General features: G+C 41.2%; 3 protein-coding genes across 6 annotated transcripts; 2 read left to right on the top strand and 1 right to left on the bottom strand.

Moving 5' to 3' along the window:
- Positions 1-14447: 14447 nt before the first annotated feature.
- On the bottom strand, positions 14448-26619 carry OLR1 (oxidized low density lipoprotein receptor 1). 2 transcript variants are annotated; one of them, XM_019436399.2, is made up of 6 exons: positions 26444-26619; positions 23806-23907; positions 21820-22065; positions 18138-18277; positions 17717-17832; positions 14448-17226 (listed from the first exon to the last, which is right to left on the bottom strand). In XM_019436399.2, exons 1-6 carry the CDS (start codon positions 26517-26519, stop codon positions 17082-17084), a joined length of 825 nt encoding a protein of 274 aa, XP_019291944.1. In that variant the 5' UTR covers positions 26520-26619; the 3' UTR covers positions 14448-17081. The 2 variants fall into 2 exon arrangements, with proteins under 2 accessions (XP_019291944.1, XP_019291945.1); XM_019436400.2 differs by lacking the exon at positions 23806-23907.
- An 8110-nt stretch (positions 26620-34729) lies between these two features.
- Positions 34730-43682, top strand: TMEM52B (transmembrane protein 52B). 3 transcript variants are annotated; one of them, XM_019436436.2, is made up of 6 exons: positions 34730-34898; positions 35199-35344; positions 37485-37528; positions 40121-40159; positions 40697-40863; positions 42083-43682. In XM_019436436.2, the coding sequence occupies exons 2-6, from the start codon at positions 35291-35293 to the stop codon at positions 42322-42324; spliced, it is 546 nt and encodes a 181-aa protein (XP_019291981.1). In that variant the 5' UTR covers positions 34730-34898; positions 35199-35290; the 3' UTR covers positions 42325-43682. The 3 variants fall into 3 exon arrangements, with proteins under 3 accessions (XP_019291981.1, XP_019291977.1, XP_019291979.1); XM_019436434.2 differs by having other exon boundaries at positions 34732-34866; XM_019436432.2 differs by having other exon boundaries at positions 34730-35344.
- Positions 43683-59698: 16016 nt separating this feature from the next.
- On the top strand, positions 59699-68259 carry GABARAPL1 (GABA type A receptor associated protein like 1). The gene is made up of 4 exons (XM_019436393.2): positions 59699-60061; positions 64857-64935; positions 65966-66084; positions 66935-68259. The coding sequence occupies exons 1-4, from the start codon at positions 59972-59974 to the stop codon at positions 66998-67000; spliced, it is 354 nt and encodes a 117-aa protein (XP_019291938.1). The 5' UTR covers positions 59699-59971; the 3' UTR covers positions 67001-68259.
- Positions 68260-71320: the final 3061 nt, after the last annotated feature.

The following is a 71320-nucleotide window of genomic DNA, read 5'->3' as shown; positions in this document are numbered from 1 at the left end:
AAATCAGGCAGGAGTGAACGAGGCGATGGGGCCATCTGCTGCTTTTATTAGGAATTTCAAGACAAGTTAGAGGAAGTTAATCCGTTTTAATCCACTTCTGACTATAAAACTGAAGGCTCATAATAAAAATCCTTAAAGGCATCTAAAGTCTTATCACATATGTTTCTTTAATTTTTAACTTTTAATTTCTGCCACCGTAAGTTCCCAGAAGACAGGAATCTTGTCTTAACTACTTATTCCCAATGCCTAGAGTATTACTTGCTCATATTAAATAAGTAAATAAAATTGTACCCACGTAGCTATTTTAAATTTAATTTTTGACTTTCTTCTTCCACACTAGACTATAAACACCATGAGAACAGGCTCTGTGTATATTCACTACTGTTTACCCCTTTAGTATTAAAGAAAGAAGGCACTCGAGAGAGAGCTGTTCAACGAATGAATGATCATACACACACACAAAAGTAAGTGAGAAAAATATTTAATCCCCGTCTCTCTGTAAAAGTAAATTAGAATAGTGTGGAGAAAGCAGAATATCCTGATAGTATTATTTTGGTACCTAAGTTACTGAAGTATGTAATCACCTATTTTAAAATCACACATTAGGCACCCTACATTATTTCCTATATACATTTCCAAAATGTAATACACATGCTTCCTATGATGGTCATAATATTCAGAAAAAAGTGCTCATTTAATTTTTTTTTTAACGTTTGGAATTTATTGTAAACGAGTAAAAGACTTGGTGCTATCCAAGCATCTCAGAAAAGACCTTAGCAAAGGCTGGTCGTTTGACCTTTATGAACGATATTGAGGTATATTTTTGCTGTCAGTCTTATAGTGTGCTTTATCGAACTTAAATAATTAATACGATTATTGGATTGTTTCTTCTCTGATGGTAGAATGATAAATTATCTGTCAGCTGTGCTCTGACTGGAGTAAAAAGTTAGAACTGAGACATGTAACTGTTTACTGATACATAACATGGACCATTAAGTTTAAACGTGTTCCAACCAAGGGCTAATTGAATAATTTTCAAAGCCACTTGGATTTTCCCATGGTCCAGGTACAAGCCAAATGGCTAACAGTCCTACCTAGAATTCTGAGTTTCCAACTGCGCAAACGTTTAGAACCACTTACTTCTGTCTCATTTTTAAAATTTGCTCTCAGAAAACCAGTGGCCCATCCATTTTCTGGTCCATGGCATCCTTGACAGGTTAATACTGCGGGGTGCACACTGTGGGGTGATCAGGAATGATCATGGAGAGGCAGAGGTTGGGAGTAAACGGAGGTGTGAAAAAGGTGCCCTTGGAGACACTAAGGTATGAAGATTGGATACTTAAACTTTCCTCATTTTACTTGCTAAGGTTGAAAATCTTGAAACTTGAATGATAAATTCAGGGCAGCGTGCATATTCTGCTCATGGTTTCAAACCAGCACAGCCTAATTCTGTGAAATACTCTAAGGTAATCCAATATTTGAAATAATATCCGCTTATATACCATCTATTCCCATACTGACCCAACTGCCTTGCAGAGAGCCCTAATTAACTCAGAAAATCTCTACAAAGTAGAAATGAAGAAATGCTGAACGATAATTTTGCTGTGGTTAAGAAAACAAGTGCCAAGTCAGGGTGCATTCCATAGCACAGTATTTCGACAGCAGCAACAAATTCTAAGCAGTGTTTGCAAACACAATTCAACCTAGGTTAAGGAGGTCTTTAAGTTACTTGGTCAATTTGTTGCAACGGGTTGAGAATCTACTATGAAACACAGAAACTCTTTTTTTTATTTTTATTTTTTACATTTTATTTATTTTGAGAGAGAGAGAGAGAGAGAGAGAGAGGGAGACAGAGCACAAGTTGGGGAGAGGCAGTGAGGGAGGGAGACACAGAATCCGAAGCAGGCTCCAGGCTCCGAGCTGTGAGCACAGAGCCCAATGTAGGGCTCGAACTCACAAACCGTGAGATCATGACTTGAGCCGAAGTGGGACACTTAACTGACTGAGCCATCCAGGTGCCCCTGAAACACAGAAATTCTGTGGGGCTTTATAAAGACAGGAAGAAAGTGATAACATAAATAGTATCAATAACTAATATTTCTTGAACTCTTGCCAAATCTTGGGCACTATATAAAGTATTGTATAAACGTTATTCCATTAAATTCTTTGTGACCTATTAGATGTGAAATGAAGATCTATGAGCTACTAGTATTATTCATATCTTTCAATTAAGAAAATTGAGGTAATAAGATACCCAATGAAGAATTTCAATTAAGAAAATCAAAATAATAAGATATTAAGTAACGTATCTTAAACAACAGGTATAATAATAGACTGGGATTTGAACTCGGGTAGTCCAGATTCAGAGTCCTTGTGCCCATCTTTAATGAGAAACAAACATAGCATAAACCATAACTTATTTACATCAGGGATCAGCAAACTTTTTCCTGCAAAGAATGAGAGTAGGGGTGTCTGGGTGGCTCTTAAGTGTCTGACTTTGGCTCAGGTCATGGTCTCACAACTTGTGAGTTTGAGCCCCCCAATCGGGCTCTGTGCTGACAGCTCGGAGCCTGGAGCCTGCTTGGGAATTTTGTGTCTCCCTCTCTCTGCCCCTTCCCGACTTGTGTCCTCTCTCTCTCTCTCTCTCTCTCAAGAATGAATAAACATTTAAAAAAAAAAAAAGAATGAGAGTAAATATTTGAGACTTTGTGGATCATTTACAGTCTCTGCCGCATACTTTGTTAAATAACCCTTTAAGAATGTAAAATCCAGCCTTTGCTTTCAGGGTATATGTAAATAGGCTGTAGACCAAAAGCTCTAGGGGTTTAAAAATAACTTTATTGCTGAAAGTAATTTAAGGAAATAACAAGGATAAGAACAAGAAACAATACTTAAACTAAGAGAGAGAGAGGGAGATCCCCAAGATTGATCAGATTAAGTCAATTGCCTCTGAGTCTAAGGTTTAGGAAGACAAGTCACCAATGTCTGTAAGAACTGGGGACAGAAATAGACAAGTGTGACTGGACAGTGACTCATAGGCACCGTCATCTTGGCTAACAAAGACAGTGCTGTCATCAGCTTTGAAATAGAAACTATACCAACCCAGAAGCAAAAAGCTCATCTTCCAGGCTTGGACTAGAATTTTTTTCCTAGGGATTCTTTTAGCTCAGCCCCTCTTTGTTCAGGGCTATCAGTAGGTCTGACAGAAAGAAAAACTTAAGTACATAATTATAAAATCCTTCTCTTGGACTTTTGCTGAAGACCGAGATGGATTTACCTTTGAACCGGAAACAAACAAGAAGCTGGCAAATACATAAAGCAGCAGTTTTCAAAACATTGTTTATCAAACAACCTACCACCCTGATCCTTGGGAGATGGAAAAAACAAACAAGGTGAGCTCTGTGATTGCCCCAGCCTGTCCTGTTTACAATTTGCAAGCCACACACAGGGAAAGGGAACTGAGAAGGGGACCGGAAAACACTTGAATTGAGAAAGACAAAGGCAGCAGGAGTTCAGAGAAGTGTGCAAAAGAGATGAGAACCGCACAGGGAGAAAACCCCAGCTATCTGCTCACAGAGGGTCCTCCGTGGGCAGCCAGCAAGGGACAGATCAGAAGCTGTGAGGGAACTACCAGAGAAGTGGGGTAAGAGCCATCCAAGAAGAACAGGGAAACAACACCCAAGGTTCACTCAGGGCAGGCAATAATGACCCTTTTCAACAGCAAGACTGGAAAAGAGCACAGTTCAGAGACTGTTAGGAAGAATACTCAGAAAATCTTCCCTTCCTTTTGGAGAATAGCTAACGCCAGCCTGAGAACTTCCTTGGTACGGCCTGACAATCATAAAACAACCAGAAACATCACACTGTTTCTATCTAACTCAAATGCATCTCACGATAAAATGCAGGAATGTTCACAGGCACACAAAAATATGTAGCATCGGCTTAGGTAACATTAACGATGTCTGGCTTTCAATCAAAGATTAACAGTCATGCCGGGAGTCAGAAATACATGACCCTCATGGGAGATGAGGTCATGAGGAGAAAAATAAGTAAAACCAACTCAGAGGTTAGAATGAAAAGATGCAGACACAAAACAGTTAATATGTTCTTAATACATTCATATATTTTAAAAGCTGCGTAAAGACATGGAAGATATTTTTTTTAAAAACAATACCAGGGGTGCCTGGCTGGCTCAGGCAGGAGAGCCTGTGATTCTTGATCTTGGGGTTGTGAGTTCAAGTCCCGGGTTGGGTGTAAAGGTTCCTTAAAAATAAACTCTTTAAAGACTCTTAAAAACTGAGAAGAAACTGAGGGTTGATGGGGGGTGGGAGGGAGGGGAAGGTGGGTGATGGGCATTGAAGAGGGCATCTTTTGGGATGAGCACTGGGTGTTGTATGGAAACCAATTTGACAATAAATTTCATATAATAAAAAAAATAAAATAAACTCTTTGAAACGACAACAACACAGCACACTTTTAGAAATGAAAACTATGTAGTGTGCGATGAAAACCACACTGAAAGATTCTAATGACAGAAACTCAGCAGAAGAGATTAGTGGACTTGAAGATACAACAATAGAAACTATCAAACATGAAACATGAAGAGGAAATAACTTTATTTTTTTAAATTTATTTATTTCGGAAAGGTGAAGCAGAAAAAATATTTGAAGAAATAATAGCTAGGTAGCTTAAATTTTGCCAAGCTTGGTCAAAAAGCAGAAAGAATTCCTGACAGGCAGACCTTCTCCATAGGAAATGATAAAGGAAATTCTTGAGCACAAATTAAAATATCACATGATGATAATGTGAATCTAGAAAAAAAGAAAGAGCATCAGAAATAGGAAGTATATGGGTAAGTATGCAGATTTTTAAGTATTTAAATGACTTGAAAAGATAATTTACTCTTTAAGCAAAAAGAATAACTATGTGGGGCACCTGGGTGGCTCCGCTGGTTAAGCATCTGACTCTTGATTTTGGCTCAGGTCATGATCTCACAGTGTTCGTGAGATTGAGCCCCACATCGGACTCGTGCTGGTAGTGTGGAGCCTGCTTGGGATTCTCTCCTTCCTGTCTCTCTGCCCCTCCCCTCACTAACACTCTCTCTCTCTCTCTCAAAATAAATAAATAAACTTAAAAAAATAACTATGTATTTTGGTGTTTACAATATATATGTGTAAATAAAATGTATGGTAACATTAGCATGATGTCTGGGAGAAGAGAAATGAAAGTATATAGCAGTAACTTTCTTTTCCTTTACATGAAATTGTATAATATCACTTCAAGGTGATTTTTTTTTTTTTTTTTTTTTGCTTTTAGAAGTGTTTATTTCTTTTTTAAGTGAGCAAAAAAAAAACAAAAAACAAAAAAAACAAAAACAAAAAAAACCACCAATGGCAAAGGGGCAAAAGCAGACATGTTTTTTCAAACTAGCTGTGTCAGCAGATTGCAGTCGTTTTTATTTGTAGTTCCCGATCAACTTAAAAAAAGTTTTTCAAATTTGCATCTGGGTCATCCAAGATGATAACAACTTGATCTAGTTTAGGAACATGAAAAGGAAGAGTATCATTGACTAAGTATGGTTCACTAAAACAGTTCCTTTTTGAGTAGGTGGGCCAGCTTGAAAGCAGCTCTTATAATGCTCTTCCCCCACTCGCTGGCCTCCCCCAATGTCTTGTATAGATCCGTAAAAAGCAAAGTTGCCAAAACAACTGAAAGGAAAATAATTCTGAACCCTTAGTAGCGTGCATTCCCTAAAGGGAAATGAAGACTACCCATGGGAAAGGCATAAGTTATGATGTGTATTATAAATCCTGCAAGAACTATAAAAGTAACAAAATCAAGAGAAATAGCTGATAAGCCAACAGGGAAGATAAAATGAGATAGTTAATTAACACAAAAGGAGGCAGGAAAAGAAAAAAAGGAACAAAGGTATTGCGACAAATCGAAAACAAATATCAAAAATATTTATATCTAATTATATCAAAATCACATTAAATGTAAACGGTTTAAATGCCCAAAAGACCGAAATTGTCAAATCATATAAAATAGCAAGACTCAACTATATGTTACATAAAAGAAACACATTCTAAGTATAAAAATATATATGCTAAATGTGAAAGGATTGAAAAGGATATATGTTAACATTACTCAGAGACAACCAGGAGTGACTATATGGCTATATTAATTTCAGACAAATGGATACATAGCAAACATTATTAACAGAGATTAAAAAAGTGCATTTCATACTAATGTAGGGTTAATTTTTCAAGAGGGAATAACAATCCACAATTTTTGTTTTAATTTTTTTTTAAACGTTTATTTATTTCTGAGACAGAGAGAGACAGAGCATGAACAGGGGAGGGGCAGAGAGAGAGAGGAACACAGAATCTGAAACAGGCTCCAGGCTCTGAGGTGTCAGCACAGAGCCCGACGTGGGGCTCGAACTCACGGACCGCGAGATCATGACCTGAGCTGAAGTCGGACACTTAACCGACCGAGCCACCCAGGCGCCCCAACAATCCACAATTTTTATGCCTCTATTATATGAAGCAGAAACTGATGGAACTATAAGAGAAGCAGACAAAACTATAATTACCATCAGAATTTTAGATATTTCTCTTTCAATAATTGATAGCCTAATAGACTCCCCCAAAATCATCAAGGATATAGTAGGCTTGAACCAACTTATCGATCACTTTCATCTGATGTACATTTTTGGAACCTTCCATTTAACAACAGCAGAATACCGATTCTCCATGGGGGTGCCTGGCTGGCTCAGTTAGAGGAGCATGTGACTTATGCTCTTGGGGTCGTGAGTTCAAGCCCCACTTTGGGTGTAGAGATTACTTAAATAAAATTTAAAAAAATATGCATTCTCCTTAAGTATTCGTGAAAAATTTAAGTCTCAATAAAATCAAAACAGCAAGTGACAAAAAGTCTTTTCTCTGCTCACAGTGGAATTAAATTGAAAACCTATAGCCCAATGATCTCTGCAAAATCCCCAAATATTCAGTTTCAGTAGCAAACTGAATAACACGCTTCTACATCACCAATAGATCAAGGAAGAAGTTGTTGGGCAAGGTTACTGAAAAAAAAGGAACTGCCAATTGGCCTGTGAGCTAACCCCTGGGAGGCTCCTCACCCCTTCCTCTGTTTTCAGAATGTGGGTTCCTCCTGCCTTTCCCACTCCCAACGGTTGCTCCAAGGACAAAGTCTTGAGATAGTGATGTGGTGTTGAGAACACCTGCATAGTGTAGGTGACTGAACCCGGTGAAAGCGTCTACATACATTTCCAAATAGGTGGGTGTGGGAATTCACTGTCTTTGGGCCACCCAAGTCACATTTCGCATCTAAGTTCCCTTTGCTTCTTAAACCTGCCACCTACCGATCTGGAAAGGCCTGCCTCTTTCCTTCATCCATATCTGCCCTCCCCTGTGAGTGTGGGGCTGGTTACACCCAGGAAACTGCCGGGAGGTTTGTGAACCAACCTCTGGCAAGCCAGCCAAGAGACTGAAGAAACTAGCCATGAGAAAGAGGGATCCTCAGGAGAAATCCCACCTTGGCCGTTGACTTCTATGTGGGGAGGGGTGGTCCACACAAGCCTCTTAAGTTAGGAAAAGCGGATCCTTGAGGGAAATCCTGAGTTGGTTATTAACCTCTCTGTGGGGAGGAGTGGCCCACGTGTTAGATGCTTGTGGACCACCGCATGACTCCAGGGACACCCCAAAAACACAGGTTCCTATAATGCACTTGGTGAAGTCGCACAGGGCACACTGTGAGGGAGGAAGGAAGCACGTCGTTGCCGCGGTGGGCTGGCCTCTACTGTGGGCAGCTCACTGGTCCCCAGGCCCGACCAGAGGCCGAAGCTCGGCTTAGAAGGTGAGAAGAGCTGAGGTTAGAGAGGGATGTGGGGGTGTCCACTAGTCTGTTACTTTCAGGACTGGCAGACAGGGGTGGGAGAGCAGGATAGTCAGTTGGAGACCCTAGGGTGCTGGGGGCAAAGCTAGGAGGGTGCAAGCTGCCACTGATGAAGATCCAGGCATTTGTGGCAATGCCTGATTAAGAGGTGGAATCCCTGGAGGGCACCTTGGTGGCTCAGTCCTTTAAGCCTCTGACTCTTGATTTTGGCTCAGGTCATGATCTCATGGTCCTGAGATGGAGCCCCTCATAGGCATCAGGCCCATGCAGCCTGCTTGGGATTCTCTCTCTCCCTCTCTCTCTCTCTCTCTCTGCCCCTTCCCGACTTGCACGTGCTCTCTCTGTCTCTGTCTCTCTCAAAATAAATAAACTTAAAAAAAAAAAATACACAATGGGGCGCCTGAGTGGCTCAGTCGGTTAAGCGTCTATCTTCGGCTCAGGTCATGATCTCAGTCTGTGAATTCAAGCCCAGTCGTTGGATTCTGACCTGACGGCTCAGAGCCTGAAGCCTGCTTCTGATTCTGCGTCTCTCTCTCTGTGCCCGTCCCCTGCTCACACCTTGTCTCTCTCTCAAAAAAGAAATAAACATTAAATAAATTAATAAGTTAAGTAATTAATTTAAAAAATTAAAAAATTTAGAAAATAATACACCATGCTGTAGACATGACCTTGCCCCAAATCTAGTCTACGATCTCCAAAAGATCCCAAGTATCAGTGAAAACTTTAGCCATGGCAGTGGGTACCCGATTCATGGCTGGAGTTTTGGAATGAAACCTGAATGGTTATAGAAAGTTCCAAAGGTTTGTGGAAGAGGAATGTTGAGAAAAGAATTTTACTTATAGTCAAGCTAAGATTGGAAAGGATTTATGTGAGGGTTTTTTTTTTTTTTTAAAGGAGAGTTTTGATATCAAAAGTACACTGTAATAAAATGAAAATTTAGTTTTCTCTCCATTATGAGGACAAAGTTTCCTTAGATTATTAGCTTTATCTTAATAATAAATTGTAAACAAAGGTTTTCCTTTATGTTTATTGTAATTTGCCTAGAAAATAAAGATTCTGTGTTTTGTCTTTACTAGGTTTTTTATTACTTAAGAAACTGAGTCTTCTCTATTAAAAGAGACAAGTTGTTTTTTTTTTTTTTTTACAACTATATGACTTTTTGTCTATGTTAAATTTCATGAGAAACACCATCAAATAAGAAGCTATGCTAAACTTTCTTTAGGATATATTTACATAACATTCCTAAATCTGATAATGTCCGGGCATAATGTTACCAATCACAGTTGTAAAATGTATGTCATAGAAATAACCAAATTGCCTTGTCAATTTCACTATGCTATACTCCCATCAAATCTTGAGCCATGGCCATTTTTAAGTCTTTTGTCATTTGCAGATAGTTATTAGTTGTTGCTTATTGTTTTACTCTGATGCTTTGGCCAAAAAAAAAAATCCCTTAAAAATGCTTTATCCTCAAGGAGATTTACGGAAAAGTCTTTGACGAGCACAGGTATCTGATAACTAAGGTAAATGTGCCTACGTGTAAGAGGGACAGTGATGACCCTTTCAAGTACTTCCCCAAGGTCACTGACATAGCCCCACCATATGTCATGGGATGGTAGCTGCGACCTGTCCCTGTTCTCCTTCCCCACATCAGTATAACGGGCCCATTACGTGGATGATGCAATGTTAACATGGGGAGACTTGTCTCTGCCCCAGGGAGCCCTGCTGGCTTTGCTGGAACATCTGTAATGGAGAAGAAGATGGGTAATGGATCTACAGAAAATCCAAGGCCTAGGCCCTACTGTAAGGTTTTGGGTGTTGCCTGGTTGGGTGAAACCCATGTTATCCCAAAAGCTGTGCTTTTTAGGGTACAAGCCTTTCTATGGATTATGGGATTCTGGGGGACTTTTGTTCTCCACCCGATACCGTGCCGCCATTCCTTATACTGCCTGGTACAGAAAGAGTGTGTATGGGACTGGGGATCAGAGCAGCATGAAAGGCAAAAGTTCTAGTTGAACAAATGAAAGCTTTGGGCAGCTCTCAAGCAGGGCTACCATTCGAGTTTCATGTGTGCATGACTCCAGAAGGGACGGATTGAGCACTGTGGAAGAGACACGGCAGAAGGGAAGAGGCCTCTAGGATCTTGGTCCCAGCTCTGGAGACTCTCACACAGCAGCCAGTATAGCAGCCAGTGGGCTAAGTTCAAAGCAGTCTGTCTTAGTGATCACTCATGAGTCCTGGGCATTAACCCTTTGCTCTGACAGTTGGGCTGTTCTAGAGGGATTAACCCCTATGGCTTGGACAACGGGAAGCCAAGGGGCGGCTGGTCATAAATAAGCCCTTGCAAGGAGAGGATATCCAGAGAGACATCTGGGTCCTTCTGCAAGAGCCTGAAGCAGTCCTCGCTGCCTTCTACACACTGTCTCCTACGTCCCAGCTCATAATGCCTAACCCTCCCTGGCAGTCAGAAAGCTGAAGCTCTAGCCTAGTTACAAGCCCTATCTACTGACCTTTCAATAGATGACAGCTGATTGGGTGCATAGAAACAGGGAGCACCATAGTGCCTGGGGGGATAGCATATCGCCAAGGATGCTGGACTGCCCTTGAAGTACAGTGACTTGGTTAAATGCTGTAATAGTATGTCCTGTGTGTTCTAAGCAATGCCCAAGACAACTGCCAAAAGAATCTGGGACCATCCACTGAAGTTCCCAACCAGTAATGGATTGGCAAATTGATTATATTGGCTCCTTTTCTCTGAGTGAGGGTTCTAAATATGCCATGGTTTGTGTGGACCCTGCGTCTGACCTAACCCAAACTTTCCCGTGTCACTGTGCAAACCAGGCTGCCACCATTAAGGTTTGAGACAAGCTGAGCACCATAGACAGTGGTGAGGGGTCACAAGTCAAAGGTCATGATGTATAAGACTGGGCAAAAGAACTGACATTGGGTGTCCCATCGCCTCTATAAACGGATAAGCAGCAAATTAAATTATTAAGAGGTAAAACCACCTTGACTGGGTCGACTAAAGTACTATCCCAGGCTTTGATACATTTGAATGATCAACCTCAAGGGCCCATTGCTCACATGCCAGACTGAGGACCCCTGCTGAGGCACAAATCCCCCCTGCTGGAGGTCTTGGGAAGCAGCCATGACCTGACTCTCACTGAGGATCAATGTTCCATGCTGCTGAGAGCACAAAGCTCCTGATCGTTACTGGGGAAAAAAAAATGATCTACTGGAATTTGCAATGGGACATTCCCCCAAGATGGATGGGTTAGTTTGCACTGTCTGGGTGAGGGGAAACTATTCAATCTCCACTGAAATTCTGTTGTCTTGATGCAAGATGGACCTGTTGAAATGTACTATACATGGAATGGAATGTGCACCATCGGAAGAGAGAAGATATGGGTTCTGTCCCCAGTCCTTCTCCTCAGGTCTGACAGCACTGCCTTCCCCAGTGAACATACATGATATGTACAACCAGGTCAAGTTCCTAAAACCGCCAACCTCCCTTTCCTCAAGGCCAGGTGGGCACATTCTGTTTTCCATTGGTTCAACGTTTGGCTGCTGTCTTTGTTCCCCCATTGTTTTAGAGGATGTTATAGCGAATATAGAACCCCTTGCTAAACTCACCCAACAAGACTCTAATGAGAAGATCTATCTTCCAAAATAGAATGGCCTTAGACATTATTACTGCCTCTCACGGAGGCACCTACACCATTATCCAAACAGAATGCTATGTGTCCATACCTAATAAATCTGCTAATGTATCATCTTTATTAAGTCACAAAACAACACAAGTAAATAACCTGAGTGATCTCTCCCCCCAGCTCAGGGGACTTAATAAATCAATGGTTTGGATCGTGAGTCTCTTGGTAGAAAAATGTGTCACTGATTTTTGAAAGCATTGTTTTGTTTTTAAGATTTTTTAAATGTTTTTATTTATTTTGAGATAGAGAGCAAGCATGAGTGGGGCAGGGGAAGAGAGGGAAAGAGAGAATCCCAAGCAGGCTCCACGCTGTCGATGCAGACCCTGATGAGGGGCTCCATCTCACAAACCATGGGATCATGACCTGAGCTGAAATCAAGAATAGGGTGCCTAACTGACTGAGCCACCCAAGCACCCTGGAATCATTGTCTTAATCTATGTTTTCTCTTACATGTACCTGGATTATTGCTATAGCATCTACCTCCAATGCAGCCAGCTGGCCACCAAAGGAGCTGCCTCCATACTGGTGAAACTCTTTGTTGACTGCTCAGGGCACATTGTGGAAGAGAGGGGCACATAAGATTGTAAGAGCCAGTCATGAAGGGTGGAGTTTTGGGGAATGTCATCAAAAAGACATGACCTCCAATTGGCCCCGTGAGCTGGATTGGCAATCAGAGTTTCCTCATTCCTTCCCCAGTCCTTCAAATGTGTGTTCTGCTTGGCTTTCCTGCTCCCAAGAGCTGCCCCAAGGACATAGCCTTGAGATAGTGATGTGGTGATGAAAACACCTACACTATGTACATGATTGAGCCTAGTTAAGTCCCCTGCATAAATTTTTAACGTTGGGAGGGTGGGTGGGGAATTAACCAGTCTTGCTGCCACCCAAGACAAGCCTTGTATGTAAGTTTCCTTTGCTTATCGAAGCTGCCACCTATTGACCTAGAATGGCCTGCCTCTTTCTTTGGTCTCCCCTTGCCCTCTGACGGGTGTGGGGGCAACTTCAGATTTCATCCAGGAGGCTCCCAAGAAGGGTACAAGACAACAGAAATTAAAGGGAAATTAGGAAGCATTTTGAACTGAGAGAATACGGGGGGGGGGGAGGGGTGGTGAGGGGGGATCAGAATTTGTTGCATACCAATAAAGCAGTGCTTAAGGGGAAACGCGTAGCACCACACGCCTATATTTAAAAAGAAAAAAAAGATCCGAAATCAATGAACTGAGATTTCATCTTCAACTAGAAAAAGAAGGACAAATTGAAATGTAATTAAGCAGAAGAAAGGAAAAAAAACATCAGTTGAAGTAGAAGTTAATAAAATATAAAACAAAAAAGTAATAGACTTTTTACCAAAAAAACCAACCAAATTCAATGAAAAAAACCATATTTTCAGCAAGAAGAAAAATGAACTTTTTCTTCTAAACCAAACTTATTCTAAAAAATGGACAAAAAATTAAGAATTTCAGGAATGAGATTGCATTAATATACATTCTAGAGATATTAAAAAAGGATAGCGTGGGTGGCTCAGTTAGTTAAGCATCTGATTCTTGACTCTTTATTTCAGCTCAGGTCATGATCTCACAGTTCGTGAGATCAAGCCCGTATGGGACTCGTGCTGACAGCACAAAGCCTGCTTGAGAGTCTCTCTTTCCCCCCTCTCTTTCTGCCCCTTCCCACTTGTGCACACATGTGTGCAGGCTCTCTCCCTCTCTCAAAGGAAATAAACATTAAAAAATAAAATAAAATGATAAGAAGAAAATATAAAGAAAAATGTTAGACCAAAAAATTAAACATTTAGATACAATGGACAAATTCCTTGAAAGACACTAACCAACAAACCACCCTCAAGAAAGAATCATTTGGATGGGATTACATCCATTAAAGAAACTGAATCTATAGTTAAAAAACTATAAAAAAAAAAAAAAAAGAAAACCCATGCCCAGATGACCTCAGTGATGATAAACTGTACCAAACACGTAATGAACAAATAGTACCAATTCCACACAAAGCCTTCCAGAAAATTAACACAGGGGAGGAATTCTCCGAAACTAAACCAGACAAAGCCTTTACACAAAAAGCAAATTACATAACAATATCTTTCATATACGTAGTTGCAAAATTCCTAAGCCAAATTTTAGCAGAATTAATCTGCCACGTATTAAAATGATAATAAATCCCAACAAACCAAGGTTGGTTTAACCTTTTATTCCTATTCAATGTAAGTCATCATATTAAAAAACTAAAAAGAAAAAAAAATTGAAATATACGATCATCTTTATAGATGTAGAGAAAGTAGATGTAGGTGAATCAATACCCATTCCTGATAAAATCTCTCAGCATTCTACAAATAAAAAGAAACCGGTTCGAGCCCCGCGTCGGGCTCTGTGCTGACCTCTCGGAGCCTGGAGGCTGCTCCGGATGCTGTGTCTCCTTCTCTCTCTGCCCCTCCCCCACTTGTGCTCTGTCTCCCTCTATCAAAAATAAATAAAGGTAAAAAAAAAGTAAATAAATAAATACAAGGGAACGTGTTCAAACGAATAAAGAACATCTGTGCAAAATATACAGTTAACACCCTACGTAATGGTACTAACACTGTATGATTTCTTCCAAATCAGGAACAAAATAAGGACGCTTATTCTCACCACTTTCATTCAGTGCTGTACTAGAGGTCTAGTCTACGAAATCTAGCAAGGGAAAGAAATAAAAACCATCTAGAAAGGTAGAAATAAAAGTGTTTTCATTTGCAGACGACGTGATTATCTATGTAAAACTCCGATGGAATCCACAAACAAAACTACTAGAAAAAATAAATGTTTCAGGTCAGGATTTAAGGTTAATATAAAAAAGTTTATTATAATTCTATATACTAGCAAAAGACATTTGGAAATTAAAATTACAAATGACAACAATACCATTTCAAGTAGCATCAAAAATATGAAATATATGATGACAGTCTAAGAAAATATGTGGGACATCTATACAGAGAAAGTTACAAAACATTGCTTAGAGAAATTAAGGAACACATAAAGAAATGGAGAGATATACCTTGTTTATGATTCAAACACATAAGTATTTTTAAAATTTCAATTGCCCCTAAATGTAGCTAATAGATTCAATGCAATCACATTCAAAATTTCAATAGGATTTGCTTGGTTTTTTTAGAAATTGACAAGCCAATTCAAAAGTTAACATGGAAATACAAAGACATAGATTAGCCAAAACAATGTTGGAAAAGAACGACATTGAACGACCACTACAAGATTTCAAGAAACTGCAATATTCATGGTGGTGTTGTAAAAATATATAAGCAGACCAAGGGAACATAACAGAGAGCCAGAAATAGACCCATGCACATATGGGTAACTGTGGACAAAAGTGCAAAGGCAATGTAGTGAAAAAAGAACAGTCTTTTCAACAAATGTTGCTAAGACAAGCGAACATCCTTATGAAAAAAGAAAAATAAGACAGAAAGAGAAAGTGCTTTAGTACCTGGTTCACAAATTAACTCAAAATAAATTACAGGTTTCTGTGTAAAGCCTGAAACTATAAAATGTCTAGAAGAAAACAGCAGAAAGTTTTGTGACCTTGAGTTTGGCAACAAGTTCTTAGAGACAGCAGTAGAACCGTGAAAATGGACTTCATCAAAAATTAAAATTTTCTGCTTTTCCAGAGACTGAGAAGTCATAAACTGAAAAAAAAATCACCAAAACGACATTTGATAAAGGACTTTTACCCAGCATGTACAAAGGGCTCTCGAAATGTAACAGTATAAAAACAAAGAACTCAAAACTTCTCAGAAGATCGGTACAGCGCTTTATCAAAGAAAATATGTAGACAGTAAATAAGTGCAATAAGTAAATAAAAAGATCTCAAGATTATTTTTCATTTAGGAAATGCAAATTAAACCAGAGTAATATACAACCATACGCCTATCAGAATGGGTAAAGTGACAAGACTGACCATACCAAGCATCAGCAAGGATGAGGTGGAATTGGAACATTCATACACTGCTGGTGGGAATACCAAATGGTACAAGTTTGGGGCGAAACGTTTGGCAATTTCTCAGCTAGCTGAACATACACCTACTGAATGGTTCTGACATTAAACTCTTACGCATTTACTCAAGAGAAGAGAAATGCTATGTGCATACAAAGGCTTGTACACAAATGTTTATAGCACCTTATTTTGTGATAGACAAACACCGAAAACAACTCAAAAGATCATCAACAGGTAATTTATCCACAAATTGGGGTATACTCATGCAAGGGAATCACATTGAATATTTTAAAAGGGGGAAAAATTGATGCAAACAACAAGGCAGATGAATATCTGTCTTCCTAGGAATGGTCCAGCTTTTCTTTTTTGGATACAGTTGGTGCTACATTCTGTGCAACGAAATGGAAAGGCTTCCTTTAAAGTAGGAAAACCTGGGAGGGGAGGTAGCCGGGGACTAGAAACACTGAAAATAGAAGGAATACTTCAAATTCCGTCTGTTTCTGTTCAGCAATGTTTCCGCGGCTGGCTCAGTTTGCTCCTTAACTGAGTGTCTTCACTGGTTGGCCTGGTATGTTTCCACATTAGCACAGCATAACAGAGTTGAGAAGAGGTCATCTACAAATGGTGTGTACTTTAGGGAGAAAAAAAAAACACAAAAACTATTTTTGCCCCCAGCACCATGATTCTAACAAATACTCTCCTGAAGGAGTAAAGCTATATTAAGCTGTCCTTTGATAGAGAAAGGATGAAGAAGTCAGAACAGATTCAGAGACCAATAAGGAATTGTATTTGGTTCACTGAAAAGATGATTCTATTTATAGTTACCTCCCGGAACATCTCAATCACACCAAAATGTGATGTTCTGGGTGTGTGTGTGTGTGTGTGTGTGTGTGTGTGTGTGTGTTTTGGGTGTGCACGTGCGTAAGTGGTGGAGTGTGAAGACAGATCGCAACTTAAAAGACGAACAAGTGGCAGCTTTTAAGGTCGAGAACTCAAGTTCCTTGATTCCATTATGGGCTTTTCCTCTTTTCTGTTTCTTCACCGGCTCTGTTCCCATGCAGATTTCCCCTTTTTCGCCTTCTGCTTGCAGGGGGTCAAGTTCTCCATTTTCCATTTTCTATGCGGTTTAGGAGGGTGAGGGGGCAGATGGCACTGAGGTAGAGGACTGAGTACAGAGGGCTGCCAAGACTTGAAGAGGAGTAAAACTTTAAAACATAGAAAGGGGAGAAGGTTTGAAGGCTGGCAGGGGGATTGGGGAAACCAGGCGAAAAATAGAAAGAGACACAGAATCAACATTTTGGATGTCTCCAGCCAGGCATCTGCAGACCTAGTCTCTCCTAAGGAATTCTGCAGTCAGCTAATAACAGGCAGTTCGCAGGGCTCTCTCGGTTCACGCCTAAATGATAAAGTACAGCTTCAATTCCAGAAGAAAATTCTTCTCCTTTGCTTCCAGAGCCTTCAAATTCACCGTGCTCTCACTAGATTCGCCTTCTTCTGACATATAGTAAATGCAGTTAAAATGCAGTTGTCAGCAAAAACAGCTCCCCTTTGTATATAGGCACAAGTGCCTGAAGGATACCTCTGGGAAAGAGATCCCTGGAATCGAAAACTGCAGATCGGGAAGAAAGAACAAAAAAAGTAGATTTACTGCCACCTTGTGGTCATAAATTTAACCTTTTTTTTTTTTTTTTAATTTATTTATTTTGAAAGTGAGAGCGAGCAGGAGTGGGGAATGGGTGGAGAGAAAGAGAGAGAGAGAGAGAGAGAGAGAGAGAGAGAGAGAGAGAGAGAACGCCAAACAGGCTTTACACTGTCAGCACGGAACCCAATGCGGGGCTTGAACTCACTACCTGAACTGAGATCAAGAGTCGGATGCGTAACCAGCTCAGCCACCCAGGTGCCCCTAACCTTGCCTTGAAGCAAAATGCGGGAAGGAAAACTCAAGAGAAGGTCGGAATGATTAAATGGGTAAGTCTCTGTCTGGCAGAGGTGGGGAAGGAGGGGTTCAGAAATCCCCCCAGCTTCTCCCTGGCAAGAAGAAGTGTATGGGATGTGGAAGCCGCTTCACTCACAGGGTCAGCAAAGAACAGGAAACTTACAAGTGGGGCATCAAAGGAGAGCCATCCTCCCAGAGCCATGAGCTGCTCGGCTTCCTCAGAGACAACCCCATCCAGAACGGGAAACTGGAATGGGCGCTTGCTCGCTGGATGAATTCCTGTGGGGAGTGATAGTGATCGAAATTGATGATAAAGTCAGTGTGGTCGTTTTAGATTAGAGTCACAAAACTGCAGAACCAAAAGAGATCTTTGACGTCCTTACTGTAGTTTTACAGGAATGTTTGGGAAGCTGAAGATACTATGTAACCTCTCTATCCCGGGTCATGTGTGTACTTAGTGGCCAGATGAGGCCAGAAAATAAGTATTCTGATACTCAAACAAGTGCTCCTCCCCCAAGGGTGTAAACCAGGTTTGTTTCACATGAGGCAATACTCCAGCCCAACATACAACCATAAAAACTCACCAGATCATCTGTGCTGTTAATTTTCAGCATGTGGGCATCCAAAGACAAGCAATGGTTCTGGCTTTTTTCCCAATTAAATGGGCCAGAGGAGTATAGGTAACAGTTTGCTTCATGCCAGATCCAGTCTTGGGGACAAGGAGCTAGGAAGATAGCACATCTAATCAGTGAGTGATGCCTGAGTAAAAATATGTCTACAATTCTTAAATCAAGTCTTCCCTCAGGACAGTCACATGTATATCATTTCCTCCTCCTCTTCTTCTTCTTCTCTTAAGTTTTACTTATTTCTTTTGAGAGAGAGAGGGAGGGGAGGCAGAGAGAGACAGAGAGAGAGAATCTCATGCAGGTTGCGCACTGTCAGCACAGAGCCTGACACAGGGCTCAAACTCACAAACCACGAGATCATGATCTGAGCCGAAATCAAGAGTTGGATGCTTAACCAACTGAGCCATCCAGGCACACCACCTATCATCTCTTCTTAATTAGAATTATACCCAGACTCTGCAAATCCCTCAAGAGACAAAGAGTCTTTATTTCTCTTAAAGTATTCTGATTTTAGTACACTAAATTAAAAGCAAGGCTGTCGAAAAGCAAAATTGAGCTGACATGTAACTTGAGAATCTGATCTATTTTTTTTTAATTTTTTTTTTTTACGTTTATTTATTTTTGAGACAGAGAGAGACAGAGCATGAACAGGGGAGGGGCAGAGAGAGAGGGAGACACAGAACCCAAAGCAGGCTCCAGTCTCTGAGCTGTCAGCACAGAGCCTGACGCGGGGCTTGAATTCACGGACCGCGAGATTATGACCTGAGCCGAAGTCGGTCTCCCAACCGACTGAGCCACCCAGGTGCCCCTTTGATCTATTTTTTAAAGTTCTGTTTGGAGTAATGGAAGTAAAAGTTTGGGGAATGGATACATAATAGCAATTCTGCTATTAAAAAGATACACTGGGGACACCACGCTGGCTCAGTTGGTGGAAGGCATAACTCCTGATCTCAGGGTTGTGGGTTTGAACCCCAGGCTGATCGTAGAGATAATCTAGAAATAAAATCTTTATAAAAAAAAAGTATGCTTATGTATTTAAAAACTTCGGTTTTTCAAATAATGAATTTAGGCTTCAATACTGTGCTTACTGGGGGCATCAGTCAGTTAAGCGTCCGACTGATTTCGGCTTAGGTCATGATCTCACAGTCATGATCTCACCTTTGTGTGATTGAGCCCCTCCATGTTCAGCATGGAGCCTGCTCGGGATTCTTTCTTTCCCTCTCTCTCTTCCCCTCCCCCAACTCTTCGCACACGGGGTGCCTGTGCATTCTCTCCCTCAAAATAAATAAACGTGAAAAAAATTACTGAGCTTCCTGTTTCTAGACACGTGCTGTTCAATACATAGCCATATGTGGCATTCGAACCACCTGTATTTCTTTTATTTTTTTTAAAGTAAATCCTACCTCCAAGGTGGGACTTCAGCTCACAACTCCAAGGTCAAGAGTCACACGCTCCACCACCTGAGCCAGCCAAGCACCCCTCGTTTAATTAAAAAAAGCTTTTTGTTTTATTTAACAAAGGAATATCACTATGGGCCCCAAAATGTTGGCAGTTCTTTCCACATGTTAACTCGTTTCATCCTCATGACAACATGGCCAAATAGGTTTCATTCCTGTTCTTCGTTGGGCACACGGAGGAAATGGGAATGTATGGGAATGGGAAACTTGGCAGGTCCCTCGAGGAACCGCGTGTTGAATCGCTACATGGCACTACCTCTCAAACTCCTGAGTTTGAATCAATTGAAGAAATATTTCTTGGTGCCCTTCGAGACATTTTGATACAGAATCTTGGGGTAAACGTGGAAATGGCCATTTCTTAAGAGCTACTGGAGTGACAATGTTGCACACCAAAGGTTGACAGCCACCGCTAATTTCGTACTCAAAACTTGTCTCAAACTTGAGAAAGCTGGTTGGTTGTTTGCATGTGGTATTTTATTATTAATGTTTTTGAGAATCTTCTGCTTGGTGAAAAGCGGTACTTTATCTGCCATCTCTACTAATTGGCCTTTATCTGACGCGGTCAAGGAATGGAATGTTTTACCTGGGCTATCTACCAGTGAAAAACACATTGCTTATTATTTTTGATTGGTTGCCCATGCCTGGAATCTCTGGGAGATGGTTCCGGATGGCCGTGATGTAGATTTAATCTCACACAACTGATTAAAAAAAATGGTTTCACAGCCCCACCTGGGGAGTAAATCATTTGGTTGGTATGTGGCTATGTCTGCTTATGTAAACATTCCTGTCCTTGATATATTAGTCTCCTTCCTTACACCTTATTAGAGATGATGTAGTCTTTCGTTTCCTCGATAGCTCCCTTTTCAATAAAGAGTTGAGGGGCGCCTGGGTGGCTCGGATGGTTAAAAACGTCTGACTCGACTTCAGCTCAGGTCATGATCTCACGGTTCGTGGGTTCGAGCCCCGCATTGGGCTTGGGATTCTGTCTCCCTCTCTCTCTGTTCCTCCTCTGCTTGCTCTCTAGCTCTCTCTCAAATGAAAATAAACTTTAAAAAATTACTTAAAAAAACAAAAAGATGAGATAACATGTCTGACACTTGCTAAAGATCAATTTATCTAAAAATCTCTCTTCTTTTGGAAAGTTAAATAACCCTCTACATATTGAAGGGCTTTATTAACTCCAAAACTTTATAAAAAACTGTGTATCATTATTATCATTTAACTCATCTGGCTATCAATTTTTCTCATCCTTAAACCAAAGCGATCTGTGGGTATTTGCGAACTGTTATCACATAATCCTTTTTCAAATAAATTACATCGTTGAGATCCACGGACATGTGCAAGCAAGAAACTGGAGAAATCTTTGTTTATTAGTGGCAGTTAGTTACTAATGCTGAGAATAGGGCACTCCTTCATACACCTTCAAGGAAGCAATGCATCTCTGAAAGGATCTCTGTCTCATGTCCCTTAAATCTCCCTATGATGAAAAGCATATGCCTGATTTAATTGCGTGTTGTAGAAAGACTAAATGACACAGATAACTCTGTAATAACAGCAGAATTCACATCATCATCCCCTTCTTATAGATGCTGTTTCCACCTGCCTCCTAGATTCTGAGATTAAATCAATTCTTCTCAGATAAACTGACTTTCTGGGCCCTTCGTATTTTTTTTTTTTTTTTCTTATCTAAAGTACCTACCCAACACTTCAGGTCAGCCTGCCTCCGATGATTTAATTTAAACAGATGTAGCATATTTTAAGAAATAGTGTTATAGCATAAAGTTAATGTAGAGCTACCCAGGGACAAAGGAAACCCCATAGGAAAAGAAATCAATGATTAAGATACATTAGAATGGAAAGAAGTAAGAATCTGTGGCAAAGGGTAGGGGTGGGAGCATTCTTCCAGAGAAGTCTCAAAACTAGAATTTTAAAAATTGAGAAGAGTTCGGGGCACCTGGGTGGCTCAATCGGTTGAGGACCTGACTTGGGCTCAGGTCATGATCTCCCGGGTTCCTGAGCGGGAGCCCCACAGTGGGCTCACTGTTGCAGCCTGTCAGCACAGAGACGGCTTCAGATCCTCTAACCCTCTCTCTTCCCCTCCCCTGCTTGCGCTTTCCCAAAAATAAATACTTAAAAAAAATTTTTTTTTAAGTAAAGAAGAGATCCCTCTCCCCCCTCCATACCTGAAAAGTTTGCTGCTTTCCTCAAAGCTTCTTGGAGATTCAGGTTCTGGTGATGAAGTTCCATCTGTTTCTTTGATTTTTCATCCAGCTTCTGTGTAAGGTTTTTTATCATCTCCTTGAGTTCCTTTTCTGACTCCTGGGAAGCTTTTTCTGCCTGCCGCTGTGCTAAAATCTGTCCCTCCAGTATAATTTCCTGGTGGGTAAGGTTTGCTTGATGTTGCTTTAGGAGACCAGACACCTGTGATACTAAATCAGAGCTGAAATAAGAACTCCATTACCAATCTCCAGTAAAAATCCCTCCACTGGATTTTGAGGAAACCAAAGAATCAAATCAAATGATCTATTTTGACAGCAGAGAAACTGCTGGAAAATGACCCAGATTTACTCAGAAATTATGGATTAAAAAGTTATTAGGTATTTCTGCAGCATTTTGTCTAAATATCAGGAACTGTCACAAGCACTTTTGATCAAACAAAACAAAATAGGATTTTACTTATTATTGATGGTTACCGACAAGTTTAAAGGCTGTAATGATCTAGATTCTAGATAGATGAAATAACCCAGATCTACAACTTAAATACACAAGTTTAAAAGTTTAAAAGCAATCATAAGATAAGTGGTATATCAGTGACATAAATAAAATACAGTCTGAAATAGATGCTAACCAGACACATTATCAAGAGCAATTGTCATTAATGATCTACTCTGTTTGTTTCTTTATTCTTCTGCTAACTCACTACCCTTTTGAACTTCCTAATTTTATTTAAAAACTGTGACACCCTTTTATTGGAGACACAGATTTTAAGTTGCTGTGTCAAAACAGTTTCAAACATTTTTTCTTAGGATTTTTTTTTTTTTTTTTTTTTGCCTTTTCTTCAGCACATTTTAGGAAGGGTGAGGAGAGCATAAAGTTTGTGAAGTCTAACAGGCAACTAATATTAAGGGTCAAATGTCTCAGTTCTGGAAGCTTGATGGTTCGGTACAAAACAGACCCCTTGGCTTGAAGGCCAGATCTGACTCTGTTGTAAAGTGATTCTTCTCACAGGAAGACTCATCCAGTCACCACCACTGAGTCAAGGGCACTTCTTCTAGTCATTAGGGAAGGCCTTAAGTGTTAACAGATCGAAAAAAATAGTTTGTGATCTTAACCAACAACTGAGAGACAAATAGCACTTAAAGGCTGTAATGATCTAGATTCTAGATAGATGAAATAACCTAGATCTACAACTTAAATACACAGGCAGATAAGGCAGGTGATCTGTACCATTTTTCCTTCTTGGGCATTCTCATTCTTCTTATCCCTTCTTTTCCTGTCAACATCTTCTTTTCTGAATGGCCATATTATAAATACGAATTACATTTATTTTAAGTGTTTCATTTATTAAGAGGGTGTTTCTGATTCTTAAATTTATTTTTTTAACCTTATTTATTTATTTTTGAGAGAGAGAGAGAGAGAGAGAGAGAGAGAGAGAGAGAATGAATCACGAAGCCGATGCAGAGTTCAAACTCACAAACCAATCATGAGATCATGACCTGAGCCGAAATCAAGAGACAGATGCGTAACTGACTGAGCCACCCAGATGCCCCTCTGATTCTTAACTTTAAATTGGTATTTAATCACCTCTATTAAAACTCAGTGTGAACTGTATGACATTTCTTTTCCTTCTGGGTCTCTTAGGGGATCTCGTGGCTTAATTGCTTCCAATTATTTTCTTTCTCATCATTCCAGGATTTAAACAGACTTTACCCATGAAGTTATAAAAACAAAACAAAACAAAAACCCACCATTCATAATCTTCATTCCACGTCCCAGTCAACTTGAGGGATAAGCACAATACACTTACTCATCTTCCAGCTCATTCTAAAAACAGTTTGCCTAAAACGCATCCAAATCAAGGATGTTTGTAGTTGTTATGAAACCAATGAATTAACCACGTTTGCAAGTTCTCACTTTGTCCTCCATCACTTCCCTGTGCTAGTACTTACCTTGCATTATCAGCATGATAAGAGTCACCAGTAATCCCAAGCAAAGGACCCCTAGAAGCACAGCGGCAGGGCACCACCACCGAGAAGAAAGAAAATAAAGACCTAGAATGATAGAGGATTGAATCAGAAGGACATAAACGATGGAAGCAAGACGTCAAGCAATTCTTTGCAAACAGTCTGTACCTGGTACTTTGCACTCCTTACCTCTAGTCGTCCCAAGGGCTCTGCCAATAGTTCATTACCCATATTTATAGATGAAAAATACAGATAATATAAGTAATTTACCCATGGTCACACATTTGACGCTGTTTAAGAGCCAGGATTCAACACCAGGTATGTGATGTTAGGTATCCGATTCTAAAGCTTATACTCATCTATTCTCCCTACAATGACTTTCCAAGAAACTCTCAGTCCAACTTTGTTCGATCAACTTTATATTTTTAATATAGATCGTGTGTGCGCATGTACACACACACACACACACACACACACACACACACACCTCACATACAGTGTGTTTTATAAGTAGCATACCATAAAAGAAGGTCAGATACCAAGCAAATAAGCTTTAGTCAGTTAATCAACAGACTGCCTCAAAGAATTGTTTTTGTGCTTTCAATTTTTATTCTACTGAAATTACATCTTGAAACTGAGGTATTGACCAAACAAAAATAGGAATGAAACTTCAATACTACCCTGACTCATATTAATGTCATGTCCTATACTCACACCAGCTGTGGCCCTGTAGTTACAAGAGGAAAGTTCATCATTATTATAGATAAAAATAAATCATGTAGCTCCCAGGTATATGAATGCCTAATTATGTGTTCCATCACTAAAAAAAGCACAGATATTTTGATTCAGCAGGAAAATATCTCACATAACGCTTCTGGACTTCTCACCCTGTACAATACACAAATAAGGCACTGGTCATGTTATCCTTTATATGTAGACAAGGAAACCCAAAGTTTCAGTGAATTGTACAAGATCACACAGATGTTAAGATCCAAACATAGGCCTTTAATCTGTTAGCCGCTATGCAGCATAGAACACTGCATCACAAATTTCCAGTGTGAATGTGCAATGATCCAAATCAATTAATGGTCGAATATATTCACAGAGTTCTCATTATGTCAAAAGCACTTCTGTTAGACTTTAGAGATGAGACAGACACAATAGAAATTGTAACAGGAAGAAATACAGTTCATTCACTGGTTCAAAAGTTGTTAAGCTCCTAGAGTGTATATGGCAAATTGGCAGAGAAGTAGGAGATAGTTGTGTCTCTTGCAAATAATTGCCTAATCCTAGCTTGGGGGTAGATATCTGTGTAAATCTTTCAACCAATATTTCCCTTTGGTCCGTATTCATTCTATACTATAGAAGACCAAATATGTCTACCACTCTTGAGCGATGAAACTCCCGAATTTTTAGAAGAAATCACAGGATCCACACCTGCGTGGGGAAGGCACATACTCCCATTTTCTACAGGTCACCCTTTGTCCCATTTCCTGGGTAGGTAGAGACCATTAACCCAATCTCAGCTCCCGGTAGTGATTTTCTGATCAGAAAGCAATTGGATTCTTTGTAGTAGGTGATTGATCTAATCAGGTTCTGAGAGAAGATTTAGCTTCATAATGGTAATAAAATTCAGGCCTATTTACTACATGAAGAATGAGTGAATGAATGAATGAATGAATGAACAAATGACTATTGTTGACTTGTAGGTTTACCTGTAAATGACAGCACTGTTTTCATACCAGGTTAAGTTCAGCAACTCAAACATTCAATCATTCCATGTTCAAACTTATTTTCCCTGTTGAGGGAAATTTCTATCTTGTTTATGGGAACATGACTTGGAATGTCTTTATCCAAATTCCTGACAACACTTGTATTGTACAAATACAACTTCCCCTATTTGTATTTTATTCCTTTCTCTGGGAATGGGTATAAGATAAAAGGCAGTTTACTCAGACTGTCTGTGGAATTGGGATTACGAATTAGTTTACATTTAAGGAGTTTAACTTACCGTATATATCAAAAAATTACAATTTTCAAGGCAGTGGTACACAATAAGACGTGATTTGCGCTCAACTATACTGAATACCATTTCATCTGCTTTGGATAATTCATAAAAAGATATCCTGTTTTTTCAATGCTCAAGAAGACTTATTATAAAAAGTATCATTGTATACACTGGGTGAATTCAACATTTCCTTAACCTTCTGATGGATTGGATTCTTGATAAAGGGGAGGTTGTGATACAATTCTTCTAGCTGCCTGAAGATGAGTGGTTTTGTTAATTCCCCTGATCCCCAATTAGTCCTCTGTAAAAGGGGGATTACAATAGTCCTAATTTCAAGATGTAAAGATTCAGAGAAGTAATGCACGTAGAGAGGATATCAGAGAACACAGCCTATGATAAATGTTCCATAAAAATTATTAGTATCTGCTACATCATCATTCAAAGCAAGTTAGTTCATTCACATCTAATTTTTCTTTCTTTTAAGTAAGTGTTACTAATTCTACACTGTTTTTCCACACTCTGGTGTTTAAGCTGTCTAATCCTCTATTCAGTTCCTTTACATGTTGAGCTAATCCTGGGATTCTGTCCCTATGTACATTCACCCACCCCTAGTACCTTTAGCTTTCTCTCCATTTGGCTTCTGGTCGGGTTGATCTTTCATAGTTGTACTCTTAAGGTCATCAAAAATCATTTCCAAATTCACTCCAAGAATGAGAGAGTGAAGCAGTCAAGGACTTCTGCATAAAGTAAGAATTGGTGAGCTCCTGCTGGAGTGCTTAAATAGCTACTACTATCTAATTGAAGAATGACTCAATCATTGGTAGGAGGAAGAAGAGGCTTTGCTTCACACTGGGAAGTCGGCTGACGCAAATTCTTGGGTTATGTCTATTGCAAGTGGGGAAAGTGGTGATTCTGCTAAGTATTTCAGGATGTTTCACTAGGTAATTTATGAAAGGGAAAACTGTATTTTCCGTGAGCATTAGAGGAGAGCCAGTTTCCTCTGTCCATAATTCCAGTGTCCCTATTTGTTTATTTCACTGTAGCAGACTTTCTCTATATTGTAACTTTCATAAATCTCTTTTAATCCTGACTGTTTCAATCAGCAATAGATCAGAAATTTTTGAGGTAATCACAGGATTCATCTCTAGCCATGATGACCATGATAATTTTAGAACTTAATTCGAAGCACTATTTCATACAGTGGCAGTGTAACATCGCACCAGTGAGAACACTGGAGCCAGAGGGAGCTAGTTTCAAATCTTTCCTTTGCTAAGCCCTTGATCTATAATCTTGGAGAATTACTTAACATTCTGAACCTATGTGGTTTTTGTTTTTGTTTTTGTTTTTGTTTTGTTTTTTAGAGAATTGTCTTTTTTCTTCTTCTTTTTAATGTTTATTTATTTTTTTTCCAAAGGAGAGAGAGACAGGCAGAGTGTGAGCCAGGGAAGGGCAGAGAGAGAGGGAGACACAGAATCTGAATCCGGCTCCAGGCTCTGAGCTGTCAGCACAGAGCCCGAGGCGGGGCTTGAACTCTTGAACCATGAGATCTTGATCTGAGCCAAAGTCAGACACTTAAGTGACTCAGCCAACCAGGAGCCCCTGGATCTATGTCTTTGTCTATAAATTGGGACATTGGAATGTCCACTGGATAATGTTGATAATGTTGCTATAAGGATTCATGTGAAATATTGGCTGAAAATGCTAAGTACTGTACTTCAAACATAAGAACTCAATAAATTATAGTTATAATATTAGTAGTAGTAATATTTAGCATAGTTGAATTACCCAGAAAAGAATACATTTTACACATAATTGGAGTCACAAGACTCTTCATTGATCTCGCTGTAAGGATGACTATATGAATTCATTGATAGAATTCTCACCTATTTTTTCTTTACAACCTCCTAACCAGAGAAGAAATGTCTTACTGCAGTTATGCATACTTTTAAAAACATTTTTCATTTTTGGGAGAGAGAGAGCATGAATGAGGGAGGGGCAAAGAGAGAGGGGGACAGAGGATCGAAGTGGGCTCTGAGATGACAGTCGCGAGCCTGACGCGGGGCTTGAACTCATGAGATCATGACCTGAACTGAAGTCGGACGCTCAACTGACTGAGCCAACCAGACGCCTCTACATGCTTTTTTAAAAGTTCTTATTTACTAGAGATATTTTCTGAAGTATTTATGGGCAGAATGATGGGATATCTGGAATTTGCCTTAAACTATGCCAGGGAAAAAAATAAAAGGAGGGGATACATAAAAGAACATTGAAAAAATATGCATACATAAATAAAATACCTAGGAAACTATGAAGAAAAATCACTGATATTGACAGCCTAATTAGGATTCCTTTTCCCTCCTCCTTCCTGGATTTTTTATTTTCCCTTTTTCTGTGCCAGGTATCTGACACCAAACTGAACATAGTTCATCTGTCACTTAAAGTTTTGCTCTGTGATACAGTTCACCAGAAAAGCTCAGCATGTAGCAAATATATCCTGGTCAAATCAGCTTGTAACAAATCAATGCTACTTACCTTTATCACTCAAGCGCTACCCAACGTCCTTTGACTGTAAGTGCCAGAAAGCAAGATTGCTGCCTGAATTCACCATGGCGACTTTCGCATAAATAGAATCTCAGGAAAGTGTTTTTGATAATGAATTAATAAATGCTGAAATTACATCTCAAGGAAGAGGGCACTTTATCATTCCCCACAGTGACTCAATTATTTTGTATGCCATCAATATTCTAGTGGATTAAGATGAGATACAGATGTATACTTGTTGACATGGCACATTTTTCCTTTTTTAATGTTTATTTATTTTTGAGGGGGGGAGGGGCAGAGAGAGAGGGAGACACAGAATCTGAGGCAGGCTCCAGGCTCTGAGCTGTCAGCCCAGAGCCCGATGGGGGCTTCGAACCCACAGATTGTGAGATCATGACCTAGACGGAAGTCGGACGCTTAACGAACTAAGCCACCCAGGCATCTGGACATAGCACATTTTTCTTGTGAGCTAGTTACCTTTTATGGATTGTCCTAGGAAGAAGTGTCTTGGAAAGACATATGTGTCTATGTAGCTAAAACACCCAAAGATACACCCAGGACTAGAAAGAACAACATTCTTTGAAGGAGGCCTAAGATTGAGCTAGATTTCTCAGACTTCAGATGTTCACCTTCACATCCCACCCACGAAACCAAGGACGAAATAATCATCCATTGTGCTTGGGGTCAATACTCATAAGATGCTCCCTAAGCAGTCTGGGACCTGGTGATGAGCTCTACAAATCCTGTACTCCCTTCAAATACATTTTATTTTCTTAAAAAATCCTCTGCACTTAATATCTATAGGTAGGATTGCCATCACTGTGGTAGAGTCCCCTTCCTAAGGAAAGAAAACAAAAACAAAAACCTCAAGGCAACCGGGCTATATATGACAACATCCTTTTGATCTTGTAACATAAGACCACTTAATCAGACTACATATTTGTGTGTTACCGTTTATGGGAGACAAGGAAGTAGAAAATATATTTTAAAAACTATACCACGTGGTGTTCGGGGCTCGGTTCTTCGGGTGCAAACCCAACTGAGGGGTGCCCACAGGAATAAAATTGCTTCCTGGAAAGAAAAGCCTCTGTGTCACGATTCTCTGTGCAAGAATCCTGCTACATCATCAGTTTCCCACCCCCTCATTTTATATACTCTAATAGAGCACTCTATTGATTTTCCATTCCATTAAAGTTATTCCCTCTCTCCAACAAATTACAAGCTCTTTATGAGTAAAGTTGGATCCCCTTCTATTAAGAAAAGCTTATTCTTTCCTATCGCCCTGGAATACCATATAGGTTATAATATTCTGCAAACAGTAGGCAGTTAATACTTGAGATTCTTAGCTACTAAAACATCACCAGCATAAGCTGGATTTTAAAAATACAAAGGCATTTAAGGAAAATATGTCTTCATTCTTTATTTTGAGAAAGTAGAGCTAATGCCCAGAAAATGTAAGAGATTTACTAAACGTCTCTTTTCTACCTGAAGCCAGACAAGAACTCAGCTCACTATTCTTCTTCTCCAACTTAATACTCTGTAATTTTCATTTTTTTAATTTTAAAAAATTTTGTTTAAGTTTATTTATTTATTTTGAGAGAGAGAGAGAGAGTGAGAGCAGGGGAGGAACAGAGAGAGAAGGAAAGAGAATCCCAAGCAGGTTGTGTGCTGACAGATGCGAGGCTCGAACTCACAAACTATATGAGATCATGACCTGAGCCGAAGTCAGACACTTAACCGACTGAGTCACCCAGGTGCCCCGAAACTCTGTAATTTTACTTTTTTCTTTCATTTTTTAATGTTTATTTATTTTTTAAAGAGAGAAGAGTGTGAGTGGGGGAGGGCAGAGAGAGAGAGAGGAAGACACAGAATCCAGGCTCCAGGCTCCGAGCTGTCAGCACAGAGCCTGAGATCATAGAGCCCATGTCAGACGCTTAACCCTTGACCAACTGAGCCACCCAGGTGCCCCAAACTCTGTAATCTTCGAACAGTGACTCCAGTGATGGTGAGTAATATGTGTCAACTTGTCTGGGCCACAGGGTGCCAAGATATCTGGTCAAACATTTTTCTGAGCTTCCCTGAGAATGTTTTTGGATGAGATTCCCATTTTAGTCAATGGGGTAAAGATTTCCCTCCTTAATGTGCATGGCCTCGTTCAATCTGTTGAAGGCCTGCATAGAACAAAGACACTAATCTTCCTCCAAATAAGAAAATATTCTCCAGCAGCCAGCCTTTGGGTTGGAACTTCACCTTGGCTCTCTTGGGTCTCAAGCCTGCTGCTCCACATTACAGATTTGGGCTTGCCGGTCTCCATAATTGCATGAGTCAGTTTCTTACCATACATCTTTCTCTATAAATATGCACCCTCTTATTGGTCCTGTTTCTCTAGAGGACCGTGACTAACATAACTCCTCATTTCTTCCTTCTCCCGGTTCCTGGAAACCACCATTCTATTTTCTCTTTCTATGAACTTGACTACTCCAGGTACCTCATATAAGTGGAAACATACAATATCTGTCCTTTTGTGTCTGGCTTATTTCACTTAGATTAGGGCTTCACGATCTGTCCGTGCTGTAGTACGTCTCAGAAGTTTCTTTTTATTTTTTCTAATGTTCATTTATTTTTGAGAGACAGAGACACAGAGCACCAGCAGAGGAGGGCCAGAGAGAGAGGGAGACACAGAATTCGAAGCAGGCTCCAGGCTCTGAGCTGTCAGCACAGAGCCCGACGTGGGGCTGGAACCCACGAGCTGTGAGTTCATGACCTGAGCCGAAGTTGGATGCTTTACCGACCGAGCAACCCAGGCGCCCCATGAATTTTCTTTAAGGCTGAATAATATCCCATTGTATGTATATACCACATTTTGTTTATCCATTCATCCATTGATGGACGTTTGGGTTTCAAAACCTGTGGGATAATTTCTACAATCCTTTCGTGGCAGATAGCTGGACGAAATTCACAGACTTTAACTAGTTCTCATTTCCTGCCCCCTGATGTTGTTCATGCCCTTGTGTAATCTTCTCCCCTTCAGTGTGGGTGGTATCCATGGTTTGGATGTGCCAAAGTGATAGAATGTATATGATTATGTATTTGTGATTACATAAGTTATAGTGTTTATTTTGCTAAAGTTTCTCTCCCTCCTCTTGGCCAGATTTAAAGAAGCAAGCTTACAGAAATCCTATAACCACAAAGAAATGAATTCCTGGGGTGCCTGGGTGGCTCAGTCAGTTAAGCATCTGACTCTTGATTTTGGCTCAGGTCAGGATCTCAGTTTGTGAGTTTGAGCCCCACATCAAGCTCAGCGCCCTCTGTACTGGCAGCAAGGAGCCTGCCTGGGATTCTCTCTCTCTCCTTCTCTCTCTGCGCCTCCCATTCTTTCTCTCTCCCCTTTTCAAAACAAATACATGAAACATTAAAAAACAAAGAAATGAATTCCCGCCTGAGGTAGCTTGGAAGCATATCCTTCCCCAGTTGAGTCTTCTGATGAGAATACAACCCAGAAGACATCTTGACCTCAGCCTGTGAGACCCTAAGTAGAAGACCCAACCAATCTGTGCTCATACTTCTGATCCACAGGCACTGTGATATATATATATATATATATATATATATATATATATATATATATTTATATATAATGTGTGCTCATAAAATTTGTGGTAATGTGTTTTATGGTATATAAAACTAATAATACTTTGATAAACTTAATCCCTTCTATTTTGTTAAATTTCCTTAAATCGAATCCTGAGTGTCAATGCCTCTGAGGTTGTCACTCAATGCTTACATTGCAATCTTGATTCATAAGATAGAGCACTTCCTGGTGGAGTCGTTGCAAGATGAAACTGATGTCTTCTGCTTTATTATCTATTTTTGAAGCTATGGGTGCGGCCCAACTCACTGCTCAACACTTTATAACTCGTGCTTGGTGACTCACAGTAAAGATAGTCCTGGACTCTATTTCACTGAGGCACAGAAAGGAAGGGAATTCATGGTTGGTCATCTGACATAGGCAAGGTCAAAAGGAGAATAATCAAAGGGGCCAGAAACAAGTAATTTTTTAGCTCCACTTGTTACAAGTTTTGTATAACAATTTCCTTAGGCATAAGTGAAAGACCTCTATGTACATGTACCCTCCATTGGTTCCACTCCAAGTCTTTAACAACCTGGTCAAAAGCTAATGATTCACAAACTTAATAGAACTACAAAATTGTGTAGGATTGAAATGAGGTCGTTCCCCTCCATCTCAGCCACCTTCCCTTCCAGTCTGTACCCTGTTTCGTCTTCCTACATGGATCCTCTCTCCTCTCTCAACATTCGGGATGTAGAGGTTTTGACAGGGACAGAACTGGGGGTTAAAATTGCCACAAGGCATAATCACTCTCATTAGGATAAACAAGAAGTTCTACTTCTCTGAAGAATAATCCAGTGAGGAAAAAAAAAATGCAGTAGTTATTCTAAGAAAGAATATTAACAAGGAGGTCATTAAAAGAATCGTGTTTTGTTCAAACCTGTTAGAAAGCTGGAGGGCAAAAAGGTGATGGCAATCACATGCAGGAAAGTGCAGTGGGGGCAAAGATCATGGTAATGGGCAAACCTGTTCACTCAGGTTTGGCTGGGATGATTGGGGAAGAGATGGCCAGAACAGCAAGGGGAAATATTCAAAATTGGAATACCAGGAAAGCTAAAACATGGCCATGGTAATAATATACTGACAGGACATCAGTTATTCAGCATACTGAAGGTGAAGGTCACTGGTAAAACTGAATGGAAATCAAGAGAATCCTTGTTAACACTTCTAAAATACTCGTTACATCAGGACAATTATGTGCATTTCACACACATTACCTTATTGAATCTCTATAAGTCTATGAAGTAACATTATTACTATTACCCCACTTTGGATAGAATGAAGCTGACCCAACAGGGATATAATAACTTGCCCAAGATCACACAGCTATTAAGTGAGACAGCAGGTATTTAATCCCAGATAACCTAGCTAGGCTCTTAGCCATGATACTCTATTGCATCTCTGACAAGAGAGAGAGAAGGGAAAGATTAGTGATGTTATCATGTGCAGGACACTCTAAATAGAAATAGAAATATTCTAATAAAAATCCTTCATGTCTTTGGTGGTATTTTCTCTGTGAAACAACAAGTCAAGTGAGCATTCCTCTCCTGTTTTGTAAAAGGGAAAATTAAGGCTTGGAGAAACGACATAATAATTTAGTAGAGAGCCAGGGATTTTCTGGTCTCCCGGTCCTATGAAATACTTCCCACCTTGCCAAGTTTTCTGCTGAGATTTGAAAAATACTCCTCATCTTAGCTCCATCTTCCTTACTTTTTAGAAAATAAAGCAATAATCATTTAGTTTTGGAACTTAATGTTATCTAATCACCAGGCTTTTCTGTCACTATTTGATTTCCTTAGCTAAGAGAGAAAGAGGAAAAAAAAAGTTATGTTCTCCATGCTCATTTAATGCTGTGTGGGGACTCTTTGAATCAATCCCACCCCACAGTTGCCCTCAACAATCACTCAGTAAAATTAGATATGATCTAAAAGGTGGTTTTATTCAATTCTTATGAGACAGATATATGTGTGTAAACTAATGTCTAATTTTCTTATGAAATACTTTGCATATTGAAGTTTTTTTGAAATACTTTATGAAGTAAATGATTTCTGACTTAAGTATAAATCACTTATACAGCATTCATTTGTTCCTATAGATATGTTTCTTTACAACTATTCCCTTGCCATGTTTGCTCATTTTTAAATTTTTTATGTTTATTTGTTTTTGAGAGAGAGAGAGACATAGAGCGTGAGCAGTGGAGGGGCAGAGAGAGAGAAGGAGACACAGAATCTGAAACAGGCTCCAGGCCTCGAGCTGACAGCACAGAGTCCGACGCAGGGCTTGAACTCACAAACTGCGAGATCATTACCTGAGCTGAAGTCAGATGCTTAACCGACTGAGCCACCCAGACGCCCCGATGTGTGCTTATTTTTATTCTGACTTTAGATTTTATTTAAGAGAGAGAGAGAGAGAGAGAGAGAGAGAGACAGAAACCTAAAGACCTATAGATCTTGGAACCTAGCTAAAACATTTTTTGTATGTGTCTGTCTGACTTATCTGTTTCAATGAGAACTGAAGTCAGGGTAGAGGGGAATTTCGTGGTCACCACCCAAACATTGTAATCTCCAAACCTGCTTTCCTCAAAGATGGGAGAGTTTTCCAGTCCATTTGTCAACCTCTCAGTCCTACTGCAATGGTTAAGAATAAATGACCCAGAACCAGGAGAGTTGATTATCAACATAGTAAAGGGGAGGGTTTCAGAGAGCAGGAGAGGAGGGCTAATCACATGGAGAAGGGGAGTGAATGGAGGTTGGCAATTATTCAACAGTCGCCCTGAAATGTGCTGGTGAAGGACCAAGAATATTACTCTTTTTCTGGTGGAGACGAGAACTTATTTGATCACCAGCAATCTGCCTTTGAGCCTCCTAAAGTTAAGTTTCTCACCACTGCCTAGAGAAATACGTAATTCTGAGGACTGATGTGTCCTCCTTGAATGTCTTCTTTTTGGGGACAGTGGGAGAAAGTTAAAGACCTACAGAAAGGATTACTAATAGGGAAGGAAGGAAGGCAGGGGGAAGCGAATGTGGATAACATAAAAACAGAGTAGAAATAGAGAAAGAAGCCAGGATGAAAGGGGAGAGAAAGACCACAGAAAATAAAAGCCCAAAGGAATAAGAGGACAGAACAAAAGAGAGTGAGAAAGAGCGAGCGCGCGAGAAGAAGAAAACTGATTTACTGCTGAGAAAAGTTTGTCTCCTTAAGTCCTCTAGGTCCAGAAGTCTGACCTAGCACAGAGCATGGAAAGGAGGCAACAGACACCCAGTCCGTGATCCTGGAGAAGCGGTTCAGCCCCCATGGTGATGCAAGCCCAGGCCGTGACAGCCTCTGCCCTGGTGTATTTCATCCAGGTGAGTGTGAAAACACAAAAGCAAACCTTTGTTTGTTTGTTTGTTTGTTTGTTTGTTTCTCAGATAAATCGACTCTCAGAAGACCCTTGGGGGAAATGGATGAGAGGAAAGACACATATTGGACCAAAGGGGTCGTGGGGAAAGAATGACTGGAATGTTTCCTTAGTGTTATAGTGTTTCGCGGTCCATGAGTGGCTAATGACATCAGTGAAATGGGGAGGGGGGGGTGGCAGAAATTAGGGCAACCGGAGATACATGCAGGGTAGCTATGGTAATTCGGAAGGGCCACTTATCAATATTTCTTTTAGCATCGTATCACCCGTCCCTTAAAATCCCAAATGTATTATCAAAAAGAATGACACAGTTTCCCTGAATGGAGTTTCCACATCAGCACTGGTACAGTTCTAACAGCCTAGGTGCCTCCGGATCAGAAATAAGTTAACAGAGGAAAAATTCTTTTGAAATACTTTGGACTTTTTATTTCTCGCCACTAAAAATCAGAAGGCCCTAAGTAACTCATTAGCTGAGAAAAGGGTCATTAGACTGATGATCCTGGACAACTGTCAAGGGGAAGTTTGCATAGCTAGCAAGGGATGGACTGTCTGTTTTGATTTCTATGTCCTCGTTAAAATAATGTCTGCAAATCCATTTCTTTCTTCTTGTATTTTCCTTTTGCTTCCTCTTCATTTCCTTGCTTTTCCCTTTCCTTCTTGCCTCTTCTTTTTTTCTCTTCTTTTTCTTTCCTCTTCTTCTTTCCCCTTCTTTCTTCTTCTCCTTCTCCTCCTCCTTCTTCCTCTTCCCCTTCTCCTTCTCCTCCTCCTCCTTCTTCTTCTCCTTCTCCTCCTTCTCCTCCTCCTTTTCCTCCTCCTCCTCTTCCTCCTCCTCTTCCTTCTCCTTCTCCTCCTTCTCCTTCTTGCAATAATACCCAAACGAAGTATTTTAGCTGTTTGGCACATTAAGCTTTTCTTACCTTTAGTCAGGAAAAAGAAACACAGAACCAGGGCTGGGCTGAGAAAATACACTTTGTCACCCTTAGTGACCAACCATTTTAAAATAAAAAAAAAAAAAAAAAAAGAGAGAGAGAGAGAGAGATTCTCAAATGTTGTCTGCAGAAGACACCTGGTTAGTCCTTTTACAAACCCTTTTTGCCTGATGTATCGTGATAGTGTGTGTCCCCTCTCGTTTTCATAAACTCTCAATGAGCACAACTCTCTGTTCCCTGTTGAGGGCCTTTGTGGTTTTTGTTGTTGATTTCCTGGAAATATTAAGTCATTCAAGTTACTGGAAGAGAGACACAGTCTCTGAATGCAAGTTTCTCTATTTGGGGAGAAAGTCAACTGAAATACAAGGTAAAAAAGGAGTAGAAGCTTTCATTATTATTAGCAGAAGGGACTTGCTAGCAATACCGAGCAGTCGTTAGAGCAGATTTATCCCTTGTTCTATTAATTCATTCAACGCATGTATAGGATAAAGGCTGATCTGAATTCTGGCTACCTCAGTGGGAGCACACAGTTGGTCATGTTAACTTAAATTCCTTTGCCTCCATCACTTAATCTTTCAAAATAAGGTTAAGTATACCCACCTACATGATTATTGCAATGAAATGTTAAGACATAGTGAAAATTCTTAGCTGACTGGCGTATCGTAGCCACTGAATAAATAAAATTGTTCCCTTCCTTTGTCCCCTTCTCTTTTTTCATATAGTGTGTTATTGATGCACTAAGGGAATAAAAAAGAGGAGTGGTCTAGAATGCAATTTGTAACTGGGAGAGAATTAGGAAGACAATAACAATATCCTGAGGGACAGATCAGGAAATTTCTAGGACAAACAAATTGATTTAAATGCTGCCTAAGGTGTAATGCTCACCCACCTCCAAAAAACAAAACAAAACCATAACCTCCCCCCCAAAGCCAAGATATTTGTTCCTCCAGGTTCTCCCATTTCAAATATAATAATCAGCGGGCATGGGAGCAATGAAAACCAACAATCCTCAACCTGCCTGACCCTCTGACCTCGTCCTCATATTTTCCCGGCTGTCTCCATGCAGTCTAACAACGCAGAGTCATGAGGAACAGTCCATAGGCTGCTGAGCAGAGCAATGAGACATTTCCCTGTCTGAGACTATTTCCCTTCCTACAGCTTCCTCGGGCAAGATGTGAGGAGAACTGTGTGAGTCCTGAACAGTAAGTATCTGAGACCCGACTGGGAAGCAGGAGAAACAGACAAAAACATTAGTACCCAAAACAGGGTCAAAGGGTCATCAGATATCTGTGACTTCCCTTTATCTTTACTTACACAACCATCAGCCCACTAATCACAGACAGGGTTATCCAAAAATAAAGACACTCACCACGGTGTCATCCTACGTACTTAAAATCACTGACAGCATTTTTTCCCCCCATGGCCAATCTTCCCCTTAAAACATCGGAATTAACCTCCGTTTATATAGTCACAGAGATTTGCAAAAGGTTTTCTCGCTCATGCTTCTTCGTGACTCATCAAGACAGACTAGGTTCAAAAATCTCATCCTGGGCAGATAAGTTTGGGTAATTCCAAAGTAGCATCACCACCTGAGGTATGAAAAGCATTTTCCGTATTTTAGGGCATATCACTATTTTTTTTTCTAGATTTTTTTTTTTATTAGTTTTCTTTATTTTTGAGAGGCAGAGAGAGACAGAGTGTGTGTGGGGCAGGCGGGCAGAGAGAGAGGGAGACACAGAATCCAAAGCAGGCTCCAGGCTCTGAGCTGTCAGCCCAGAGCCCGATGCGGGCCCTGAACTCACGAACCGTGAGATCATGACCTGAGCCGAAGTCGGACGCTCAACCGACTGAGCCACCCAGGCGCCCCGGGGCATATCACTATTTAATGCACATGTCCTTTAGCTATGACTTTGAGGTCATTATCCCTTAATCTAAACCTATCACGATTAGGTCTTACATAGACACAGAGGACACACAAGGGGAAGAGATTCATTTCACTTGGAGGTAAATTACTTAAAAAAAAAAAAAAAAAAAAAAGCAGGGCCAGTTGGAACAAAACAGTTGCTCAGAGTGAAGGAAAACACATATTTAGACATGGGAAGGGTTTCTCAATAGCTAAGTCTGTTAAACCCAGGGGAAATGGTGGTGGCCTTGACTGCTTGTCACACTGTCTGAGGTTTTAGACACCTACCAATATGGGAAGAGTCCGTTTTTGTTTTTAGCTGTTATGTTCTTTATTATTATTTTTTCCATTTTTATTTAATTTATTTTTTAAATTTGCATCCAAGTTAGTTAGCACAGAGTGCAACAACGATTTCAGGAGTAGATTCCTTAATGCCCTTTACCCATTGAGCCCATCCCCCCCTCCCACCACCCCTCCAGTAACCCTCTGTTTGTTCTCCATATTTAAGAGTCTCTTATGTTTTGCCCCCCTCCCTGTTTTTATATGATTTTTGCTTCCCTTCCCTTATGTTCATCTGTTTTGTCTCTTGAAGTCCTCATAAGAGTGAAGTTATACAATATTTGTCTTTCTCTAACTGACTACTTTCGCTTAGCATTATACCCTCTAATTCCATCCACATAGTTGTGAATGGCAAGATTTCATTCTTTTTGATTGCCGAGTAATACTCCACTGTATGTATGTATGTGTGTATATATATATATATATATATATATATATATATATATATAATACCACATGGCAGAATAATTTTTAACAGAGTGAGAATTGTAACACTGTAGAGCAAGAAGAGGCTTTAAATAAATGGGGAATGTGAGAAAACCTACAGGAGACACTATTTACTGAAAAAGCAAACTATATGTTACAAATGTACAACCGAAAAGAGGAGGTTGAAGTGAATTTCAACGGGTTTCAATAGCTCAGTGTATCAGAAAGTATAATTAAATTTATCTTCAAAAAAAAAAATTGTTCCTCTTCAAAGATAAATAGTTCCTCTTTCCCCTTTGTACTCCTGAGCTTACCCCACAACTCCTTCTCTCCCGCAATCCATATATTTTTCATCCCTAGAGAGAAAATTTATAATTGTCATTATTACTTCAGTTAATTTAATTAACTTCCGACACAGCGAAGTTGGGCTTGACAGTTTTGTCCCTTCCCGTTTGGCTTCAGTGGGTGTGCATATCAGTTTTGATCGTGGATGTGAAAGTTCAGGTTTTTTTCTTTTATGGTGAGAGTTTTTCTGGTGGCCCTTGCGACAATTGACAGCATGTAAATTACAAACTTCACTGCATTGCTTTCATCTTATAACTAAAATTTTCTTTCTGTTTAAATTTTACTGATCGCTAATGTATCCAAACGTCAACTTTCATATCCATTTTCAAACTTGGTAAACTTACATTCCAGGCTCTTCCCTGATAATTGTCCTCGTAACAGTTTACAGTGGTCACGACTACCCTTTCTATAAACGCTGTTTTCATAATCACTACTCTAGTCTGTCTTATAGTGCTTTACAAAAATATTTACACCATGACATCTGTAGTATAAAATGCTTCTTAAGGTGTCCCATTTTGTAATATGTTCCACTGGTTATACTGAAGTCACTATAACTTGTATGTTAACTAACTGGAATTAAAACACAAACTTAAAAAAAAAGTATACACACACACACACACACACACACATATATGTTGTGATGCTTTTATTATAACAAGGTAGCATTATCACATTGTAACTCATATTTCTGATTCTGGAACTACAATAGGCATTGACTATATTTTTATTACAGAAAAAAAAAAAAAAAAAAACTCCAAACACCTTTATTCTTTCTCCATAGTTGCCTGACCACAGATTGGGTACATCTCTGGTATATATGGTAAGTTTCAACTCTAATACCCAGAAAGACATCTCAAAGGAACTTTCTTTTTCTCAAGGGCATTTGTTTTTTTTTATCTATTTATTTTTTAGTTTTTAAATATACTGATGGCAGGGAAAAAAAAAAATGTATGAGACACCCAGTGTACTTAACCTTGCATCCCACGAAGTCAAGTTTCTTTACCTCATTGTTAACTATGTGACAATATGCCAGGATTTCCTATTTCAATACCTTCTCCTCCACCAACATCGAAAGGTTATTGTGTATTTTCTCAGCGTTAGCTCCAGAAATTTCTACAGGAAGGAGAATACTTTCTATGGTAGAAACAGACCCTCCACACCGCATTAAATCTCTTATTGTTTTAATGAACCGATTCAGTCTTGCTGACGAATAAGTATATGTGTATAAAGAAGTATTATGGTCATTCCATAAGATACTCAAACAAAGTCAGAGTGCAGACACTGAAGGCTGATTATTGCCGGGGCTGGGAAACACACCAGACCCCAGGGCGGTCACTGCCCCGTGGTCATCTTGTAGGTTGCTGGTGGTCATTGGCGGGCTGCTGCTTCTGTGTGGCCTGACTTCTGTGTGCTTCCGCTGCTGTCTGAGTCGCCAGCAAAACGGGGAAGAGGAGGGCCGGCCTCCCTATGAAGTGACAGTCCTCGCTTTTGATCATGACAGCACTCTCCAGAGCACTATCACTTGTGAGTACTGTGACATTATAACACTGGACGGGGATTAAAAGAACCATCAGGACAGAGCAACGGATATAGAAACAAGGACTGAATCGTATTTTTTAGAAACTGTTTGAAATTAAAAAAAAAAAAAAAAAAAAATATATATATATATATATATATTCGAGAGACAGAGAGAGCATGAGCCAGGGAGGGGCAGAGAGAGAGAGAGAAAAAGAGAGAGAGAGTACGAAACAGGCTCCGCACTGTCAGCACAGAGCCTGACGTAGGGCTCCAACTCACAAACTGCGAGATCATAACTTGAGCCATGAGACCCTGACCTGAGCCAAAGTCAGATGCTTAGCCGGCTGAGCCACTCAGGCACCCCTGAAGAGTACTGAAGATTCTAGAATTCAGGGTCATTCTAATTTCAGGGAGCCTGATGGTGTGGTGACCTGGGCTCATGCTGATGCTGTCTTCTCCAGTAGTAGTCGGACTCATGATAGAGTGAAGAAGTAGAACGTTGGAGAAAACATTGGGAATGTTTCATAGGAAGAGTTACCCAGTCTATAAACTTATTTTGATGAAGCAATTTTAAACCATGAGTGTATCCCTTTTTTCAAAAATGTCTTGGATTTTGTGAGAACTTGTATCTTCTATTACTAATATATATTATTTTATCTCTCTGGAGAAATTAGCCACGCGTACTTTCAACCCTTTGTTCTGTAGCGTATCTATGGATATACTTAAGGAGTAGCTTACCATTCCCTTGAGGATCATAAAACACTTTCCTTTATCTCCTTCGGTTCTCTTCTTTATATTATATTTATATAAGAGCCGGTGGCCCAACATTGTGATATTTATTTTGAAAAAAAAAATGTTTGCTGTTCACCTTTCCTGCTTTTCTTATGGTCATTTTAGAGAAGAGAGAAATAAGACAGAAATAAATATTTCTAAGGAGTCTGCATTATCAGTGCATTGGTGTAAAGTCTATAAAAGGGAAAAGACGGGGCTGTGAGATATGGGAACACAATTTAGATGAGCCGAGGACCCCAGAGAAGACAGGTTCTCCTAGCAGAGTGAAGTTGGTTTCTAAACAGCCCTCGCGGGATTTTCATAACATCTGTGGCCGAGAGTGACAATGAGTTTGGACACTTGCTAAAAACGAAGGGAAATTAAGTGTGTTGTAAGTCCCTGATTTCTGAGGATGCCGCATTTTCTTTAGCTCTATTCCTTCTTTTCTCACTAGCCTTGCAGTCGGTATTTGGCCCTGCAGCTCGAAGAATCCTGGCTGTGGCTCACTCCCACAGCCCCCTGGGCCAACTGCCTCCCTCTTTGGACACCCTCCCAGGGTATGAAGAAGCTCTTCACATGAGTCGCTTCACCGTTGCAAGGTGTTGGCCAAAAACACCTGACCTACCCCCAGTGCCAGAAGAAAAGCAGCTGTCTCCAGTGGACGAGTCTCCTCGGGCAGGACCCTCTTCCAACTGATGGGAATTCTGATTTTATAAATGGGGTGGGGGGATCCCCAGCATAGCCACAGACAGACAAATGGGACATTTTTTCCCCCTAACTTTTGGAAGATTTAGGATGACGACTATACACTATTCAGTGGAAAGGATGGCTTCCCACTCTTTGTTTCCAGCCACATGTATTTTCTAACACGGAATGCTCTAACTGGGAACTCTAATTCTTTATCCAGTGGCCAGAATTTGCAACTAACCTCTAGCAATGCTGACTACTCCTGAACCAAGAAAGCATCAAAAGTACCTTGAATGCCTATAGCTATTGAGTTCCTTTGCCTATGGGATACTGCAGGTGGTTTTTCTTTCTGCCAGCTGTAACGCAAGAGTAGATTGTGGTACATTTGAGGAGAAAGACAAGAGTGTAGGCACAGCCATAGACATGAATGCACTGAAGCCGTGAATTCTTCCTCTTGAGAGAACATTCACTTTTCTACTGAATGCCAGTGACACTCTTGGCATCATAATACCTAACACCTAAGTGGACCCAGGTAATCGTAATACCTAAGTGGACATTCAGGATCCAGGGGTAGGATTGCAGACACGGGCTAAGGGAACAGAGTACATACGGTACCCAAGTGCCGAATATCAAGGTCTTTCCTTCACCCTGGTCCTACTCTCTAGCAATATGAGAAACTTCATGGAGTGCAGTAACACTTTCTATTAATTTCTCAGTGTTTCTGCCTTGCAAACACATGCACGCACACGCGCGCGCGCGTGCACGCCTGCACAGACACACGCAGTCTTTTCTCAAAGAATGGCATTGTTTGACTTCTTTTCTCTTTCTGGCCGACCCCTTAAAGCCAGGTTATCTGTAGTGACCCACACTAGTCTCTAGGAGTGGCCTTCACTGCCACCTCGTGGCCATGGTAGAAAATGTCGTCTCCTATTTGAGCCGATCTGCACCCCTCTCCAGTTCTTGGAGTAACTAACTGAACTCAGCCCGGATGGCATCCTGCCGTGTCGTGCTAAGCTGTCCGCCTGAAATACTACTGGACAATTGGGGATATGATGTATTGTTACTGGACAGCTGAGAAAGTAAAGTGTATTGGGGAAAAATTACTTGCCAGTGACCTTAGATAAATCATTGAAAATCTTTAAAGGAGTTTCCTCATCTGTAAAATAGGGGATAATAACACCTCCAAGGATTGTTGCGAGGCTCAAATAAGCTAGATACAAATGACAAGATTTGTAAAGTATTATGTACATGGATTTGTCGCTCTTAATATTGACATCTAATTTTCACCTGGCTACTATGATTCTGAGAATTGTGCTCTCGTTTGTTCTTTGGCCACCCAGCTTGTTGGGTTACCGCTAAGTCACGCTGGAAGTCACTTTTATTCGTCAATAAATATCTGTCGATTGAGGTTAACGACCAATGATATGTGATTCCTTTTAAAATAGTCTGTGTAGAGGGAAGGGATGTTTGAGAAAACTCATTTATTTGGCAATTAGTTTCATCACTGGGGGGAAGTCATAACCAGGGAAGAGCTGATTAGGATAGCACCTCATTAAATACACCCTTGGAATGTTCACTCAGCCCAAGGGGAAAACTGTTCTAATTGAGTATAACCTGCTGGAGATCTGAATTTATCCTGAGTCATTTATCACATTGCCTCTGGAAATTGTTAAAATGCATGAATTGTTAATAGACCCCTAGGTGGCCTTGTTTTGCTACTGCCAAAGGCATCACTTCATTATCACACATTCCATAAAATATTCTAGGCTCCTTCGTCCTTCAAGATACCAGTCTTGAAGAAATTAAAATATCATCCGGTAGAAAAAAATCTTGGCAGAAATCCTGCCTATAAGTATCTTATTCTAAAGAGATCTCTCAGCCCTACCTCTCCCTTCTCCCTCTTCCCTCTCCCTCTCCCCTCTCCCCTCTCCTCAGACAGGCGGAATCTTCCATTCCTGTAACCCTCCCATTTTGTCAGAATATTAACACCCGCTTGGCTCTACTTCCTTCTCTACTCAATCTACCTGTTGATCAGTGTAATCACTGATTCTCAGTTTTGTTTAAACCCCTTCTTACTTTTCTCGCACCTATCCTTCAAACTTTAAACATTGGTTCAAGGAAGGGAGCCGAGCAGTGCTGCAGAAAACTCAACACTAGTGAGAGAGGTCATGATAAGGTCATGGTCTCCAACACCACTTGAGTCATCTACCGTTTCTTCTAGAGTTTCTTTATTTTATTTCTTTATTTTTATTTTTTTAATGTGAAATTTGTTGTCAAATTGGTTTCCATACAACACCCAGTGCTCATCCCAACAGGTGACCTCCTCAATGCCCATCACCCACCTTCCCCTCCCTTGACTGAAGCTTGAATCTGACCTTGACTCTGACTTGACTTAAGCTCACAGAGCTTAAGAAAAAGTCAAAAATACAATGGTAGCAAGCAAGAATAGTGCAGAGAACCTGCATGAAAAGGCAGAATGAGGGAAGAACATTTTCAAAGATGGTAAAAAGTTTGATACATGTGAGGAACTGAAAAAAGAGTAACTGATTATAGTAAGCAGAAAACGGAGTCTGAGAGGGAAAAGGAGTCTTGGGGGCAAGGAGTCTAGACTGTATTTTGCATGCATTGAGAAACCATTGAAAATTTTAAACAGTGAGTCACTTGATGCAATTTGAATTTTAAGACAATGACTCTTGATGCTATAGGAGAATGGACTGGAGGAGGACAAGTATGAAAGTGTGAAGACTAGATGGGAGGTATTGAAGAAGAGTAGACAAGATGTGACTGTGGCTAGGGATTGTGATTGTGGATAGTCCATGACTGTGGACTAACATGGTGATGTTGGAGGTGGAAATAGAGATAAACGTAGGGATTTGAAAGACATGTTGGAGATAAGATCATCAATACTTGCTGGTGGATTGAATAGGGAAATGTAGTAAGGGAAAAGAGTGAAAAATAATTCCTAGATCATTGACCTGAGCCAATACATGGAAGGTGTAGCTGTTTATTAGGATGGGAAAGATTGGGCAAAACCAGGTTTAGGGGAAAACTCAAGTTAGTGATTTCTAAAATGGGGAAGAGGCATTTTATTGACAAAATATATCCCAAGTTAATCTAAGGCAATGCCTACTTCACTAAAGCAGCAAAAAAGCACAGATGTGCCAATGAGAAAAATCAAAAGTTTTCCTTGAGATTGACTGAGGAAAGTCTTAATTTGTAAAACAAGAAGAGAAAAAGAAATTCCATATGAGGCCTTTATAATTTGCAGTATTTGTAAGATAATCCACTGTAAACGGCAGAGATTTTTGGATATGCCTATCTGGGACAGAGGGGTCTGAATAGGAAGATAAAAGTTCAGAACCCATCCAGTTAAAATGTCTATTTATATTGTGGAAATAATTCCAAATGGAATCGGGAAGTCTTGGAAGGGGAGCTCTCCTGCGTGTACCCCTCATTGTAGCCTACATAACCAGCAGGAAAAAGGAAGATGAGGATTATTTTAACAAATAGGACATTATAGCTCCTGATTTTTAGAAAAAGAAGGGAGACCCCTGCCTACCCCTGCAAGAAACAAACAAACAAAAACCCACTAACCATCGCTTGCAGATGAGAAACTGCTACAACCTCAAACTCTTATCCTCCCAATAAACTTTTGTTCCAACAACCATTCCCAGTCTCCTCCTAAAATCTAATAAAAGCTGACCTTCCTTTTGTCTCTTTGGATTTACCTGTGATTCACCATAGCTTCCTGTTCTGAACTGCAATTCCTCCTCTGTACCCAAATAAACTCAGTTTTTTACTTAAATAAAATTCTCTCTGCTATGTTTAAAGTTAATAATATATGGTTGACCCTTAAACCCCAACTGGAGTTGTGTGGATCCACTTATACACGGATTTGTTTCAATACAATACAATACAATACAATACAATACAATACAATGAATGTATTTTGCTTCCTTATGATTTCCTCAATAACATTTTTTTCTCTAGCGTGCTTTATTGTAGAAATAAAGTATATATATAATATATATAGCATATATATAATATATATATGTAGCATGGGAAATATGTGTTAATCAACTGTTTATGTTACTGATAAGGCTTCCAGTCAATAGTAGGCTATCAGTAATTACATTTCGGGCAAATGAAAAGTTATGTGTGGATTTTTGACTGCGTGGGGGTCAGCACCGCTAACCCCTCCCCCACCCCCCACACTGTTCAAGGGTCTACTGTATATGGGTATAAATGAGATAATTAACTCCCCCTTCGTACCGTCTTCCTTCTTCTTCCTCTTTCTTGGTCTTACTTTTTACTGGTTTCTTTCCTTCATTGTAATACTTGAATATGAATCATACATTTTAAAATGAGGAGGGCCTAGGTTTGAAGAAAAATGTCACAGGGTTAAGGCTTACACTAAGTAATTCAGATACTGAACTTGAAGACAATGAGGGTTACTTAATGTTTTATTAGCAGGAGAGTTCCATAATGTGATCAACATTTAGAAACATATCTCAGTGAAAGTTTGAGGTCTTAGCTGAAACATAAGCAAGTCAGGTCTTCATTTCAGCCAGGAACGTATTATAAAAATCCCAGTGAAAGGTGGTCAGAGTCTGAAAAGGAACACTGGGGGTGGTGATGAAAGGGACTATAGTTTTATCTTCTTGTCAGCAGAATTCCAGGTTCTTTCGGTCTTTCTCTAGATCGTCCTTCTGACTTCAAACAGTAGAGATTCTCTCCCACCCCCTTTTTAGCCCAAATGACACAAGATTTATAAACCTTCTACACCCTGCAATAAAGCTGCAACTGTCCGTCCGCTACAGCTTACTTTAGGTTTCTTGGAGTGATTACACTCCGCAACCCCTCCCCTCCCCAACTTTTTCCATCGCTTTTCACTTGCCCCAGCTGAAACTTATACAAGGGACAGTGTCTAGTGGGATATCAGTATCTGAAAGGAGGTGTCTGTCCCTACATAGTGGGAGGAGGAGTTGACTCTGACAGAGCAAAGCTCTTAATCCAAGAGGGAGACCTGAAAGGCGGGCGTATATTGATTTGCACAAGGACACAAGGACCATACAGGCTCTCCTTCCTGGGGGAAGATGGGTCGGAGAAAGATTGACTGGGCAACGATGACTAGTTTTATTTGTGGTTTGGAGGCAAATAAAACAGTACAGGATGACCGTGTAGGAGAGGACAAACAATTGTCCCTTCACCTTTCTAGGTTCTTGGCTGAGACACCTCAGTATTAAAAAGAGAAATTAACGAAGGCAACGGTAGAAACCTAATAACATGTATACCTCCTGTATACATGAAAGAGACCCAGGAAGATTGAGTAACTCCCTGAAATGGCCCAACCACCACCTTAAATATCATCTCCAGCTAAAGACAAAAGAAGACTGGGTGGGGTGGGGGGGTGGTATGAGAAGTCACCAGGAAAAGCCCAGTTAAACAAAAGTATGGTTGTTAAGCAGATTTATGTCACTGTCTTCTCCACTGATGAGAATCTCTCAAGATTTAGTCATCTGCCTCTTCCTGATACGGAAAGGGAAAAACACCGGTACACCTGTACGTTTACCTTATACATGAAAATGTTTCTTACAAAACTTTTACTCAGTTTTCAGAGTTATACTGTGTCTGCTGTCTCTTAAAAGCAACCGGCTTAGGACAATCCTTATGCCAAAGAGACATATTTTGAGGTGGCAATTCTACCACCTTTCACCTGCTTCCAGTCCACATCTAGACCATGAAGTACAGTATTGAATCTTATTGAGTTGGCCTTATAGGTGTGGTCTCTAAGACCTTTATTAGAGGGTCTGATTAGCTTATACATTAAGGGTAAACTTGTATATGAGAGTATGGAAATAAAGCAAAAATGGGATTTACGTAACGGATTTAGGAGGCTGAGGAGAAAAATTGCGAAGTCTGAAAATGGCAAGTCTTATTTTCTTTTCCTTGGGTAAGCAGATTGTCTGGAAGGCAATAAGGAGGCCAGGATGGGAAGTTTGCCCTTGAGCTGGCAGACTGACTGGGAAGACAATTACAGTGATATATGGATTGCCCAAGATACACTGAGACTGAGACTTCAATTATGGGAAATATTTTACATGCTGTCTCTGAATAATGTTGGCCAGTGTCCCTCTTGGCACCTTTACCTTAGTTAACCTATAATTGCGCTATTTCCCATCTCTGAATTCCTCATAATTTGAAGAGTTTGGAAAGAGTATCATGAACATGGTAACACTTGAGTTGAACTCTAAAGGATGATAGAATTTTAAACGTCAAATACACAGTATAAGAGCATTCTTTTTTCTTGTCTGTGAGTTGAGAAAAGCTGAGAATATGAATCACGGAGAATGCTAAACATTCCAAGAGTGATATAATAGGAATGAATCTGGAAAGACAGGTTAGCATCTTTGCATGCGATCTTTGCAGATTGATCTTTATCCTGCATTCTATGAAAGCCACGGTAAAGTTCTGAAGAGAGAAAAGAGGTCATGTCACTTGGAAGATGCTTTGGCCGTTACCAGAGCATGAGTAAGAGGTGAGATCTGGAATACAAGGAGACCATTATTGTACTGAGCTACTCCGAAGACAATATTTCTTCCGTGTCTCTCATAAAAGCTTACTTGTCAACAAAGTTATAAAAGAAAGCCAATTTAAGTATAATGTCTCTTTTCTATATTTCAGCTTCTCGATACTTATTTTTTAATTGTTTCTGTTGCCCTTTGGTTATTGCTGTCCTTGTTTGACAAATGTTAGCAGTGTTCCAAGTGTCTAGACCTTTCTTGAGTCCCAGTTTATATGTCAGAGTTGCCTTATATAGGATCTCTCCTGTACTTTCTTCTTGCACTGAAGTTAGAACCTGCTTTCCCCCACTCCACAATGTTAATACTAATCACCGTAGGGGGCCAAGTTGAATATTGCCCTCTCCCTCTTCCAAAAGGGCCATAAATGCAACTCAATAAATACCAAAGTGGCTCATGGAAATTCAATTCAACGGGGACAGAAGTCCCTCAGGAGTCAAAAAAGTGATAAGCAATCATAGTCATTTAATTCTCCATTAATGATCAGCTTTGGAGGCTGAACTTCAGAGAAGTTCTCTGAAGAGAATATACTCTGCAGGGAGTGAGTGACTGAGCTGGACCTTGGACTCAACTTCTTTGGGCCTCAGACTCCAACCTGAAAACGCTTTTGCTCTTATTTTTAACATTTAAGCTTTATTCCTTTTAATCAAATGTAGACTTTCATGCAGATTAAAAAGTCAAACGGCTCTGCAAGGCTCATGAAGAGAAACAGTACCTCCTTACCATGCACACTTTTTCTACTCCCTACTTGGTAGCTCATCTTTTGAAACCTACATTTCTCCAAATACTTATGCATATGTTGCTATTCTTGATTTTTATTTTCAGTTTGGTGTATCACGCACTGACTTGCCGTTAAGGAAGAGGAAAGCGTAGCTGTTTTTCATCACCACCAGCTCCACCTTGGCTACCGAAACACATTGGAACATTTCTCGTTGCCCTCCCCCATCTTCCAAATATAGTTATATCATAATTTTGATTAAATGCGTATATCGGGGAGCAGGAAAAAGACTATTAATGACTAAGAGCCTGAAATCAGGCTTTCATAGGTTAAAATTCTGGTTCTGTTCTTTACTCCCTGACCAATCTTGTTATAGTCACTTCATCATTCTATGCTTCAATTTCCTCACCTGTAAAATGATGATAAAATGAGTACATATACATTATATTATTATGTGAGGATTGTGAAGGTTAATACACACTTATATCCTATATATAAAACACGTATGTTATACATTAAGCACTTTTACTATCTTGTAGATTATCTCTCTCACGTTAAATACAGTTTCCTACATCCCACGTCTTTTCCCTTCTTGGTTTACTTCCTCCTTTGGGGAGTGCTTTCCGAAAACAGATACATAAGAAGTAAATTTTTGGAGAGCTTCTGTGTCTAAGTGATGTCTTGTGCTACCCTCATACTTAACTAGTAGTTTTACATAAAATTCTAGGAAGAAAATAATTTCCCTTAGGAATACTTATTTATTTATGTATTCATTTATTTATGAGAGAGAGAGAAAGAGTGTGTGTGTGTGTGTGTGTGTGTGTGTGTGTGTGTGTGTGTGTGACTGTGGGAGAGGGGTAGAGGGAGAGAGGGAGAATCTTAAGAATGGCACGGGGCTCCATCCCATGACCCTGGGATCACGACCTGAGCTGAAACCAAGAGTACGGCACTCAACTGATTGAGCCACCCAGGCACCCCTCCCTTAGGATTTTAAAGGCATAACTAGCTTTAAATAAAATCTGACCTCCCTCCCACATTTTCTGTATTCTCTGAGTCTCCTAGTTTTGAATGTTGGACCTCTAATTTACCTATCCTGGCCCCCTTCCTCAGCTTTTTGTCCTGTTACTTTACTTTCTAAAAAAATCTCAACTGTCTTCTAAATTTTACCTTTCTCATTCTCTCTCTCTCTCTCTCTCTCTCTCTCGCTCTCTCTCTCTCTCTGTCTAAATATATGTATTTGGGCCTGAATATTCTTTGGTTGTAACTATTTTTGTTTCATGGACGCAATATTTTCTCTTGTTTCTGAGGATATTAATGATACTTTTTTGAGGTTCTAATCTCCCTAAGTAGTCTTTTTTTTTTTCTTGAAGTAGTTGTTCATTGTTTGTTTCATATCAGATTTTCCTTTCAAATCCTGACTCCTTACTGTCTGCTCCTGTTTAAGAACAGAGCACTAAAAGGCTCATTTGCATTCTGTATGCATGCAAACCCAGCTGGGCTACCAGAATTCTGGGCACAGATTTAGGAGGAAAAAGGTTGGGGATTCAAGAGACTGTGTGTAAATTCTCAATCTCCCTGTTCTCAATGTGTCATCTTTGACTGAACCTGCTTCCTCTATCTGCCGCAGTTCATAGACCTTGTCTATCCCATACAAGGGATAAATCTCCTCTCTGTATAAGAATGGGGAGAGACAATCACATGGCTGTTTGGGGCAAAGGAGGTACACTGGGGGCAGAAATGCCTGAACCTTTCTCTCCAAGTTCTATAATGAATAATGGGCCACTTTAGATTTTCCCTTCTGTCAGTTCAGGATTCTCTTTCTCAAGTCTCCCCTGTCAGGTATTTGTCATTTGTCATCTCTTCTTTTCAGACTTCTTTTCAGTTTTCTGTTTTCTCTCCTTCTTCTTCTTCTTCTTCTTCTTCTTCTTCTTCTTCTTCTTCTTTTTGACTTTGTGAGTTTCTTGACTTCCTTTTTTCCTTTTACAGTCTGTGTTTGTTTCCTTGGGCTGTAGGATTCAGACACCCGTTCTCACACGTGGATTTTTTTTTCCCCACACCAAGCAATTCTCTGACACCAACTGGGCATACTGCAGTTCAACTCAATTCTGACATTATTGTCATCTGAGAAGAGAGACAAGACGGGAAAAGAACAAAGGCCCTTTTTTTTCTTAATGTTTATTTTTGAGAGAGAAAGAGAGAGAGAATGAGAGGATGGGGTGGGGGGTAGGGATGAGGACTGGGGGGAGTGCAGAGAGTGAGAGAGACACAGAATCTGAAGCAGGCTCCAGGCTCTGAGCTGTTAGCACAGAGCCTAACACGGGGGTTGAACTCACTAACCATGAGATCATGCATGACCTGAGCTGAAGTTGGACGCTCAACCAACTGAGATACCCAGGCGCCCCAAGAACAAAAGCCTTCATTTGGAGTCTCAAAATTGCAATTTGGAGAGCACAGATTCAGATAGAAACCCAAATAGTGTCCCACTCATGGGGTGAAAGTGTCACCAGCTCCATCCCAAGATCTGACTTTCAATGACCTTTGTCTTCCATTTTTCCTTGAGCTCCTCTTTCTGGCTTATCGCCTAACTCAGGTGAATGAAACTGGAAACCACCCCTCAGGTGATGTCAACTACCCCAACAAGACTTCTCTCAGCCCAGACCACCGGACCTTTCGAGCTAAATCTGACTCCCCCGCTGTGTAGATGGATGATGGAGTAATCCTTGGAATGACTGACAATTACCTTGACCTGATTATACTATTACTACCACTGCCAATAATAATAATAATAATAACAACATAAGATAAAAAATGAAAAAAATAAAATAAAATCTCCACCCAAAGAGGAGCCTCAGCCTCACGTACATAGCATACAATGTATGTGTAAGTATTTTTTCCTTACGGCACCTGCACAAACTTATGCCTTCTACAAAAGGTGACAAGGCTTCCCCGTCTAAATATTCATCCTAACCTTCAATAAAAGGAACCCATTCACCTTTCCTTAGGGAGTCATGACTTTGGAGTTATTCCTTGGGATCTCCTTATTTGCTGCAAATAAAGCTTACTCTATGCAACAACTCATCTGGCAGATCTGTGGCTCACCAAGAAGGAAACTCACGTTAGTCTGGTTACAAAAGCAAGGGGGGTTTATGAGAAAGATGAAAGGGAACAATTATATGACCTGGGTAAAAAAAGAAAAAGAAAAGTCAAATTGTACTAATAGGCTGAGCTGCTTTTGGTTATACAATGATTGACTATTCTACTGGTGTTAACAAAAGCAATTATTCCTGGTATGCATTAGCTAAGTAGCTTCTCTTCAGAAAGTCTAGAATCAAGTCTTATGATCAAGATACCTCTTGTCCTGTTGACTTCTGAGAAAGATTGCTTGTAAAAGAATTGTTGCTTCTGGCCCAGTTCAAGAGTCTTTTTGCCCAGTTCAAGAGTTCATTAGCCATTTGTTTTAGAGAGGGGAATGGAGCTTTTTCTCAAAATGGAGTGTCTCATGTCCCCAAGTTTCATACAAGTTTCTTTTCTCTACCTGGAGATGATGTCGGATCCCACAGGTTAAGAGCTCAGTTCCACAGGATTGCTCTCCCACCCCCTACTTCAGATGACAATTACAAATCCAGATTGTCACCAGTGCCCCTGGGTGGCTCTGTTGATTAAGCCTCCAACTCTTGATCTCGGCTCAGGTCATGATCTCACGGTTCCTGAGATCTAGTCCCACATCGGGCTCTGTGCTGATAGTGCAGATCCTGCTTGGGATTCCCTCTCTCTCCCTGTCTATAAACAAGCAAACAAACTAACTTAAAAAAAAAAAAAACAGATTGTCATTTGAGCTTCTATAGTTCAGACGTTCTGAAGACCTCCTTGGGTGGTTAATTTGCTCCACTGGCTCCTACAGCTCAGAGAAACATTTTACTTGTAGAATTGATGCATAGGGCAAAATATATATGGGAAGGGACGCAGAGCTTCTGTGCCCTTTCCAAACATACCACTCATCCAGAACCTCCAGAAGCTCTATCAGTCCAGAGGCTCTGAGAATCCCATCGTTTTAGGTTTTTATGGAATCTTCATTACATAAGCATGACTGATGAAGTCATTGGCCACTGGTGACTGAACTCAGTTTCCAGCCCCTTTCCCCTCCTTGGAAGTCGAGGGTAGGGTGGAACAAAAAGTTCCAATTCTCTAACAACTTGATTGTCTCCTCTGGTGACCAGCCCCCATCCTTAGGTTATGTTGGGGCATTCCAAAAGTCACTTATTAACACAACAAAATATACCTTTATTGTTTTCATCACTTAGGAAGTTCCAAGGCTTTTAGGAGCTCTGCCAGGAACTGGTTAAAAGACCAAACATATACTTATCATGATAAATCACAATATCACAGACTGCCATAACTAAGTACCATAGACTGGATGGCTTAAGCAACAGAAAGGTATTGTCCCTCAGTTCTGGGGGCCAGACATCTGAAATCAAGGTATTGACACAGTTGGTTCCTTTCGAGGGCTGTACGAGAAAATGTTGCATGCCTCTCTCCTACCTTCTGGTAGTTTCCTGCATTTTGGCTTGCAGGTGGCATTATTTCTCTGACTTCACATACTTTTTCCTTGATGCATGTCTGTCCCTATATTCAAATTTCTCTCTTTTTAGGACACCAGTCATATTGGAGTAAGGCCCACCCTAATGGCCTCATCTTAATTTGGTCATCCACAAAGACCCTATTTCCAAAGTTACATTCACGGATACTGTGGGTTAGAAATTTAATACCTTTTGGGAGGATACAATTCAATCTATGACACAGTCGTTTTAGTGGAAAACAAATACATCTTCTTTTAATCTACCAACTTAAGTTTAAAAATCCCTTTGTTCTTTTGACTATGACAAATGCGCATGTCTATGACTATGACATACTGCGCATTTTTTGGTCATTATTTTGTATCCAAGCACTCAGGACATAACCATAAGTAATGTTAGAGTAAGCAGTTTGGTTCTAACCGAGTACTTAGAGGCCAGCATAGTGGAAGCCATGGCCAGCTATCAGGAAAGTGAGAGGCCTGTCCTGGCAGCACTCCACAAGAAGGCAGATCAAACTAGACAGGCCCAAGAGAGTGGATGCCGTGACAGGGAACCTGTTTTTTAACCCAAGAGGCTGGGGAGTATGTGCGGGGAGGCCATCCTGGAGGAAAAGTCTTGCGAATCCCCAAAGCAGATAAAGCAGATGTTATGCCCCCGGGATGTCCTTAAGAGTGTGGTTAAACAAAAAGGAAGAAGGAGGGGGCAGGTTCAAGAAGGCTGCAGATCGCAGAACATCATCATGGCAGATTTGTCCAAGATAGCTTTAGTCTGGTTCATACACGTCCCCTAAAGGAAAGTGACTTGGCCACAAACAATCCACTGGTGGCTAGTAACTTTTTTGCCCCTTCCCCTTCCACCTTCTGTCTTCCATTTTGTCCAGCCTTTCAGAGTGCCTTTACGTCTGTTAGGTGCCCAATTCATAGAGCATTGAATAAAGGCAATAAGATCTTTAAATGTACTCGGTTGAGTTTTGTTTTTTAATAAAACTAAACTAAGATAGTGACAGTTGGGACAGAGCAGAGTGGGCACATTCAAACTATTACGAAGGAAGATCTACCAATGCACGGTCCCGGGGCAAGGAAGATTCCTGGTCCTAGAGTCTGTCAGTCTCATGCTCCTGGTAGTTGGCATATTTGAATCAACTAACTCCTTTGTTTAAATCTCAAGCTTATCAAGTGAGTTTAGCAAATGGCTGTAAGTAGCTGAACCTCATTGATACATTTCTCACTGGAGATCAATACATTGATATTCTGGTTTTACACATTATTTTTTATTAAATTACAGTTGACATACAATGTTCTATTAGTTTCAGGTGTTCAACATAGTGATTTGACAATTCTTTCCATTATGCTATACTCGTCACAGTAGGTATAGTCACCACCTGTCACCACATAGCATTATTACGATATTTTTGCCCATATTCCCTATGCTATACTTCTCATCCCTGTGACTTAGTTATTTTACAACTGGAAGTTTGTACCTCTTAATCCCTTTCACGTGTTTTGTCCATGCCCTTGATCCTTCCCCTCTGGCAACTGCTAGTTTGTTCTCTGTATTTATAATTCTGTTTCTGTTCTTATTTGTTTGTTTGTTTGTTTTATTTTTTAGATTCCATATATAAGTGCAATAACACGATATTTGTCTTTCTCTGCCTGACTTAATCCATTTAGCATAATACTTTCTAGGTCTACCCACGTCATCATAAATGGCAAAATCTCATTCTTTCTTACGACCGAGTAGCATTCCATTGTATGTATATGTGTATATGTATGTATACTTAAGCAACGCTTAAGTTGCTTCCATTACTTGTCTATTGTAAATAATGCTGCAAAAAATAGTGGGGTGTATATATCTTTTTGAATTATTGTTTTCATTTTCTTGGGGTAGATAGCCAGTAGTTGAATTATCGGATCATATGGTATTGCTATATTTCATTTTTGGAGAAAACTCAATACTGTTTTCCACAGTGGCTGCACCAATTGACATTCCCACCAGTGATGCACGAGGGTCCCTTTTCTCCACATCCTCACGAGCACTTGTTATTTCTTGTCTTTTGGTTACTAGCCATTCTGACAGGTGTAAGATGCCATGTCACTGTGGTTTTGATTTGCATTTCCCTGATGATGAGTGATGTTGAGAATCTTTTCATGTGTTTGTTGTTACATATTAATTCGAATGTGATAACATAAAAATATCCTGAATAAAAAAGAAGCCAGACCTGTCTATATGGTCAATTACAGCTGTTTTCCTATTTTAATGATTGACTGGGGGGGGGGGGGAAACTTATAAAAGGTACTTTAAAAGCAATTGAGAAAATATGCGTATTAACTCTACATTAGATAATGTTGAAAATATGGGTAATTTTTTAGGTGAAATAGCAGTATCATGATTATGTAGGAGCATGTTGTTATTCTCAGCAGGGGTATATGGAGTATTTGGGGGTGAAGTGTCATGATGTTTGGATTTACTTTCCTTTTTTAATGTTTATTTTTTTTATTTCAAGGGGGAGAGCGTGAACTGGGGAGGGGCAGAGAGATCTAGCCACCCAGACACCCCTGTATTTACTTCCAAATGAAAGAAATCCAGGTGGTGGGTATATACATGTTCATCATACTATTTTTTGAAATTTTTTACATATTTGAAAATGTTCACAACAGATTGAAAACATTCTAACCCTTGAGAACATAAAAAAAATTAGAAGATTACAAGAAAATTTTGAAATGTATATTTTACAAAACGTAAGCCTTTTTCTTTTTTTTCTTAAGACATTATTTTGGGGGCAGTTTTAGGTACAGAGATTTCCCATATACCTACTGCCCTCCATATATGCATAGCCTCCACCTTTATCAGTATTCCCCACCAGAGTGGTACATTTGTGACAACTGGGGAACCTTATACTGACACATCATAATCATCAGGAATCCATAGTTTACGTTAGGGTTCAGTTTCGGTGTGATACAGTTTACTGGTTTGGACAAATGTTTACTGGTATGTATCCATCATTATACTATCATACAGAGAATTTTCACTATCCTCCACCTAGTTATTCCCCCCTCCCACCCCCAAACCCTGGCAACCACCGAATTTTTACTGTCTCCATAGTTTTGCCTTTTTTTTTTTTGTCATATCCTATACAGTTGGGATCATATGGTGTTTAGCCTTTTAGATTGGCTTCTTTCACTTACTAATATGCATTTAAGGTATTTTTATGGCTTGACAGCTCATTTCCTTTTAGCACTGACCATATTCTATTGTCTGGATGAACCACAATTTATCCATTGGCCTACGAAAAGACATCTTGATTGCTTCCAAGTTTTGGCAATTACGAATAAAGCTGCTATAAACATCCATGTGCAGGTTTTTATGTGGACAGACTTTCAAAGATTCTTTGGGTAAATACTAAGGAGGATGATTGTTGGATCATATTGTAAGAATATGTTTAGTTTTCTAAGAAACCACCAATCTGTCTTCCAAAGTGGCTAGGCCAATTTCCATTCCCCTCAGTAATGCATGAGAATTCCTGAAATGTGAGCTTTTTAATATAGAATTTTGTCTTTGGCAACAAAATGAATTTTGGGGGCACCTGGGTGGCTCAGTTGGTTAAGAGTCCAACTCTTGCTTTCAGCTCAGGTCATGATCTCGTGGTACATGGGTCCCAATCCCATGTTGGGCTCTGTACTGACATTGTGGAGTCTGCTTGGGATTCTCTGTCTCCCTGTCTCTGCCCTTCTCCCACCTGCATTTCCTCTCTCTTTCTCTCTCTCTCTCTCTCTCTCTCTCTCTCTCACACACACACACACACACAAATAAGCAAACATTGAAAAAAATTTTTTGGATATTTTATTTGATTAAATGTGTTAATTTACAAAATTACCCTCTGCATAATATTTTAAATGTTATGCTGAGAATAAAGGTAGAGAGTAAATTTTGGAACACGACAGATTGTGGATTTTATAAAAGGCTTGAGGTAGAAATATTAACCTGAGATTTTATCTTCAGATTTTTTTTATATATAAATTGCCACTATGCTTAGGTATTTTTAAAATAAAAGTTAAAATCAGCATTTTAACTAGCTATGATGTGATCAGGCAACAACCCTCTTGAAATATTAATCTCCATCATGATTACTTTTCTCAACTGGTTGTAAAGTACTTCCTTTCAGAGATCTTAGCTATATTGGGTCAAAGCTAAAATGAGCTAAAAATTTCATTTTCAAAATAAAGACTGAAAATTATAAACATGTAATGTGATAAAATAATTCCTGGATATTTATACAAAGGACTGAAGGATGCCATGGAGAAAAATAATTAATACCAAGAAGTAAGACTATGCTCTTCATTTTCCTTTTTTCAACAATGAAACTTAATTTCTTTTATTTTGTGGGGTTTTTTAAACCAAAGACACTGAGACCTTAATAAAAGATAGGCGACAGGGACTGCCCTTGTATATGTCAGAGCTCCCTGGGCTTGGTCACAGCAAAGCAGCCCTTCCTGTCTCGTATGCATCTTTCACCATTTTCGCTGCCCTCCCCATACAGGTCCCTGAAATCACTGCCCTTAGAGGCGATTGGAAAGGCTCCCCCCCTCCCCCCCACCCGCCGCCGCCCCCGTCCTTTGATTCTTAGTGGGGAAAGGGCAGGGGCACAGGGGCGCGCAATGGCACCTGGTCCACCAGTCTTCCACCTGCCTATTCGGGTGGCACTTTCTTTTCACCTCAGGGACGCCTAACAAGCGGCACTATCCTCTGGTGAATTTTTGCCGAGTAAAAAAAGAAATGTTTGAGAAATACTGAGCTAATCACCTGACTTGCTCCGTATTTTCTTTTCCAGAAGTCAGGCCCAACTTCTGAGTTAATAGGAGAAAGCGAATCATTTCTATATTGGAACATGAGTGAAGCCCCTTAGCAGTCATGACTGACATCACTTCTCTGGACCTTGATTACATCTCATGCCCTTCACCTTATACATCTCCTCAAATTCCTGAGTCATGCTCTGTTTATGCCGCTGCTCTAGGAGCAAATTGCGGCAAGGACCCAAACAAAATGAATGACGCCAGCGTGGTGAAGGAGGGGTCACGGTCGGAGGGAGCCAGCCTAGCCCGCGGAGCAGCTGAAGGCGCAAAGGGCAACATGCAAGATCTCGCACTTCTGCAGTGGCCAAAGGAACCCAGGAACCCCGTTCTTCCTTTCCCTAGACTCCAGATCCCGGATCAGGTGGAAAAAGCTGGATTTTTGCCCTCTGTGTTTGTTTTTGGACCAAACCAAGAAACAGCGACAAAGAGGGAAGAACGGATCTCTAGAACATTTTTCCCCCCTTCAAGCCATTCTTAATGTCACAATCCCAATAAAATTCGAAGTACAGGATTTTCATGGTTGCAAAGAACTGCTCAGGAGAGTCTGGCTTGGAAAGAACACTGGGCAATCTGCCGCGTTTCTCCCTCCACCCCCCCCCCTTCCCCGCGCGGTCCGAACGCCGGGGGGGCGGGGCGGGGAGGCGGGACGTCATGACGTCACAATACCAAAGCGCTGCCGAGTTGTTTTTGTGTTCCCAGCTCTCGGGAAAAGCGGCTGGGATTTCTCTACCTGGCCGGTCCCTACCTGCGTCCGAGGGGACCCGACATCCCTTCTGAAAGCTCTGCCAAGCTGCGCAGCGACGGGAGCTGACATTTCTGAGGCAGTTCTGATACCTATCGGAGTTGGGCAGAGGGAAGCGCGACCGGAGGGACGCAACCATCAGCGACGGCGGCAGGCCCCGTCCGGGGATCTTGGAAACACTGCGGTCCATCATGAAGTTCCAATATAAGGAGGACCATCCCTTTGAGTATCGGAAAAAGGAAGGGGAAAAGATCCGGAAGAAATATCCGGACAGGGTCCCTGTGAGTGTAATGGGAACGGGGAGGGGGAGGGGAAGGCGATTAGCCGGGATCGTGGGGACGAGGGAGTGTGATGGCAGCCCTCAGGCACAGAAGAAGGGTGGCCCCTACGGTTACTGAGCCCTGAACGCCCTTCACTGCAAGGAGAGCCGGTGGAATGGACCTGGTTGCGGAGCGTTTGAAACCCATCTCCCCGGGGCCCGTCATCTTTAGAGCTGACCGCATCTTTAGAGCGGAGCCTACGTTTGAGTGACTCAGCAGGATTCAGAGATGTTCAGATTGGGATGTGTTCAAAATGCGGCCCTTTTGTGAGAGAAGGATCGGGTTGGGACCACACATCTCCCTTTGAGATCGCAGGGAAGTCGTTCTGGAAATCATTTGATGCAGTGAGGTCTGCGCCCCTCGATTTCTGGCCTTAGATGCTTCTCCCTTAACTTGGCTTTGGCCCTCATAACATTGGGTTTGGGAGGGAAAGGTTCGGAAGCCAGTGGATTCTTCCTTTTATTCCGTAAGAATTAGAAAGCGGCGGGGGGTGGGGTGCGCACCACAAGACAGGCCTGGCCCAGAAAACAAGGTCACGTTCTCTGCGCCACGGCCCGATTGCCTCATAGTTCTTGGCTCCAGGGGCATGTGTGGGGGCAGCCAGCCTCCCCCCCGGTGCTTATTCGATCAGATTGTACCTGGATACAATGCGGAAGGACTGAGGCCGGTTTTTTTGTTTGTTTGGCTTTTTTTTTTTTTTTTTTTTTTTTTTTTTCCCGGTTTTGGAAGCTGATTTATGTGGCTAAAATTAGCGCAGGCAGTGGGGAGGAACAGAAGAAACATTGAGGTAGCTTTCTGCATCCGGGCGTTTTTTCTATCATCCCCTCCCCCGCCACTTGCCTGGTTTTTCTCCAGTGTGGGCTGCGCAGCCTGATTGCAAGGCAGAAGACTTTGGAGTGTGATAGAGCAACCCCCGTTGGGTTTGGGAGATGGAGGCGCATTATACTTTTTAATTTCAGGCAGGGACATCGGGATAAATATTACATGCTATGTACAGGTAAAGTGATTGTGATAATCTGATATGCCTTCTTGACCTGCAGGTACTGTTTGGGACTCTTCTCCAAACCTTCCCTAACTTTCGTCGCGTTACAGCTTCTGGAAGCAACTTGGGCCTTATGTCAGCAGTAGAAACCCCTTACGGTCCTTTTCTTACGAGGAAGCAAGACATTAGGGCTATTCCATTCCCCCAGGAATTGCACACAAGAGTTTTTGGCTCAAAGGGGAAGCTAGCCCTATCACCCACCCAGTAAAGGATCCTTCACAAATTATTTGTTATGCTCCCTGGACCTTGGATGACTGCTTTAAAAGTTTCCCCCAATTTTGTGGTCATAGCGATCCTACTCTCTTATAATATTTTCAAATGACAACTGACTCTCATTGACTGGTCAGGTACTCTGTACCTGGCAATGTGTTACACGCTCTGACTTTATTCTCTTAATCCTCGCACGGTTGCGATCGCATTCTACAGAGGAAAGATCTGAAGCACCCAGAGATTAAGTATTCCCGAAGGTTTCCTGTGGCTCGTGTGTGGCAAAGCTGAGATTCTATCTCTGGTTTCTCAACTCGTACAGTTCTAGTCAACAGAATTAAGCAAGCGTGCCCTGTGTGCCTCGCACTGTTAGGTGTTGGAAATCAAGAAAAAAAAACATTGTGGCCCTCACAGTCAGAGTCCTAATGATGCCAGAAAGGTAACCCGCGGAGCAAAATGACTACCGTTTCATTCAGAACTCTCTTACGAAGCTCTGTTCCAGTAGCTCTGCCTAAGAGGGACAGGGACAGACTCTGAAATGGCCCTGTTCCTACCTCTAGTTAAAATTCCCATGTATTTCTTCCAAAGTGAGCACTTCCCATTTCAATCATTTACGTGCATTCACCCAGAATATTTCGACTAATCCTCCCTGTTCTTCTCCAGCTCATTGTTTGGTGTGAAATGTTTCACCTCTGATAATTTGTAAGCTCTTAGAACCATTACTCAGATCTCATGGCTCCTCCAGTTGGGTTTTCACCAGTTTATAGGCCTCCCAGCTGCTCCTTAGGTGCCCAGGCTGTGACTGTCTTTGCAGTTGTGATGCAGGAAGACAAGCTCTGCTTTCTGAGTTGTGAGATTCGATTCTGGTTCTGGGCAGAACCCTTAATCTTGCTGTTTACAGAAAAGAGGGTTAGGGTAAGTGATTTCTAAAGCCCCTTCTCACTGAACTGTTGGTGTTACCAAAGCAATCACGTACCCTGACTGCTCACATAACTCAAATAAGGTCCGGCCTTATTTCTTAGCTACCATCATAGATGAGCTCATGCCTTGAGAGGGCAGGGTTTCTGGAGATCTTAAATTATCTTCATAGCTACAGTGTATCGAAAACCTGCAACATTGTAGGAAATCTTTGGGAATAGATTAAAAATCTTTGGGAACAGTTTAAAAAACAGGTCTGTTTTTTAAAAATTTGTGAAGGGCCCTGTGGAATATCAGGCAGGTTGCACAGAAGAAGAAAAAAAGAAACTGACAACCAGAGAGGAAAAGCATCTAGCCCAGGGCCCATGAGCAGGGTTGGGATTCTTGGAAACCTAGAATATTTTCTGGTAAGCTCTGGCCTTAGCGATTACCCCTCTTTTTCCTCTCCAGATCCCAGCCTCCTGTCCCGATGTCTTATTTGCAGTCTATTTTATTGTCCTCTTTTTCTGCTCTCGTGCTTTCCATTGCTTCTTACTGATGGGAGCTGACACGTCTCAGGGTTCCTTGGAGAGACAGTGCTAGGCTCCGTCTCTTTCCCTTTGATTTCCTTAGCCTTGTCTTGCCTCCTGTCTGTCCTCATTGTTGGGCCTTCACCGGTCTCTCCCTGAACCTCTTGCTACTTTTTCTTTAAAATTTCTGATTCATGTATTTTTCTTTCCTCCGGTTTTTATTTTTAAATTTTTTAGTGGAACTGTATCCTTCTGGTCTTCCTGGTACTACAAGATTCTTTTTCTCCAGAAACACAGAATGATGTTTTTCACTATTTTTTTAACGTTTATTCAGTTTTTGAGAGACAGAGAGAAAGCATGAGCAGGGGTGGGGCAGAGAGAGAGAGGGAGTCACAGAATCCGAAGCAGGCTCCAAGCTCTAAGCTGTCAGCCCAGAACCGGACACAGGGCTTGAACTCAAGAGCAGTGAGCTCATGACCCGAGCGGAAGTTGGACGCTTAACTGACCGAGCCACCCAGGCGCCCCTGTTTTTCACTATTTTTTTAAAAGTTTATTAATTTTGAGAGAGTACCAGCAGTGGAAGGACAGAGAGAGAGAGAGAGAGAGAGAGAGAGAGAGAGAGAGAGAAAGAAAATCCCAAGTAGGCTCTGCCGCATCAGTGCAGAGGCCCATGTGGGGCTCAAACCCATGGCCTTGAGATCATGACCCAAGCCAAAACCAAGAGTCAGAGACTCAACTGACTGAGCCACCCAGGTGTTTTTCACTATTTTAATGTGTTCCCTTTCATTTAGTAGCTTCAGGCACCAAGTCCCTCCCTTTAAGTCCATCCTTGTATTTAGAAACAAATCTTCACATATTTGATGGATTACTGAAGTTTATTGTATCAGTACCACGACTGTAAAAGAGGTGTTGGAAAGTTCTCTTCCTTTAAAAGTCACTGGAATACTGTGGCTGAGAGGAGTGACCTTTGATCACACAGTTCCTAGGGATTCTGTTACTTCTGCTTCTAGAACTTTTCCGTACTTGCCATATCTTTAGTCAGGAATGATGGTATTTTCTAAAGTAAAAATCTAAAGCGATGGCTCTACAATAGATTTTAAATATTTGTAATGTCAATTAAATCATACAACAGATGTAAATACTAAATAGGGGTGCCTGGGTGGCTTAGTCGGTTAGGTGTCCAACTCTTGATAGCGGCTCAGGTCGTGATCTTGAGGTCGTGGAGATTGGGCCGTGTTGGGTTCTGCCCTGGGATTCTCTCCCTCTCTCTCTGCCCTTCACCTGCTCATGAGCCCGCGTGTGTGTGCTCTCTCTCTCTCAAAATAAATAAGCATTAAAAAATTATAAATACTTGTAATTACATAAACTTAAATATATTATTTAAATTGCTATTTAAAATTTTATGCATAGAGTCTTTAATTTTTATATATCTTCATTTTTTTCTCTTCATTACAGGACCATGTGATCTTTATAAAATTTGAAGTACTCTAGAAATATTTGATGTGGACGTTGAAAAATCCCGTAAAATAAACAATCAATATTGATAAATGGGTTATTGTAGTGACTTCATATTACAGGATATCTTACTATAAGAACTATTTAGTACTTCTTTGATAGAATAAAACCATGCCTCGAACGTGGTTTTTGGCAGTCCTTCTTGAAAATTTTGACAAAGTATAACACTTAAAGCACATTACCTATACCTTGAATAAATGGCATTCATAGGAAAGAATAAAACTAATAGTTACTCAGGGCCATCTGAGGAATGAGCAGTCCTCTCACTGCTCTTATTAAATACCAGGAAGTATAGATCCTGCGCCTGACAGGTAATGTGTAATCACTTAAAATCAAGGTTCTCTTTACTTTCCATCACGTGCCTCTATTCTCTTCTTAATGTAGTAAAATGAACTATAACCTCACTGAGGAAGCCCACGCCCCCATAGGTTTTTGTAAGAGGTAAGGGGGAATAAGAAATGGGAACGTTTTAATGGGTCTAGACAAACTCACTTCAAATAGGAGAACTGTAGGATGTGGAAGAAAAAAGACTAGATTCTGTTCTTTCTTCTCTCCTCCCCACCAGGTGATTGTGGAGAAGGCTCCTAAGGCCAGGGTGCCCGATCTGGACAAGAGGAAGTACCTAGTGCCCTCTGACCTCACCGGTAATGCCTTTTCCCTCTCCACATGCTCCTTTCCCATGGCCTTTTTGGTCCCGCCTGCATGCCTGAGATTGTGGGGTTGAGAGAGGGTAGAGTTGAAGAAGGCGGGTGGGATTCTCCAGATAGTTGGGGAACTCAAACAGGAGTCATTGCTAGTTCCCTTACGCATGTCCCGTCACGTGTCTTGTGTGATTTAGACACAGCAGAAGGCACGACATTGAAAGCAAAGACCAGATGCCTCTCACTTAAACCACTTATAGCCAGCTTTGTTCTTGTGCTATTCCATTTATTCCAAAAGGAAAATCAGAGGGAAGATCACATTTTAGAGAGTCTCAGCTGAAGACTTGGTCTCTTCCAGCTACGGTTTTTGGCAATACGTTTTGTAGACACTGTTTGGGATTACAAAGAATGTATTAATTCTTCACCCTAATGATCCTTAATGGAAGAACCAGTGAATCCGGGAAACACTGGGAAGATTTTGTAGGTGCGTTTGCCAGCCTTCTAGAACTTTTTCGGTATGTTTAATAGAAGGTACAGCATTGAACCCCACTTGTTACCCCAACTTTGGGATGAGTGATCATACTGAGATTACTGGAGTCCAGTAGACCTCTCCCCCAGCACTGGTTTGTCATAGGGTGCAACTGGGATGGAAGTGTGTTCCAGATTCCGTTTAGACAATGATAGACTATTTCAGTCTAGATGTACATAGCATTCCCTGAAAGTCATCCTCCGGCTTTGAAGGAAGATGCTGACATTACGTCTGAAATCAAGTAAAGCATCTGGAATTGAGTAAAGAGGGGAAGGGTTGAATAAGCTTCTCTGTGACCTGTCAGGGAATATGGAGGCTCCTTCGAGTTGTGCTTTCTATTTCTAAAGCTGTAGGACAGTATTTGGTTCTGCTGAGATTTGATCTAAAGCTGGTACTTAAAGGGAACCGATGCAGAATTTTTTTTTTTTTTTTTCCCCTGGGAATTACTCTTCTCATAATCCCTTATTTTCCCTAATTGCCTTCTTTCCTTCTTCCTTTATCTAGTTGGCCAGTTCTACTTCTTAATCCGGAAGAGGATCCACCTGAGGCCTGAGGACGCCTTATTCTTCTTTGTCAACAACACTATCCCTCCCACCAGCGCCACCATGGGCCAGCTGTATGAGGTAAGCGTCCCGGTCACAACAATACTGTGCAGTCTGCTGTTTTCTAGCCTTTGTTCCAGTGTCCGCTGATAACACACCTGGGAAGTGGGGCAAGAGGTGTTACTTACCTGTATCGCCTTACACACAGCGGTGTAAGGCACTGGGAGATTCGATGTCACTTATCCTTTAGGGATTGAGCAGCCTACTAGATTCATTGTCTTTGAATTCTCAGTTTTGCCTTATTCTGGTGTGGTCGTCTTGGATCGTCTCGATTGAAACCGCAAGCAATGGTTTCTGATTGCAAATTCCAAGTGAAATTCAAAATTCTAAGGCCAAGCCTTTAAATCAATTCATTCGTCTTAACAGACAAACTCGGTTGGAGGGAACAATTTATGTGATTCTGTTTGCTTGAATTGGTAAAGTGTCAGAATCTAATGAGAAACCTGTAGAAAAACACTTTGTCCTGCTGTATCAAAATGATTTCATGTGGTACTGTCTTCTTTCTGTGCTCGGTTAGCGAGTTGTGTCAACTTCTCCAACAATCTCTTAATCTCATTTTTATCCCGGAGCATATATTCCCCGTTAGCGTATATTCTGGTGTATGTATATTTTTGTATCTGTGTTTCCCTTGCTAGAGTAAGCTTTCTTAAGGGTCGTGTTCTTCTCCCGATACTTCTACGTGTCGATGCTCTCCCTGAAGGCTTTTTGTGAACTCAGAAGCCGAATTCCAGTCACTTTTGTTTGTTCTTTATTCTTCTTTTCGTGGAGTCTGACGACGCCTCCCGTACCTCCCTTACCAGGGTGGGTGAGGCTCAGAATCCTAAGTAACGAACATGATGTTTTCCAACAGTCCTCTTGTCTCTTCCCTCAGGACAACCATGAGGAAGACTATTTTCTGTACGTGGCCTACAGTGACGAGAGTGTCTATGGGAAGTGAGTGGCGGAAGCCGGCAGATGGGAGCACGCGGACTCGGGGGTAGGGGGAGGGGCGTGTGTGGGACTTGGGGAAGGAGAGGGAGGGCTCCCACGGTGGAGGAGACAGAAGGGGAAGACCTCTGGAAACACTACACCGCGCACACCGTCATCGTATTTTCACATGCCCAATTGATATTTTTTCGCTGCTTCCTCGGCCCAGGGGGAAAGCATGTCAGGACAGAGCTGTTGGCTTGGCTTGGATAGAAGAACGGAGATGATTTAATTTTCACATTTCGGAATAAACTTTCGTGTCACCTCGCAGAAGAGGCAGGAGGCGGGCAAGTTGGGGCCAGAGATGATTGGGGACCACCAGTGTCTTCCTGCTCTCCCTCCTCTTTGGGCAGAGGTTCTATTTTTGACACTTGCACAAGATAGGTAGAGAAAGGGGCTGCGGATGTTTTAGGACTTCTGGTAGTAGACCATTCCTAGGGACCAAAAGAGACCCGTTGTAGTTAAAACATTGTGACCCTGATCTCCCGTCTCCACACCTCCCCCATCCCAGTCGTTATCCCACAGGGTGCTGATAGACATGGGGCAGACATTTAGATGGCACGTTCTCACCACTGGAAAACGGGGGCCAGCCATGAGGGACGTTATGGTTATGAATATGGTTTCGATAGCATTAAACTGGAATTGACGAAGTTGGGCATCTCTGTCTAACCTGCTCTCTCTCTGGTGCCCCTTATCCCATACCTACCTTGGACATTAATGAGCCACAACCATTTCCAGTTACGGGCTAGAACCACTTCTTCAGCGTCTCCCAAACTTGGCTCCACGTATAGGGGACAGAGTTGTCTTTAGGATGGAAGGGGCAGGTATGAGGTGAGACCGATGGGCCACACCTCCCACTCAGCCAGGATTCTTGCTCCCTTGTTGCTGTCCCTTTAGTCCCATGCACACCGAAACACTAAGTGATGGCCAGCTGCTTCCTTACTTTGGTTTTCATTGACTGCAGCTGCTAGTTAGGAAAGTTTGAGGGGATGATTTAGTAATTCATGGGGATTCTATTGATTCTGAGTATTTTCACTTTGGGGATTATATGGGTGGGGGTGGGGAGCAGGAGTGGCACCCAGTCATGACATTTCAGTTCATCTCTGCTAATGCAAAGGGTCCTTCCTGTGGGTGAAATCTGTATCAGTTCTGTCAGCTGCAGATTCTTGTGTAATGAAGTTTATGCTGTCAGGCCAAGGAAATAAAATAATTGCATACCTTGAAAACCAACCACGAGTTCAGAAATGTTGCTTTTATTGAGTGTGTATTAGAATAGATGGCGTGTGGTCTGTGAGCAGGAAAGTCTGAGTGAGGGCGGCTGCTGGAAACGAATGCTCCCAGGGGCGCTTGCATGGGTCCGTCGGTTGAGCTTCTGACTTCCGCTCAGCTCATGATCTCCCGGTTCGTGGGTTCGAGCCCCACATCACGCTCTGCGCTGACAGCTCAGAGCCTGGAGCCTGTTGCAGATTCTGGGTTTCGCTCTCTCTCTGCCCCTCCTCCACTCGCTTTCTCTCTTTCTGTCTCTCTCAAAATGAATAAACGTTAAAAACATTAAAAAAAAAATGAGTGCTCACATAGGGCCACGCATAGACAGGTTTGCTCAGCTTTCCAGGGACCGTGAGTTACTGTTCCACGGCAGTTGTGGTGGGGCAGCGATGCAGGCTGCATCAGTGACCGTGTGCATGATTTTCTCCCCTGCAGATAACTGCGGTGTTAGTGCTTTACGTGTTTCCCAAAGCTGATGCTGGCATGCCGCCTGCGTGAGAATAGAGGCGGTCGGGGTGTGCTTGTTAAAAATGCAGATGTCTAGGCCTTGTCCCAGATTTCGCTGACTCAGAAGCTCCGCGTAGGCGTCTGTGTTGTTAATCAGCCCCTCGTGATTCTGCGGCACACTGGTGGAGAGGCTTGCTCTCTGTACCTCGTTTTGTTCTAAGTCCCAACCAAACCCGTTCTCTCTCTGTCTCCAAGTCGTGTCTACCTCTGTTGACTTAAAAAAAAAAATTTTTTTTAATGTTTATTTTTGAGATAGTGACCGAGTGGGAGAGGGGCAGAGAGAGAGAGAGAGAAGGAAACCCAGAATCAAGCAGGCTCCAGGCTCTGAGCTGTCAGCACACAGCCCGACGCGGGGCTTGAACTCATAAACCTTGAGATCGTGACCTGAGCCGAAGTCGGATGCGTAACCGACTGAGCCACCCAGGCGCCCCTACACCTGTAGACTTTTATGGGCTATACTGCAACCACCAGAAAGGAAATGGAAGTAGGTGGTTACAAAAGATCCATGGCAGGATCCCACCCACCCCCAAGCCATACCTGGTGTACTGATTGAGAAAGTTAAGTCTGGATTGACAGGCAACGAAGAAGGCCAACCCAGCAAGCACAGTTATGTAGGGAATTAAGGAAAGCTCTAAGGAATTTTGATTTTGACATCGGAGCCTTAAAAATGGACACCTGTCACTACTGACAGAAAAATATCAGGGTGGTGTTTGTGATCAAGTCAAATGGCGGCTAATACTTGATTTAACACACAACCTGTATTTTGAAATTAATAGACTGAACCCACTATCTAGGAATGAGATTAGGTGAGTGTTCAAAAACATTTTTTTAACGTTTATTTTTGAGATAGAGAAATAGAGCATGAGCGAGGGAGGATTGGAGAGAGAGAGAAGCAGAACTCGTGCTGTCAGCACAGAGCCTGACGAGGTGCTGGAACAAACCGTGAGATCATGACCTGAGCCAAAGTCAGACACTTAACCGACTGAGCCACCCAGGCGCCCCTAAAGTGAATGCTTAAAAGCAAGGAAATACGTGTCAGACCCCAGTTCCCCATACGCATTGGGAATAGTCCATTGGGAATAGTTCCTGTACTGCAGGAGACTCGGGCCATTGCTAAACCAAAGTAGTAGTTAAGTTTGGAGGTTCTTCCGGAGGTGGCCTTTTAGTTCAGTCTGTTTACCTGGATGTGCCTGGTGGAAGAAATTTGGGACATTACATACCATTAAAAAAAAAAAAATTTTTTTTAATGTTTATTTTTGAGAGACACAGAGTGCAAGCAGGTGAGGGTCAGAGAGAGAGGGAGACACAAAATCCGAAACAGGCTCCAGGCTCCAAGCTGTCAGCACAGAGCCCCACGTGGGGCTCGAACTCCCGAACCGCGAGATCGTGACCTGAGCTGAAATCAGACGCTTAACTGACTGAGCCACCCAGGCGCCCCCATTACATACCATTTTAGACCAACCCTCTGATTTTATAGTTCCGTAAAGTTGAATCGTAGCTAGGTTCAGAGGCGTTGCAGTGCCGTGATTGGGTGTGATGCTGTTTCCCGAAGAGTATCTCTCAAGCGTGCCTCCAGTGTTTCCCTGCCAGCAAAGCTTTAAAGCTGCTCTGGGCCCTCAGGCTGTCCTGTCGGTCTTGAACTGAAAACAGTTCAGGAAATGTCTTCTCATTACCCTTGGCCTCCTGTCCCAGGTAAGATTGACTTACCCTGATGCTTTTTTTCTGGAGACCAACGTTGAATGGTGTGTCAAAAAGCCCATTCTTCCCTTGGAGACCAGGATGGCGTTAGCATCAGAGATGAGGGAGTCCTTTGCTTTTGCCCTGTATTTTGGAAGATCTCAAATCCTAGCATGTCCGGTGAGCCGCGCCGTGGGTTTCGCAAGGATAGCCCTGATTTACGTGCATCGTCCTGATTTATTAATGGTTTCTTACTTCACTGTTGCAGGTTTCCCAGTGGACAAAATATACAGTCAATTCTCCTTATACAAAGTAAAAAAAAAAAAAAAAAAAAAGAAAGAAAAAAAAAATGGAGGTTTATTCCCCCCATCACCAGATAATGTCTGTGCCATCCAGGTACAGCATGACCCAGTATAGCTCTTACCCTGTGTGGGTAGCAACTAGAAAAACAAAAACAAAAAACACCACTTCTGAGTAGCGGACTGCACTGCTTCATAGCATTTTTTCCCCCCCGTAGGGCAGAATTGTTTTTTTTTCCCTTTGCTGTAGTGAACAGATTCTTCACTTCTGGAAAATAAACCAGTCGAGCAGTTGATGCCATCCAGTGTTCGCGAAACTTGTTTTTGTTTTTTTTTTGTTTATCAATAAAATTTATTATTTTTTTTAGTGTTTATTTTTGAGAGCGGGAGAGAGAGTGCGAGTGGGGGAGGGGCAGAGAGAGAGAGGGAGACAGAGGATCTGAAGTGGGCTTGGAGCTAACAGCAGAGAGCCCAGGGTGGGGCTTGAACACGCGAACCTCAAGATCAGGACCTGAGCCCCAGCCGGACGCTCAACCGACTGA

Source organism: Panthera pardus, unplaced genomic scaffold (genome assembly GCF_024362965.1).
Source record: "Panthera pardus isolate Hobbes unplaced genomic scaffold, ASM2436296v1 HiC_scaffold_6, whole genome shotgun sequence".
Classification (NCBI taxonomy): Eukaryota; Metazoa; Chordata; class Mammalia; order Carnivora; family Felidae; genus Panthera; species Panthera pardus.
This window is presented reverse-complemented; position numbering and strand designations above follow the sequence as displayed.

What these genes read in the sequence shown, in the direction of transcription:
- OLR1 (XM_019436399.2), bottom strand. Translation starts at nt 26,519, where the DNA reads ATGATTTTTGATGACCTTAAGAGTACAACTATGAAAGATCAACCCGAC. An exon ending in AAATGGAGAGAAAGCTAAAG is followed by an intron (nt 23,908 to 26,443) that starts GTACTAGGGGTG and finishes CTATCATTCTAG; the next exon opens with GTCTTTATTTTCTTTCTTCT. An exon ending in TATCATGCTGATAATGCAAG is followed by an intron (nt 22,066 to 23,805) that starts GTAAGTACTAGC and finishes GCTCTGATTTAG; the next exon opens with TATCACAGGTGTCTGGTCTC.
- TMEM52B (XM_019436436.2), top strand. Translation starts at nt 35,291, where the DNA reads ATGGTGATGCAAGCCCAGGCCGTGACAGCCTCTGCCCTGGTGTATTTC. An exon ending in CCCTGGTGTATTTCATCCAG is followed by an intron (nt 35,345 to 37,484) that starts GTGAGTGTGAAA and finishes CCCTTCCTACAG; the next exon opens with CTTCCTCGGGCAAGATGTGA. An exon ending in TCTCCAGAGCACTATCACTT is followed by an intron (nt 40,864 to 42,082) that starts GTGAGTACTGTG and finishes TTTTCTCACTAG; the next exon opens with CCTTGCAGTCGGTATTTGGC.
- GABARAPL1 (XM_019436393.2), top strand. Translation starts at nt 59,972, where the DNA reads ATGAAGTTCCAATATAAGGAGGACCATCCCTTTGAGTATCGGAAAAAG. An exon ending in AATATCCGGACAGGGTCCCT is followed by an intron (nt 60,062 to 64,856) that starts GTGAGTGTAATG and finishes CCTCCCCACCAG; the next exon opens with GTGATTGTGGAGAAGGCTCC. An exon ending in CCATGGGCCAGCTGTATGAG is followed by an intron (nt 66,085 to 66,934) that starts GTAAGCGTCCCG and finishes CTCTTCCCTCAG; the next exon opens with GACAACCATGAGGAAGACTA.